General features: G+C 36.9%; 1 protein-coding gene across 2 annotated transcripts; it reads left to right on the top strand.

Annotated features, from left to right (window-relative positions):
- Positions 1 to 20,468: 20,468 nt before the first annotated feature.
- RAP1B (RAP1B, member of RAS oncogene family) lies at positions 20,469 to 58,519 on the top strand. Of its 2 annotated transcripts, none has more exons than XM_037136720.2 (8): positions 20,469 to 20,642; positions 48,571 to 48,653; positions 49,698 to 49,766; positions 51,001 to 51,057; positions 51,966 to 52,106; positions 53,610 to 53,753; positions 54,423 to 54,539; positions 57,199 to 58,519. In XM_037136720.2, the coding sequence occupies exons 2-7, from the start codon at positions 48,597 to 48,599 to the stop codon at positions 54,507 to 54,509; spliced, it is 555 nt and encodes a 184-aa protein (XP_036992615.1). In that variant the 5' UTR covers positions 20,469 to 20,642; positions 48,571 to 48,596; the 3' UTR covers positions 54,510 to 54,539; positions 57,199 to 58,519. The 2 variants fall into 2 exon arrangements, with proteins under 2 accessions (XP_036992615.1, XP_036992614.1); XM_037136719.2 differs by having other exon boundaries at positions 20,470 to 20,633.
- The last annotated feature ends 2,429 nt before the right edge of the window (positions 58,520 to 60,948 follow it).

Raw genomic sequence — 60,948 nt, forward strand, 5'->3', positions numbered from 1 at the left:
GGCCTGCAACCCAGGCATATGCCCTGACCAATAATTGAACCTGTGACCTTCCAGTTTGTAGGCCAGTGCTCAATCTACTAAGCCACACTAGCTAGGGCTAAATTAACTTTTTTAAATTATCTGTCTCTTTCTGATAAAATAAAAATTTCAGCATCTACAAATAACAGATATTCCTGTTACTGGAATTGATTGGTTGTTGGATGTATGATATATTTAAATTTATTGATTTATCCTGAAAGTCAACAATTATACAGAAAATGTCCTATAATAATTTATATGCAGAGAAAGAAGTCAGTGCAGTGTGATGCATAAGCTTTGGAATTAGAGAGATGAAGCTTAAATGCCAGCTCTGCTGGTGAGAAGTTCTGAGTTGGGATGGGTTATTAAACTTCACTGGTTATGAGTTTACTCATCTATTAAAAAGATGCAATAATGCCTACCTCATAAAGTAATAATAAGAACTGAAGGTATCATTGAATGCAGGTACAGCTGCCGGACTCTACAAAAGCCAGTACTGGAGAGGTAAATGCCAATGTAAAGGAGAGTGGTTTATTTGAAGGTGCCAGCCCTAGGACATGAGGGGCTCACATCTCAAAAGCCCATCTCAGTGAAAGCAGAGGTTTTTATAAGGGGAACAGAACAAAGAGATCAAGGGATGGAGTTGACAAGTTCTCTATGTGTAGACGAGCACAGTCCATTCTGAAAAGGCAAGTGAGCATCTGGTGTGCATCACTGTGGAGAGCAGGACCAATAAAATGGCACTGGTCTGGTCAAGATAGCATAAAGCATATAAAACAAAGTAGAGTCACTCGTGTCAACCAAGATGGCTCCCAGGCAGCCATGACACTTTGGTTCAAGAAGGGAACTACCTACCTAAGTAGGTAGACACATTTGGCAAGGAGACGCACCTAAGATATCTGCACAACCGTTCTGGTCATGTGTGGCAGCATCCAGATTTCAATATATCTTCAGGGCCTAGACTCAAAGTAAGTTGCCTGAAATAGAAGAGGAACTTGATAAAGGTGTATTCCTTTCACCCCTATAAATATTTAAAGAGCTTTATAATAAGAAACTGGTCAACACATTATTTGATAAAAATTATTTTAATTTCTAGCCTTAAAAGTCCTAGATTTTGTAGAGAATAGTGTATTGGAATGTTGGAAAATATAGAATGACCTACTTTAAGCAAACAAGCTTTAAATAAGGTCTGTTTTAAATAGCACACCCTGGAGTACTCACCACAAAAATTGCCAACCATTTATCAAGTGAGCTAGCAGTGTGTGTATAAGAGAGAGAGATTGAGAGAGAGAGAGAAAGGGTATCTCACCCACTGATTTATTCTTCTGACATTTGGTAAACAGACTTTTGTTATTGCTTTTGTCTTTGATACTACATAATTTAGTCTGAACTTGACCCTTGAGCTTGAACACTGTGGATCAAGGTCACATTTTAGGAAATAATATTTAGGCATCTAAGACCCTTATTAAATTTCTGATTTCGTAACTTGATTTTTATCAAGTGATACAATACCACAAAGGAAAGAAAAGAAGGGACAGAGAGAGGGAGGGAGGGAGAAGGGGGGCAGAGAAGAAAGGAAGAAGAAAACAAGAGAGCTTAAAACTAAGGCAAAAGAATATAGCCACAAACATCCAAGTTACAATAGGAGAATATTCCAAAAATAAATTAAACAGATAAATACATAAAGATGTTCATCATATACTTTAAAGATAAAAATAAATGAAACACTTTACTGAGACAAAAACACACAGTTCGTATATTTATCATATATATTAAAATTCAGGTATATATTCTGCCGGTCCGAAGATGAGAGAACAAGTCTAGACCTGCAAATGAGAACAGGAAGTGGCTTCATTGGCAATAAAATGTGTCACTTAGTACAACCTGGGAAGAGAGTCTGCAGGCTTGTGGATGTGGACGATTAGACAAGCAATGTAATGTGACGTCATATGCAGGAAGTCAGAGGTGTCCCTTCTAGTTAGAAATCACCAGTTGTGGGCTCTGTTTCAGCCCTGCTATTTAACTTCCAATGTGGTTTATAGTAAATTATTTTTAAAAATTTAATGCATCAAAAATGATGATATTACCACAATTAAGCTCTATAGCCCACTGGAAACTCAATTTAGAAAAGCAGTTTATCATAGTTATTAACAACCACACCTAAAACAAAAGCAAATTAAGAGGACAGCTAGATCAGGAGTGAACCATAGAAATGAAGATCACGTGGAGGGTTAGTAACAGGGGAGTGGGAGGAGGAGAAGGGGGGAGAAGGTACAGAAAATAAGTAGCATAGACGGTAGGTAGAAAATAGAGGGGAGGGCAAGAATAGTATGGAAAATATAGAATCTAAAGAACTTGAGACACGTGTTCATGAACTAAAGGGGGGGAATGGTGGAGGGAGGGTGTGCAGGGTGGAGGGGAATGAAGGGGGGAATAGAACGAATGTAATGGCATAATCCATAAAATAAAAAATATATATTAAAAAAAGAAAAGCAGTTTAAATTAAATAGTGCCATGATTTCCCATTTTATTTGATTAAGTTTGTTTTCAAAGTACTTAAGGTAAATTGAGGCTGAATATGTATCTTTCAGATATGGTGGCTTGTTCCATATTTAAGATAAATAAGAAGAGATGTATGTAGATAGAGAATTCTTGTGAATAGGTTCTTCTTTTGGGGTTATTCTTCATATTCCAGGGAAAAAATGTGAGAAAATATGAAGACCACTGGACAGGGTTGTGGGTGTTAATCAAGAACAAAATTATTGGTCCTGGCTGGATAGCTGAGTTGGTTAGAGCATCATCCAGAAACACCAAGGTTGCAGTCTGATCCCAGGTCAGGGCACATGCAAGGAGCAATGAATGAATACATCAGTACGTGGAACAAGGAATTGATGTTTCTCTCTCTCTCTTTTCCTCTCTCTCTCTCTCTCAAATCAATAATTTTTTTAATTTAAAAGAACAAAATTAAAGCTCTAGGAAATTGCCTCTATCCTCAACTTTGTTTTCTTTTTTTATTTGTTTTTAGATTTTTTTAAGATTGTATTTATTTTTAGGGAGGGGGAAGGGAGAGAAAAAGAGGGGAAGAGAAACATATTAATTAAATTCACATAGATGTGCAAGAGATACATTGATTGGTTGCCTCTGACCCAAAACCCAGGCACATTTCCCAACTGAGAATCAAACCAGCAACCTTTTGGTTCCAGGGCTGGCACTCAGTTCACTAAGCCACACCAGCCAGGGTTCAATTTTGTTTTCTTGACTGAACTTAGATATTAAAAAATAAAAATACTGATTACTGTAGAATTCAACAGCAGAAAGGAGAAAGCAACCAAACTGATCACAATTTTTTTCATTTAAATCAGTTTGTTGCCTGCGAACCAGACAATCTCGGTTGATTCCCAGTCAGGGCACATGCCTGGGTTGCAGACCAGTTCCCTGCAGGCCAGTTCCCAGCAGGGGACGCACAAAAGGCAACCATACATTGATGTTTCTCTCCCTCTCTCCTTCCCTTCCCCTCTAAAGATAAATAAATAAAATATTTTTAAAAATAAAAATATATATAAAAAATAAATCAGTTTGTTGATTGGATTAGAATACTACTGCTAAAAGGACTGTAGAAGATTAGTTTATTTTTAGATAGCTGCTATAAAATTCTCCTGTGCTTCTTTCAGACAGGAGTCAAAAGAAGAGTAAATGCTTTTTAAAATAACAAAAGGTTAAAGCTTCTTTCACACTGGCAGCTTTGTTCTAATGAACAGAGTTTGATTTGAAGACCCCAGGTGTGTTCTCTTCCTTGCCGTACACCCCTACGAGTTCCAAGCCCCCAGCTTCTCTCAGAGGAAGTTTACCTTTCCCAGCATTAACATTGTTGTGGTCGAGCTCTTTACAATTTTAAAACATATACCTCAACCTCCCATGTATTAATTTCAAACTATTTACCAACTCACTATTTTTTTCTTTCATGAATAATGCATAAGAGAATAAAATAAATGGTACCAGCTTCTTATTTCTCCACCACCCAAAACAAAAATGAAAGTGAAAAAAACCCTATACCAGCCCTTGCGGAACACCTTTCCAACCAGAATAAGTCTAATGACTGGGATGTTGCCAGTGGTCTATCCTCCAATATTTCAATTCTTCCATTTCTCTTAAGACCCATCTCTCTGTGTCTGCCTTGTGTTGTTACTGTTCTACTTGTCTGTATTCCCCTTTGTTAAGTCTTAAATTCCTTGAGAGCACTGTCCATGCTTACTCCAGCTTTGATTACTGCCCAGGGCCAATCTCAGTGTTCTGTTGACAGTGTACACTCAATATGTTTTGCTATCATTTTTCTCTTTACAAAAGGATTATCCTAGTTAATAGATAAGAACACTGAAAAATATCAAGTCTTGCCCAAGGTCACACAGTTAGTAAAGGAGAAAGTGGCAATATCCAAGGTTGCTTTATGGTTTTAGTCATTCTATTAAATGGGCCAATAACCCTAGCTGGTATAGCTCAGTGGATTGAGTGCCAGGCTGCAAACCGGAGGGTCGCCTGTTCAATTCCTAGTCAGGACAGATGCCTGGGTTGCAGGCCAGGTCCCCAGTAGGGAACACATGAGAGGCAAGCACACATTGATGTGTCTCTGCCTGTCTTTCTCTCTCCCTTCTTCTCTCTCTAAAAATAAATTAAAATAAAGTCTTAAAAAAAAACCATCATTAATTTACTTTATCAGTGAAGTTCCCAGATTTGGCTGTGCTTGCATGACTTCAGGCCACTCATTGTAAAGCCACAAACCTCTGAGGTCAGAAAAGCTTTATTTCCAGTTTCACAGGGATGTTAGACTTTATTTCCTCAGATTTGCCTCAAACCACGATATTATCAATTGTCACAAGGTGAATGTGGCCAGGTGTTCTAGCCAGTATTTGGTGACAGGCTTCCTGAAAAGACCAGGTAATGCAGGAAGTGGCCAGTGACTCACTGTTAGTGGCCTTCATTCTGGGTCATTCCCCACCCAAATTCTCAAGATGGTACTAAGAAAAAAATTGAGACAGAACATCATGACCCCAGGGAATTTTAAAATAAGCCACTTTTACTTTCCTCTCCTTCCCACCCTGTTCTCTGTGCTGCCTCCCCGGCCCTGCCTCCCTTAAGTTGCCAGACCTGCTCAATTACCATCCTTGTCTTCCTCTTGCTCCAACTGTCTCTGCTGAATTCTTTAGGACCAGGTATTAAACTCCTTGCAGAGAAGCTCTTACTCTTGGTCAAGGCAATTGCTTTCTAGCCAAGAAACATGTTTTCACGTAACTATAGCCTTTTAAAACTTAATGCCTATTTTCATTCTCTAATCCAAGGGTGACGCGTAGGTTTCATCTCCTATGTTAATTGCAACTGACTGGGAGTGGGGCCTCAGACGCTGAACTGATAGGGATGCTGAGACCATACCTGGGCTCAGTGGTGAAGAGAGTTTAATAGATAGTTGGTCGTCTGGGAGTGGGCTTGTTTGCCATGTAGTCATCATCCCTGACCTCACAGGAAGTGCTTTTGATGGTGGGAATCTACAGAGAGGCAGGAGGAGAGGAACTATCATAGCTGTACAGTATAACTGATGTGCATAAGTAGATCAGACTCTGTGGCATTCTGCAAATTATTTGATTCAGTAAACTTAAGACTCCACCACATTCAGGGTCAGTTTAAGCCAGAAATGCTATCCAGCAGATATAATGTTCTCACAAGGTTTTAACTCACTTATATTATCTAAAGCTCTGGTGGGGGAGGGGGGGTTGTGTTTGTTTCATTCATTTAATTTTGTTTCAAATATTTTTACTGTCTCATTAGAAAGTAAAGTTTGGAACTCTATCTCTTGGTCCAGAAATTGGCTAATTCTCACTGTCATTTTTTTCCTCTGTTGAGTCCCCACTAGACATAATTTCCCTTTCTAAAATCAATGTTATCTGATGTCATTGCCCAGCTACCACATACCACTGAGCTGAAAATACTGCAAGAGTTGAAATCAAGCAAACTTGACTTACTACGTATTCACAGAAATATAGAATATTTGAGAAACTAATGAATTTCTCTTCTCCACCTTACAGATCTGATGTGCTTCCAAACAAGTACAGTGGGCACGTTTTCACAAAATCACTCATAACTTGCCTGTTTCTTCTGACTAATTTGCAGAGGTTGTGGAGGCACCTCTGACAATGGCAGAGCCAGAGCTACCGCTGCCGAAGTTCTTGGGCCACCTGTAAACTTCTGTGCTCGTCATTAAAAAGGAGGCTGCTTCCAAAGTCTGTCCCTTTGGAGCTTGCCCAAATAACCATTGCCAATGAATCCAAACCATAACCAGCAGCTGAGAGCCCCTTGCCTCCATGATCAGAGCTACCACCTAGTCACTGGGTCACCTGAAATGCCACCAGTTTGTCCTCTAGAGGAGCCAAGGCCAGCCTCAGAAAACCCTGGAAAGTAGAAAAATGGGTCTTCAGTGCTGGCCTTTTGCTGTCATCCATAAAAGACTCTAAGCCCTGTGAGGGTGGAAACCACAACTTTCTTGCTCATCTTTGCATCCTTGATATCTAGCAGAGTGTATGGCAAGTATCTGGCACTCAAGATATCACTGTTGTCCTGGCTGGGTAGCTCAGTTGGTTAGAGTATCATCCTGGTATGCCAAGGTTGCAGGTTTGATCCCTGGTCAGGGCACATACAAGAATCAACCAATGAATGCATAAATAAGTGAAACAACAAATCTCTCTCTTCCCCCACTCTCTAAAAATCAATCAACGAATTTTTTAAAAATTCAAAGAAATCACTGTTGAATTTGTAGATGATGAATGGATGGGAAGGTGGACAAATAAATGAATGAATAATGTTCCCTCCAAGTGCTTTATGTTAACATGTAGGCATGAAATGAATGAGAACCCCACAGATGGCTGCAGTCAGAGAAACCATTAGATAGTTGGACACAGAAAGTAACTATCAAGCATGTGGTTTTTTTGTTTGATTGTTTTTAAAGAAGGCTTTTTGATGTAGTACTTAACTTGGAAGTCGTTTTCTTCCTGTGAAGTTTGGGCAGTATAACACATTGAAAAGAGAGAAGAGAAATTCCCGGGTATCAGCAGGCAGCTATAGAAATCAGCACGGAAGAGTTTTCTTTAGAGAATGATTTCTTGTACACCAGTAATGTGTGAATCTACACAATAGCAAATAGGCATGGAAATAGCTAGAGCTATATAAATACAGTTCATAAAGACTCCTACTCAGAACCTCAGTGCAGAGCACTCTTATACTCCATTGTCTATATGTAATTGATCAACCCTGAAAATAGAAAGTCTCAATCAGTGGGGGAGATAGGGCAGGACTGGGTGTAAAACATTATGAAGCAAAAGAGGTTCAGCAAAGAGTGTTGGATTGAGAGAAATTTACTCTTAATTATTATTAGCTGTAGTTTTATACTGGTAACTCAGTCGAAACGCATATAGGACAGAAGCAGCTGATTGAAGTACAATTTACATACTACAGAATTTACCTGTTAACAAGTATACATTTTAATTTCATAGTAAATTCATGCAGTTGTACATCCATCACTACGATCTAGTTTTGGAACATTTCTATCACTCCCAAGATGTTGTTATTCCCATTTGCAGTCAATCCCCATTCCCATGTCTAGCCCAGGCTGTTACTATTCTGCTTTTCTGCTTCTGTAGATTTATTTGTATTTTCAGAAATTTCATATAAATAGGATCATGCCAGCTATAGACTTTTGTGTCTATCTTTCTTCACACTGCATGATGTTTTTGAGGGTCACTTATGTTGGATGTATATCCATAATTTGTTTCTTTTTATTTCTGAATAGTATTCTCTTGTGTAATACCCATTTTGTTTAACCCATCAATGGCATTTGGACCGTGTCCATTTTTTTAGCTATTGTAAATAACAAGTCTATGAGCATTTTCATACAAGTCTTTTTGTGAACATTTACTATTTATTTCTCTTGGGTATATACCTAGGAAAGGAATTTCTGGGTTATGTGCTAAATTCATGTTTAGTTTTTAAGACATTGCCAAGCTATTTGCACAAGTGGATGCACCATTTACCACACTCGCTGGTAGCGTGTGTGCACTCCACTTTCCCCACACCTCCGATACTTAACAAAGTCAGTCTTTTGGAGCATAGTAATCCTAGTGAGTTTATAGTGATGTCTCCCTGCGACTTTCAACTTGCACTTCCCAAACCAAGGATCTTTTCATGTGTTTATTAGCCATTCAGATGGCTTTTTGGTAGGCTGTCTTTATATCTTTTGTCCATTTTTAAATTAGACAGTTTGTCATCTTAATGAATTGTAAGTGTTCTTTTTTCCTGGACACAAGTCCTTTGTCAGATATATGATTTACAAATATTTTCTCCTACTGTGTGGCTTGTCTGTTCATTCTCTTAAAGGCACATTTTGAAGAGCAAAAGTGTTTAATTTTGATAAAGTCCGATTTATCATTTATTTTCCTTTTATGAACGTGCTTCTGATATTGCATCAATATTTTTTCCTTTTTTGGCTTGATTTTTATTTTCTTTATATTTTACTTCTGCTTCTTTTCCTTATATTTTATATACATATATTTTTAAGTTGTTGTATCTATATTTGTCTAAATTAAACTTAATGGGTATTTTATAACAAAGTATTTATATGATTATGCTCCTTTTTCGTAAAATTACATGTTAAAAGAGACTCAAGGGGAATGTTTAAAGTGAGGTGAGCCCATTCGACAATTTCAATACATATTATGATGCCTCAAAGGCCAGGTAATAATAGTGCTTTATCAAGGGCTTGCTTTGTGCCTGTTTTAAGGTCTTTGCTGGTGTTAACTCATGCAGTCCTAATGCTCTCATGTCCTAAGTACTACTATTATCACCACTCTGAGGTGAGCAAATAGACACACAGAATATTCCAGTAAGTTGCCCAGAAATTGGCAAAGCTGGGATTCAAGCTCAGGCAATCCAACTCCTAACCCTGCACTCACTGCCTCTAAGCAACTTCCCCTACAGAATATGATTCCCCAAATAGGATCTGCTTCTGTGGGGTATTTGGTGGGTGTCTAACATAGTGTCACCCCAGCCCCTCTTCTCTGCAAACTACCTGTCCATGGGGAGGGTTCCTGTTTCAGCTGTGTGAACTTCCACCTCACACATCCCTTCCCCTCCCCCCACACAGCCATTGCTGATTATGCCAACTGTGAACAATAACCTAAGCTGAGCATATCATATTATCACTCTCACTTGAGGCTTAGGAAATGCTGCAATTGGGAGCCAAGTTAAGTCACTGGATTGCCAGATGCTGGGACCTCTACCAACTCCCGCTGCAGCCCCAGGACTTTCCTCGGCTTCTCCTTTGCTAAGGCCTAGTTGTTCTGTAATTCCATAGTTCCCTAAGATACCTCTATATTCTTCTAATGTGACCCCGGGTTGGTGTCTGTTATTTTTGGAATGTATAACACTCCAAACCATCACTACTAGAGGCAGCCATAGCGAAGTTCACTTGCCTGTCCAGGGTCGGCAAGCTGCCCCACCATAACATGGGTTTCAGAGCCCCTCCACAGACCTGCAGGCCTTACCTCACTGAACACTGATGATACTTGCTTGTCAGCCTAAGTCTTCGCTGAGATAATCTTTCCAAGCTTTCTGGGAGACATAGCTTATCTGATAAACTAAACTGTGGTAATGAGAGAGAGAGAGCTGGAAGAGACCTCAGTCCCTCCTTCTGACTTCCAGGTAGCCTGCGTATACTGTGATGAAGGATTTCTGAAGAGAATGACACAATTGTTTTCTAAAGCAAGTGGCTTTAATAGTGGTTATTTTAGCTCAGAAAAGAGAGAGGAGTATTTCTGGGCAATAAAGGCTTTCTTGCGCCCCTCCACTCACTTCCTCTGAGTGGCAACTTCTTTCCTTTTAGCCAAAGGTGAGCTGGTGAGCAAAGAACCATCACTAAATTCCACCAGTGACAGCCAGTTCCAGAGTGACTTCAGAACCTGCAGCAGCTCCAAAAGTGACACTAATGAGAGACAAGAAGTTCGGTTTGGGGCACGTGATTTGAGAGAGTGTAGGCATTGGAGCCAAATCAACCTATATTCAAATTCCAGCTCACTGCACACACGGGCAACTTCCGGGCCTATTTCCTCAACTTTAAAATACAGTTGAAGGGTTCAGGACTCATTTGTAAAAAGCCTGGCACACTGTGTCCCGTAATGATTCAGGTTTACCCTTCCCCAAAGCAGCAACTCCACAGCTTCTTCTATTGTTTCTCTCTCTCTCTCTCTCTCTCTCTCTCTCTCTCTCACACACACACACAAGCACAATTCACAAAAGAACCATAATTCTTAGTGTAAAATTGAGACATTTCACAAGCAGGTTTGTATAATTATTAAAGTCAGTCTGTACATACTCAGTGCCAACTTCCTAAGAAAACCCTAATCTAGGCTAAAGGAAATTTCCCTGTAGTTGCAACTTGGCAAATATCTGTTGGATTATTCAGCAAATGTTACCAAACATTTGAAAAGCTATCTAAAGCTTCAGAATATTCAAAAATCAGTATTATTTTGCTTGCGACTTATTTTCCAACAGTTGCAAGAAAGTGGCTAAGAATTTCATTTTCCAAACATAAAGGGATTTAAAATTTTTTCAATACTTTTCTCTCTCTCTCTCTCTCTCTCTCTCTCTCTCTCTATATATATATACCCCCAACTTCACAAACTCACCAGAACTTAATGCCACTCACCAGTATTTCTAGATCAGCTACCTTTACAGCTGATGTGGATACTGAAATCATCTAAAACCACATAATAAAGAGATTTAAATCTGGAGTGAATGACTAAAAACCCACAGAAAAATCTACCAATTTAACTTGTAAAAGTGCATCCAGATGGAAACAAATGATAATAAAAGCATAGTGGCTAACATTTGAGTGCTGACTATGTACAAGGCAATGTGCAAAGGATTTTAAATAGATTTTTAAATTTAATTATCACAAGTCTATAAGGTACATACTATTTTTATTCCAATTTTTTAGGTGAATAAACTCAAATTTAGGATGTGGAGATAATGTGAGTTCTCACAGCTAATAAGTTATGGAGTCAGAATTTGAACTTTGGGCTTTCTGACCCCGAACCCAAGTTCTTAATGAAGACATTATTTTATATTTTTATTGTATTTTTTCCTTTAACATTTACTCCCCTTATGCTTCCCTCCCCACCTCAATCACCACACTGTTGCCTGTTGTAATAAAATACGCAAAACCTAAAATGTACCAATTTAACCATCTTCAAGTGTACAGTTTTGTGGCATTAACTACATTTACATTGCTCTATAACCATTCCCATCATGTATCTCTAGAATATTTTTACCTTCCCCAAAACGAATTTCTGTACCCATTAAACACTAAATCCCCCACTACCCCTAGTCCCTCACAACCACCATTCTCCTTTCTTTCTCCATGAATTTGACTACTCTAGGTACCTTGTATAAGTGAAATGATACAATATTTTTCCTTCCTGTGGCTGCCTTATTTCACTTAGCACAATGACTTCAAGATACATCCATGTTGTAGCATATATCAGAATGTCCTTCCTTTCTAAGGTTTTTAGTCCATTGTATGTATATACCACATTTTGTTTACCCATTTATTCATAGATGAAGACTTGGGTTGCTTCCACCTTTTGGCTCTTGTGAATAATGGGGCTATGAGCATCAATGTAAAGAATATCTGTTCTAGTCCCTTCTTTCAATTCTTTTGGAAACACATCCATTAACCAAGACATTTTCGATCCATTCCTTCTCTTTGCTATTGGCCAGTTATTCTTTGTGTTTTGTTTGCTTTTTTTCAATGTCTCCATGTGCCCTGGCTGGTGTGGCTCAGTGGATTGAGCACTGGCCTACAAACCAAAGGGTCACCAGTTCTATTCCCAGTCAAGGCATATGGCTGAGTTGCAGGCCAGATCCCGGGGTGGGGAGTGAAGGGGGCACATGAGAGGCAACCACACATTGCTGTTTCTCTCCCTCACTTTCTCCCTCCCTTACCCTCTCTCTAAAAATAAATTTAAAAAATATGTTTAAATGTCTCCATGTATGAAGCAATTACAAATGTATAATATCTAAGGAGATTCTAGTGTCCTCTTAAGCCAGTAGCATGGCGAACAGCAGGAGACCACTGGGCTGGCTCACAGCTAGGATAAACACAGGCACCTGCAGGCCTACTGGTGAAGCAGACAGAATTTTTCAGGCCAAATATATTTTAATATAATTTCTCCCCCTTGGGTAACATGGCATTTTAACATGCTTTTTTAGGCATTAAGGACATGACAAGTCACTGAAAAATTTAGATAAAGACAGTGTGAAGGGGAAAGGGATCCTAGTGAAAAAAACAATTGTGGTTCTGAGGTCTACTGCAAAGCAGGAAGGAAATGTATAAGCACATCGGTGGTGTTAAAGGCATCTTTAAAAAGACGAAAAGATGTAACTTAAAAAGAAAAAATAGAATCAGCTACAGCAGGGCACTAAGAGATAAATGCCCTCAGGAGGCTGCTTCTGCCACTGTTAAACTTTTATCAAACTTTTACCAGTTTTAATCAGAATCACAACAAGTAATTCTTTTCTCAAATATATCCACTTTAAGCCAAAATAACCTACTCCCCCTGACACACACCCGGGTAGGACTCTTTTCTTTCTTTTTTATCTGAGTCAAGCATGTACCAGAAATGTCCTTTGGTAGTCTTTCCCCTATTTAAACAATCCTTTACTACTTCACCACTATTACTAAAGCAGCATGTCACAGCAGACAGACCGTGTGCCCTTAGACAAGAGGCATCAGGACTTCCATCCTGACCCTGCCTCAGACTGACATTATAGCCTCATATTTTTTTTACTTAGACTCCCTTAATCTCTTTCCTGATCTGAAAATTGGAATAAAAATACCCAACTCCAAAAAATTTTTTAAATATGGTAAGTGATAAGATCCTAGTACATAGTATATGCTTAATAACTGCACTTGCCCTGGTCTAGTTGCTCAGTTACTTGGAGTACTGTCCCATACACCAAAAGGTTGCAAGTTTGACCCCAGGTCAGAGCGCACACCTAGATCTTGGATTTGAACTCTGGTTGGGTGCACACAGGAGGAAACTGATAGATGTTTGTCTCTCACATCAATGTTTTCGCTCTCGCTCTTACTAAAATCAATAAACATATCCTCAGATGAGGATTGAAAAAATAGCAACTTCCCTTTTTATCTGGATTTTGGAATGAATTAACAGTTTTCAATTCATCTTTCATATTTTCTTCACATAATGTAAATACCTGAAAGAGAGGTCCTTACTTTCCTAGCCTTGTATTTATACAGACATGCAATGTGAGAGCTATAGGATTTTTGCCACAGAATGCTTATGAAGGCATTGACCAAAAGTGATGTCACTTATACATAGGTTGAAAGATAAAGGAAGGCACACTGCCAAAGAAAATATACAAATAATCATTCACTCAGCAAAAGGAGGAACTGTTCAAAATTGAAAGTGATTTAAGAGACATAATAGTTAAATATGATTTTGGACTTATTTGAACAATGACTTGAACAAACCAACAGTTAAAAGCCATCTCTGATACAGAAATTTAAAATATGAACTGGGTATTATATTTTGTTAAGTAATCATTTTCAATTTCCTTAGGTATGATAATAGCATTGTGATTACATTTTTAAAGTGTTCTTATCTGTGGGAGATGTATACTGAAATAGTTATAGGATTTTCCTTCAACTACCTCCAACTGGGAGCAGGGGAGCAGAGGAAAGGCAAGACAGATGAAACAAGAGAAGCAAAAGCTAGGAGACATGTTGCAACTGAATTATGGGAGCATGGGGGCTCATTTAATTCTCCTATGTACATTTAAATTTTTCCACTATAAAAAGTCCTTTCAAAAACAAATTAAGACCAGTATTTAAAGAATGGATGGGAGGAAGGACAAAAGTCTACAAAATGAAGACAAAGGAAATGAAGAAGGGGTCATATTTTAGTGAATTTGGAAGTAGAATCAATAGGACTTGATAAAGAATTTGATATGTGGAATAAGGTAAAGGAAGTGTTCGATTGCTGTTTTAAGGAGCTGGTGCTGGTCCATGAGATGAGAGTTCCTGGAGGACGAGAATGTTTGGGGGAAGTCAAACAGGAAAGCTTTCCAGGAGGCAAGTGGCTCAAAACATCTGGAGTTCAGCAGAGAAGTCCAAACTGCAGATAGAGATCTGGGACCCAATGGCATTTAAATGGCACTTAAAGCCATGAGGAAGACCCGGAACTACCCAGAAGAAAGTATACCACAAGGAAAGGGCCCTGGACCAAGCCCTGAGGCACTCCAAACCTTAAGGGGTGGCAGGAAGAAGAGATAGCCCCAAGGAGAGTAGGAATAAACATCAAGAGAGCAAAGAAGAAAACTGTAAGAATAAAGTGCTGTGAAAGCTGAGAGAACAGTTCTGTAAATACTGATTAGTAGTAGTTGAAATAATCCTTTCTAGCATCAATGTATTAAAATAGGCTTTTTTTAGCCTCCCTTGTAACCAACCCATGTTTTAAGATACCCATGCTATAAATTTTATAGCATTGTTTCCATTACATAAGTATTTTCAAGTTACAAGCTTTAAAATATAACCAAACTTTAATCGAAGACGGCCACAAGCAAAGGAAAAGGAAAGTTTAACAAACATTTGTTGAATGTTTACTATGTTTGCACAAAGTTTTATTGAGCCAGAGGATGTAACAAGAACCAACATTTATCGAAAACCTTTTAGATGACGATAGCTAACATTTATAAAGTGCTTACTTTGTGGTGGGCACTCTTCTGTCCCAATATTTGCATCGTTAACTCTTTTAATCCTCACATAATGTAGGTTCCATTATTGTATTCATTTTACAAATGAGGAAACAGAGGAGCCAAAAGTAAATTCCCTAAGATGAATGGAGCCTGTATTTGAATACTTGCAGTCTGATTCCAGAGCAAATCCACTTAAAAGCTACTCTGATTACTTCCATTTTTATACCTGGTCTCTTATTTAAAAAAAAATTAAAGCCCTACACTATAGATATTGTTATGTTCATTTATTTTAAGTATTACTAAAAAGAAACTTGGAAAAGTTAAAAAAAAGTTAACTGAGGTCACAAATCCACTATAATCAGCTTGGCAAATCTAACTAATATTAGCAAGTCCCCCGTCCCCCTAAACTACCTTTTACTTCATCTATTCCAAGCAGTATGATAGGTACAAAGAAGTGTAAGATATGATTTTTGTTCTGAAGGATCTCAAGATGATGGGAAGACAAAAACAGTTTAAGTAAGACAAGTCTGGTAAGTGCCAAATTAGTAGTACAAACAATTATTATTATGGAAATTTTAAGAAACAAGAAACCTCTAGGTCTTGAACAATGAGTAAGATTTAAATAAACACAAGATACAGGAGAGATTTTATGGTTACCAGATAGCATTTATAAAGGAATAACAGGGCAACATAGTACCAAAAGAAGGCAGACAGATTAAAGTACACATTTCAATTCTGCCCACATTTATTGATTTTTTATTTATTTATTTATTTATTTATTTATTTATAGCCTTTGTCACTTAGCCTTTCTAAGTTTTAGTGTTCTCCTCAAAACCTACCTCTTGAAATCTGGTCATTATGTTTGAGGTATATGATTCACACACAGGACTTGGCACAGGTAACTGGAACTAGAAGCTGAATACCATCATAATGATAAAGTCTGAGGGGATGCCAAACCTGGAGCAACTTTGGCCAAGTTATAGTGGCTGTTGATTTAGGGATAGGCCAGATTCCAAAAGTACGTTTTCGGGGTTTTTGAAGATTCTTTTGTATTTAAATTTCCTTTGACAATTTCATGACAAGGGGTATTTTCATACCCCTTGAATACCCCTTCAGGCTGGTTCTTCCAGTGGTTTTCTGCTGTAACATTCATTTATATGACGGCTCTGCTCTGGGAATGTCATTTTCATTTGTATGGTTTTTCTAAGCTACAGCTTAAGAAAGGGGGAATTTTAAATATAATCGATTCCTTACATCACAGACATTAGCAATGACAAAATTATAGAACTGCAAGATTTATTTAATGTGATGTAAGCAGGTTTGGTGGTCAAGCCTGCAACTGCTGAAACAGAATACAGACAGAATTTGACATATATTTTGAGACAAGCAAGCAGTTATTGCACAGAGTAGAAAGCATACCACATTGCCTCATTTTTCTTATATGTAAGTACTTGGTTTCCCCAAGACAGAAATCTTAAAGGAATACAAACTACCCTAGGAGAGTATGAGTTCTGAGTTGTTTTCCTATAATAGCAATGGTCTAATATGCTCTTACCTGGTCTCTCAAATGATTTAGTGCTAGAATTTATAAAATAACTACATAGAGTTTGAACACAGTCTCTGACCAAGAAAACAGAATGAATCTAACTGGGGATTTAAGCTATCTATGGCTTTTCCTTTTTTTGCATCAACAAAGCAGCCTTCTTATTCATCCTTCTCAACTTCCAATTCCAGTGCTGCATGGTGCTGCAAATGAATAGAACTATATTTATATACTATATACCATTTACATGCACTTATACATATGTTTATCACAATGATAAATGCAGATAATGTATATGCACATACATACATGCATACACACATATGCACACACATAACAGACAGAAAACCCATAAGAAAGTGCCTTGAAAGGATCAACTTTCAATACTGTTTTGTGAATGAAATAATACATTTAAGATTAATGACTATCAATGCTACTAATCGCCATGCTCAATTGGAAGCTAAACAGCATGATTCTTGTTAATGCTAATAATCATTAACTGTTACTTAGAAAAAATTGTAAATTGGGTTTTTTTAATCTACTTTTGGATTTGCAATAAGACCTTTACCTACCTGGACTTTTGAAATGAAACTAACAAGGTATAGATGTTATTTGAAGTAAAACTCTTAAGGAGGCAAATAACAGTAAAAATAAAAAATACTCTATCAGATTAAATACTATATCAGATATGGGTGAACATACTATTAATTCACTTCCCCTAAAAGAGAAAAAAATAATGTTGAGCTTCTTCTAGTCCCAGGAGCTAATACATAGCTATTTTCTATATTTTATGTTAAAACAGTTCTGTATGGCAGAGGTCATTATCCCCATGTTATAGATGAGAAAACTAAGTCTCAACATGGTTATGGAATTTGATCAAAAGCACACAGCTAGTAAGGGTTGGAGCTGAACACTGACTCTAGTACTTTCCATGATTTTAAAATACCTCAGGAATAGAAAATTCAACAAGCACATTGTGAATGCCTGTTATGTGAAAAGCACCATGCTAAACATAAGAAATAAACATTTTAACTTTAGAAGTTTCATCTTCTAGTAGAGGCAGGCCCAGCTGCATAATTTGAGGGATCCAGTGCAAAATGAAAAAGCAGGCCTCTTTTCAAAAATCATTAAAGATTTCAAGATGGTGATATCAAAGCTGACTGATCATGGGGCCTTTTAAAGCACAGGGCCTTGTCACAAGCCCATGAAGCTAGCTAGCCCTGAGTACAGGAAGGCAAACAAAGGCATTGGCCAAAGCCAAGCCCACTGTCTCTTTTTGTTCAGCCACAAGCTAAGAATATTTTTCACGCTTCTAAATAGTTAATAAAAAGAAAAAGAATATTTGTGATGTGAAAATTATACAATATTCAAATTTCAGAGTCTATAAATAAAGTTTTAGTAAAATAACAACTATACTGATTTTTTAAAATGTGTTCTATGCCTGTTTTTGCACAAGAAAGGCAGAGTTGAATATCTAAAACAAAGACCATCTGGCTGGCCCACAGTCTTAAATACTTACTATATGGTTCTTCCAGAAAAAGTTTGCAAATGTCCTTTCTAGCAGGAAGGCAGAAAACAAGTAATAAAAGAAAGTAGCACTAGAGTGGCATGCAGATTCAAAAAAGAAGAAATTACATTAGATTCAAAATATCAGAAAAGATGCTCCTTCTTAGAGCGAGTAAGGTGATTTTGCATAATGAGCAGGGGAGGGTCAGAAGAGGCATTAGAGGCAGAGGAATCACCTCTACCTACCAGGGATGGGGGGAAGCTCTACAGTTGGGCAAGATGAAAAGTCCACTCTGATTGCAAGATAGTTTCAAGTGAAAGGGAGAAAAGTAAGACACAAGACTTTTAGCTTTACTTTGGTAGGCTCTTTGAGGAAGAGTGTGTCTTGTTCAGTAAGTTTTAAGATAATTCATCCAGCAAAGTGTGTAGAACTGAGCATCGCAGGAACAGACCAGAGACCGAACAGCAAGGTAGGAAGGTGTGGTTTAAGTCTAGTTGGTGAGAAGTCATGCCAACCTAAACAAATGTGGTGGTAGTAGAAATGAATTACTATCTAACAGAAGGGCCAACAGACTGATGGTTCGAAAAAAGGCAGAGAACAGCATCAAGCTTGAAAACTAGGTAATTTTAAAAATGGTGATATGATTAACAAAAGAAAAGAGAGGAAACTGGTTTGGTCACAAAGATGATGAGTTCAGTTTGCACACATGACCAGTTCAGGTTGCAAGTGGAACATTCTGGTGAAGATTTCAAGAAGATAGGAACAAGGGGCTCGACCCCAAAAGTGATTAAATGCTAAGTGATACAGATTCTGGCATTCTCTACAAAGAGATAATAGTTTAATACAAGTGTAATGATTTCCAGTACAACAGAAGGAAACAGTGTATTTTTTTTAATTTATTTATCTTTAGAGGGGAAAGAGAAAGGGAGAGAAACATCAATGTACGGTTGCCTTTCATGCATCCCCTGCTGGGAACTGGCCTGCAGGGAACCAGCCTGCAACCCAGGCATGTGCCCTGACCGGGAATTGAACCGCGATCCTCTGGTTCGCAGGCCCGTGCTCAATCCACTGAGCTACACCAGCCAGGGCAAAACAGGTGTATTTTAAATTAAACTATTCTACACATTTTCTCAAATTCTAAATAATCTTAGTTCCAATCTTCTAAAACCAACTTTCTGAAAGGAAAAGAAAAACAGCAACAGTTGTCAAAATGTCATAGAGTTCAAAAAGAAAGAAAAAACAGTGTACCCAGCTAACATCTGCTTCCAAGAACTGAGTTTCAAGCTTTCAGCAAACTCCTCAAAGTTTCATGCAAAATTAAAAAGTCAATAAAATCAAATTTATTTGCAGTTCATTCATTCAGAATTTATAATAATTCCTACTGGCTGCTCTGGAATTTGCCTTTGAAAGTTCCACTAAGAAACAGTTTTCTAAGGAGACAGAAATTATTGAAATAAGTAACATGTTCAATTAACCTAAATTGTAGAACCCCTAGAAAGAGCTTACATACAGAAAACTTAGGATAATTATAATTCATTCTTATCTATTCCTTGAACTTAGGTTAGTTTTCAATTACGAGTATTCTCAAAAGGAGTAAAATTACTCACACTTTTCATTAATCTTCCAAATTTATCAGTTCATAAAAAATTACTTCTAGAATAACACAGGGCCCAGTTAAACTATGAACAAATAAAGTTTGTCTTCAATGACACCCCAACCCCTACTCTTCCCTGCCCTTTGCTGTCTTGCCTCTCTTCGCCTATCAAAACCTTATTTCATAAAAAAGCCAATGTCTTATATATGAGTAGTTGTACTTCTAGGCTTTTCTCTAATAAAGCTAAGTTCCCTTGCTAAGTTCCCACCCTTTTTGGAACAAGGCATTTTTGGAACAGAAAGCACTTTCTGTTACCCGGTAGTGACACCATAAATCTTCCTATAGGTAATACTTTCGAATGCATTTAAATATGCAATTTATTTATTCATATAAACAGTGATTTAGGTACAGAGTAGAAAGTTGTTTGGGATCATCAATTTGTTAACTGAGTTTAGCCAAGTAATTTGAATACAGTTGACCCAGGTTAAGACACCAATGGAGAAAATACTTGTCGATTCAAGAGAAAAAACATTTCAAGAATGAAAAAGACTACCGTGGCCTAAGCTCCTTCACTGATCTCTAGGTTTGGAAACTGTGCACTCTCAGTTACTTCTCCAGCCACTTTCCCGAGCATAAAGGAATACGCGAACACCAACTGGTGGCGCTGGTGAATGAACTAGAGTTTGCGTAACGACACCTTTTGAGCTCTGGAGGGCTGCTAAGCCCTTAGCACTCCGGTAAACACCTGGCATTCGGAAGCCGAGACGCAAACACTCTCCGACCCAGAGGACAAAAGCAAGGTAAAAGGGGTGGTAGCGGCGGTAGAGAAACATCACGGATGAAACGCCGAAAGGGGCGCCGCGCGTGTCCCGCCAGTGAAGGGGCCACGCGAAAGGCCCCGCCCCCGGCCCGCTCGCTCCGCCCAGGACCCCGCCCCTTTCCTGTTCGCGTACCCGCGCGCCCCGCCTGCGGACGGAAGCGAGAGCGAGGCCGAACGCCTGACGTCAAGGCGACACCGCCAAACCTCGCCCAGAGTCAGGCGTGTAAACCAGCCGGAGCGGCGGCAGCCCAGGACCGCCGTGGCGCCGGGACCAGCTGCCTAAAGGGAGCGCGAGGCGCAGGGCGACGCTGGCTAAGGGGACCCGGTGACAGCGTGAGAGGTTCGCGGAGTGCGTTCGTGGCCGGTGAAGAGAGGGGCGGCAGCAGCAGCCACACCGGGCGGGGGCCCAAGCGCCGGCTGAGGGGGGCGGGTGGGGTGCGGCGCGGACCGGGCGGGGCGCGCTCAGCGGTCAGGGGCTCCACCGGCGGCGGCGACGGCGGTGTCTCGGGGCGCGGCAGGTGGTGCAAGGGCTCGGCGCCCAGCCGGCGAGCGCGCTGCCTTTCGGCCGGCGGGGGCGAGCTGCCGCTGCTGCTACCGCCGCCGCGGGGGAACAGCGCGCTTTGCGGAAGGGGTCAAATGTCTGAAATATGGCGGAGGAAGTGAGAACCCAAGGACCCCCCCCACCCCCCTTGCTCCCTCTCCCTCTTGCCTGCGGCCGCCGCAGCCTCTCTTCTCGCCCGTCATCCCCCCGGCTTCCTGCAGGACTCGTCCCCGCCCCGGAGCCCCCTCGCTGTCCGCCTCAGTTCCCTCCCGGGTGTGGGTGGAAGTTAGAACGGAAACCAGAAAGTTGTCTTTTACGAAGACCCAGCTTCCTCCAGCCTTGATCCAGGGCGAAGAACGTTTGGGGCAAACCACTCCCCGGCGCCCTGAAGGCTCGAGCCTGACAGGGAAAAAGTTTTTCTGAATCCGGGCTGGTTTGCCCCATTTGTTGCGGGAAGTGGCAGGAGGACGGCAGCGGAGGGAGCCCCACCTAGTCTGGCAGCAACCACCGCGTAGAGAAAAACTGTTAAAGGGGCCTTTCCCTTCGTCAGCAAGAGGAAATCTCTCTCTCAGTGAGAGAGTAAATCCAGGAAGTTTGTCTTCGTTTTCGCCATCTCGATGTGTCTAATGCTAAAATTGACTGTCAGCGCCTTGAATTTATTTAAAACTACCCCTAGTAAATCGGGCCATCCGGATTTTTCTTCTGAAAAAAACTGATGATTTTCCCAGAAAAGGTCATCACTGCTAGTTTAAGCAGATTTGCTTTCCCTTTGCTTGTCTCCCTCCCATCCTTTTATGAGTTTGGAAAAACGTTTCGTCCTGCTTCTCCTATTTCGTAGGAACATAAGCAGTTGTTTTGCGGTAACGGGAAATCAGATTTTTAACGGGGTAGAAAGTTTACATGAAGGTTGATTTTAATATTTTTAAATTAATTCAAATTGGATTTTTGTTTTGCTACTAGCATGTGATATATACATATCGAGTGTAATAGCTGAAAGCTTTTCGTAAACTTATTTTTAATCCTCTTTTTTTGGTAATTAAAATGCTGTTCAACAGAACTTTTATCTTAGCAAGAAGTAACTTATAAAAATGGAAGCCAAGCCCTTCATTTAACTTCAAGCTCAGATCACTCCCAAAAGCTGACTCTTGATTAGTATTTGAGTCATAATGGAGTCATGGGACTTTCTAAGGCCCGGAAAGGACTATTGAGATCATCCAGTCCCACCCTCTCATTTTGTGGAGGAGGAAACTGAGGCCTAGAAAAGATAACTACTGTAGTTAGTGGTCCTGCTGACTTTTAGGACAGTAGTCTATCTATAATACAGAATCTAGAGGAAGGAATGATATTTTTATATGGAGGATAGTATTCCCATCATACTCAAGAAAATGTGTGGATGAACCACTTAGGTATTTTCATTTCCAGGTTTTAAGAGAAGACATTGCTACAGTGGAGATGAAATAACTTTAAGGACACAGAGTTCTGAATGATAGTTTTATTGGAACCCATCTGCACTTTCAGTTTCTGAACTACACAGTGTTTTCACCTGCATTTTCTTGTTTGGCATTCATAATGAATTTTGAGGCTGCCTTATCTGAGGAATTCCCAAAGTAAATCTTTGAAATACATGTAGCTACTTTGGTTTTAACATACCAGATATCAGGATATAACTGAAGAGCCCAATAATAAGTTGGCATAATTTTAAAATATGGTATGGGGCATGGAAAGGAATGCTATTCTTGTCTTTTGCTCCGCTTCCCCCCATGAAAGTCATCTCTTTTCCTGTCTATGACACATATCACTTCCTGTCTTCTGTTATCTTTATACGTATTTTTGTTATGTATTTCACTAACTTGTAAACTCCAAGGACAGGAAGTGTTCTTTGTATGCCCCAAAGCATTGGCATGGTACCTTGCACATAAAGGGTACCAGCTTGTTAAGTGTAAGCACCATGAGGGTAGGGACTTGATTCCTTTCATTCTCAACTATATTCTTAGTTCTAGAACCTTGCCTGTGCACATAGTAAGTGTTTAGCATTTAGATTTAGAGGTTAACTGTAATGAATATTTAAAAAGAGGAGATTTGAAAGAGAAACTTACATTCCTTCAAAAAGAAACATTTCCACATTGGCTTTGGAATCTTTAACATTACAAATTGATTTCCATTTTATCTTCAAAACAATCCTTTACTATAGAATTTCAATGTTTTCTCTTAGTTGTATAAAGGGAGGTGAGCCCCTCATGGTAAGGAGCTATCTTGTAAGGAGGGCCTGGCCAAGTGTTATAAAGAATTGATCATAAAAAACCTTGATCCGTGTACATAAGGATCTAATCAAATGTGTCTTCCAATATAATTCAAGATTGGTAGGCCTATGCAAAGACTGATAACGTGGCAAGTAATTATACATGGAGGTGGGTTAGGAGGGGTGGGGAGAAAATACAGACAACTGTAATTGAACAATAATAAAATAATTTAAAAGTAAATAAATATAGTCTTAAGATTTGGACGAACTGCTCATGTTCATTTTCCATTGTCTTTAGTTGTAGGTACTTGATGAATATCTCTAAAGGGAGTGAAATTAATCAGTGGAATTCAATCTGATACAGAGAGAATTTGGCTGCTTTTACAAAAGTTTCTATTCTTTTTTTCCCCAAAAGTCTAGTTTAAATAGGCAGTTTTATTATGGAATATCAAGATGTTACTGACATGCATGTATCACTTTCCTAAAGACAATGTTTTCCTGTGTGTATTGGTAAGAGGGTGGGTATTGATCTCTAGTGTCTAGATTTGACTGGCACCAGGAATAGTTTAGTATTTATGAACTAAGTTTTCGGAAGCTGCTTTTTCCATTATAAAAATGATGTCACATGTTCACTCTTGAAAAACTTAATGATTGTTTTTTTCTTAAACTTTTTAAGACTGTATAAGGTTGTGACTAAAACCATGCTTTGGTTGTCCTGTGTGTCGTCGTGAGTTGACAGCCTATCAGTTTTGAGAACTCCACATGGTGTTAGAGATTAAACTTCAGTTTTACTGTTTACTTTTCTGAATTGAATTTCTTTTAGAAATTAAGAAACAGGCATTTTGGCTGATGCAATGATTCATTGTATTGTAACATTGGTCAAGTTTTCCGGTAAATAAGAGTACTGTCCCATAGCTTACCCTTGTGCTGAAAACCTAATGATTTTCAGTGTCTTAGATATTTTGCAATATAATTGGAAGGTACTAATTACCTTATGAGGACTTCAGTTTTTTAATTTATTAGTTCTTTGGGAATCTCTTAAACCCAATGGAAGCAGTAGCTACATAGAGTGAATTTATGCACTTGTGGTAATGACTAGCTTGATATATATGTACAGGGTGAGGCATATATTTACAGTTGAGATTATGGGAAACACTGAATTTATTCTTATATTATTATTTTACTATTTTTCCATTCAAACAACTGTGTGATCTGTTGTACTTCATTTGAACCTAGTTTGAGCACTGGATTATAAAACTGATCCCTCTAGTCATACATTTCTATTTTAAAGAAGAAAGGTTATGAGGATTTTTTTTTTGTGCTACCTTTAAAAAAATTGAAATCACTTTTTTAAATGTACCACTAACAAAAACTACATCCTCACTCTGGTGTGTTTATTACTGATGTTAGTCAAATTAAAAGTACACAGCAACTAATTATTATTTCAATAGCAATTTAGAAAGAATTTTTGCTTTGTATCAGTGGAGGATCAAAACTTTTTTAACTGTTTCCAGAGAATCTTAAAACTTATAAAAGAAAGAAGTGAAAATTCAGGGTTTTAAAACGTACAAGGTTTTAAAATAATTCTTAAATTACTTATCACAAGAAAAATACATGCAACATGAATTGCTGAATTTCCATATCATTTTTGTTATGCAGAACAATATTCTACAGTATTACTATTCTTAAAACTGATTGTTTATGAGGTGCTCGAGGTATTAAAAATATATTCACTTTTATTTTTTATGTTAATGGAAAAGTACAATAAAGAGAAATATTCTCCTTCAAGAATCTTAGTCTGTGACTATAGAGAGTAATTATCTAATGTTCTGATTTTGAATTTTACAATGAGCTAGTTCCTTAAGGTTACTTTTTTAGTTACTCTGCTTTATGATTTTGTAGTTATGTTATAACATACACATATCAGCAAGACGTTTTAAATTTAAATTGGATTCTGCTCTCATGAAATAACTTTATAAGTAATCGTTTCAAGTGGTTGGGTATTGAATTTTTCTTAATGTTGTACTACTAAACTGAATAAAGATGTTGAAGCAAGAGAGCATCTATTTAAAGCAGTTATAAATAATTTTGATCACTTTAAGTGACTTAGAATCATCACTTTTGCTACATCACAGAGCTGTTGCTAAGATTTCAGTAGTTGGTTTGAAATTTTATTTTAGTGAATATGTTCTTTTAGCATTTTGTTAAGTAATTTTATTTTGAAATTATACAGTGAACTGATTGCTTCATTGGTAATCCATTGGTAGATTACCTCTATCTGTTGCTTTGTCTTGTGGGGAGGAAAAAAAGATGAAAGAAAATCTGTTTTGTCCATTTAATAGCAATTTTTGGCAAAAGCTTCTGGAAAGGAAATGGAAAATGTTACAAAAAATAAAATTCTAATTATCTATATCATCTAAAATTTATCCTTCTCATTAAAATGTATTTTTCAAACCACTTTATTTCTTTAAAAAAAAAGTTGGGTGACTTTGTAAAAGTTCTTAGTAAATGGGACTGAGAATATAAATAAAAACTATTAATATAACTTCTCTTCATTGATAGTTTTTAGGTATCAAAGAGAGATATGCACATTGCATCCAACTGTTATCTTTTGTTTTAGGATTGCAGTAAGAGTATTACTATTAAAATGTTTAGAATATGAAAAGTACAAAGAAGAAAATTAATGTCATTGTACTAATCCTATCAGTACAACGAATTTTTAGGCACAATTTATACTTCCCTTTCTGAATCTTTCCTACTTCCTCAGTGGGGAAGATGGACATATATTGTATCACTTGGAGTTTTGAGGATTAAATTGACTATTATTCATAATATGTTTATAAAAGAATATGCTAAAATAGTATTACCCTATTTTGCTGTGTATAACGAGCTCATGTATAATGGACACACCCCCACATTTTTGGCCCACACTTTCAGGGGGGAAATCTTTCATTTTAAGTAAAAAATCTTTAAAAAACAGGTTTTTTAAATCAAATCTTCACTCTTGTATATATAATTTTAACATACTGTGACAAAATGGGAAGAATGCTTAAAATGCTCATTGCTACCATGTTTGTCTCTAGGAAAAGCATTTGTGCGATTATTTGAATTGCAAGTTGGACCAGCCACTTTTTTATAAACACCATTTTTACTTGAAAGAGTCCCTGATAAACTATGGTTGTGCAGAATTGGGTATTAGGCTGACATTCTTCTCAAAAATAAAATGAGCCTGTTGCTTTAAGGAAAAGATTAACACTATTTATAGTCAGCAATAAAGTTCTAGTTTTCAAGTGAAAATTAGAATTTTGGAAAACTTGTATCAGCCATTGTGCTCTCAACAACTTCCCAGTATTTAAAATATTTTTCTGATGAGATTGGTGTTAATGAACTTTTTTTTAATAACATGCAATGAAATGGGTCAGTATTTGAAGATCTGCATAACGGGGAAGCAGTATTTTCTAAGTGACTAATTCATGATGTTACAAAATCATGCATGGGCAAGAAATTTTTCCAAAGTTCTAGTTAGACCAGTGGGTTTTAATGTTAAATAGAACATAAAGTTTATGGATAAAGGTTTTTTATTTTGATATATTGCAACCAATTGTTGAGTTTTGGTGTAGTAGTAGTAGTAAAGGAAAATAACCATATGTATCTGAAAAGGCTATTAAAATATTCCCACTATCTATCTGGATATTCACTTTTTTTATTACTCATTTTCCATGATTGTCCCATGATGTGCTCTGAGTATCTAATATCACTTTTTTTTTTGTAAGGGAAAGAGAAAAAGATAAATGTGAGGCAGTGTTTTCATGTGCTTTAGCTTGAAATCTCTTACTAATATTGAATCATTTTAGGTTTACTATTTTTGCAGTCTTTTGGCTTTCTATTCCATTTTAATCACAGTAATGGACTGGGTAGTTATTTTTTAAGCCTATTTTTTGTTTCAACCCTTGCTTTATACACCTAGTAAGTCATAGACTGCATGTGTGTCCAAGTTTTGGCATAACTTTAAAAGAGCAGATTTTATGATAACAGTTGACTTTCACAATTTTAGGATATGTGGTAACTTTCTTATAATGAAGCTGAGGGTTTTTTCCCATTTCAAGTTTAATAGCCTCCTTGACCTGAAAATTTGGTGTGTTCGCTGCCTTCAGTAGATACTTTTCCAAAACAAATGATAATTGATAATGTTCTTATCTTCTGGGAGAAAGCTGTGTCTTTTTCATGTTTGTTTAAAAACAGTTGTAGCAATTCTTGTTACATTAAAAAATTTTTATAAACCTTATGTCATAGGACAGTTCCAAGTTTTAAAGGATTTTTAGGCTAGCCTGAATTTGATTAAGTAGTAAGTTTCAGATTATGAAAGAAGAAAGGTAAATTATACTGTACTCAATTTCTTGGAAATTTAGTGCCATTTATCTCCCTAGAAGTTATAAAATTGGTGTGTTCTGTGAAGAAAGAGAGTATTGAGTCTGAGCATCACAATTTGAAAGAATAGAGTTGACTTCAGAGGAAGAAAAATGGGTGTGGAGTGGTGTAAAGAGGGATAAGTGTGAAACTGCTAATTTTAGGGTCCCTTCAGGGATTAAACATCATAGAACGCATACCTACTGGAGCTTAATCCCACAGTAAAGGAGGGAATTTAATAAGCAGCTTTAGTTCTCCCTATATTAAATAATTAACCAGTTAGTTATTCTATCCATTCTGAAATAGGGGACATACTGAGGTCATAATTTATGTTCAGGACATCCAAATTAGTCACCAAGTTACCTGGCTATTGCTTATGTAGTTTTAGTCGCTAGTTTTTAAAAATTATATGAAATTTTATCTATTTTTAAGTTTTTTATACTTCATCGTCCTTCAACAAAGAGAAGACAATTTGTAAGCTTTTAAAGACAGAAGAGCATTTACAACATTTTTCTGTTGTTTAGGTGAAAGTGATGAAGGTGATAAATAGGCAAGGTGGAGGAGGCGGGAGGGCAGTAAGTACAGCAGAAAAGAAAGTGAGGGTGGTGAATAAGAGAATCTCATTCTAATAATAAGCAGGCCTACTGTTACCTGGTTTGAACAGGAATGATGAACTCTACTTTGAAAAGCATTTGTGATGTTTTTGTGATCTAGATCTTGTCCACTAGGGGGTCCTATGGAGAGGATAAATTGGTATTACTTATCAGTTAGAAATTTTTGTTCAAGTTTCTTCACCAGGCAATGTGAGAGTATGTTTGCTCTTTTTACTCCCCAACAGATCCTTATGCACTTTTCACTGCATAAATTGGACACATTTTATTTTATTCATAAGTTCTAGCTGATTCCTTTGAGCATGAGGGGTAAATCTGAAAAGTCATGTGCTAATTTTGATTAGTTGCTAGACCTTTGATTATGCCCTGTTGTCTTAAATGTAGCATGGTTAGTTATGATAGCTTTGACCTGGGTGCCCTAAGCTGCAGTTCTCTCTCTGGCATTGGCCATGAAACCTTGAACAACTCCATTCTTTATGTAGAAGAAGTTTGATTGAATGGCTGTTAAGGCCTTTTTGAGTTCTAAAATTCTTTTTCTGTGATACTGCCTTTGTTGAAACCACAATCATGTGGACTCCTACAGGAGCTTCTTGACTTATTTCCATTTTTGTCCTCCTTTACCTCAGTCTCCACCCAGAAGACAGTCATCTTTTAAAAATGTAAATCAGATCATGTAACACCCTCCAGTCCCAATTCTTCCCCCAGTGACTTAAAATAAAAAGCAGATTTAATGCTTACTTATTACTTCACAAGTTTACCTCCTTTCACTAAGCTCTAACTATATTGGACTTTTTTATTTTTCATTAAGTATAGTTGACACACACTACTGGACTTGTCACTTCTCTCTGATCTCGACCCAACAAGTTCTTTGTCACCCTCTGATTTTTGGTGCTTTCAACTATTGATACTTTCCATCATGATCTTTCCACAGCTGTCTGCAGTTCTGCCTCAGTTTCAACATTGGATCTTAGCTCAGATGTCAGTCACATCTACAAGAGTTTTTCCTGACCTTATATAAGGAGCATTCCCTCTTCATTACCTTCATAGTTCTCATCACAATCAATAATTATCTGTTTTTCCTCTCTAAATGATTTGTTGCAAGAGGACAGGAATACCATGTCACTTTCCTACCACAATCTCAAATGGTTAGCCCAGTAGCTGGCACAGAGTAAATGCTCAAAAATTATTTTGATTGAGAGAATACATGAACTATTCAATGATTTGTCCTTATCAGTTCCCATCATAGGCTACCTTTACATAATTTTATTTTATGTTTAAATTGCTTGAATTTTTTTAAAGAGTATTTATTTTCAGAGAGAGGAGAAGGAAGGGAGAACAAAAGAGAGAGAAACATTGATGCGTGAGAGATACACCAATGGGTTGCCTCTCACACACCCCCAACTGGATACCCAGCCTGCAACCCAGGCATGTGCCCTGACTGGGTATCCAACTGGCGATCTTTCAGCTCACAGGCCGGCACTCAGTCCACTGAGCCACATCAGCAAGGGCCCTTTATATCATTTTAAAGTGTCATACCTATTTCCAACTATAATTCCTCATTTAGGGCATCTGTCTCTTGAGTCTTGAGGACTTGTTCATCTGACTGCATGTTATTGAGAGCTGATTGTTCTCAGTTACTGTGTAAGGATTAAATTAAATAATTATGCACAAAAGGTTCTTAGCAAGGATATGAAAAGTTAGTCATTGTGAAATGTAAGTAACTGTTCAAAATAATAATAAATACCCAAATGAGTACTATTGGTGAGTGCTTATAGAATCAGAAGAAGACATTAAAAATGAGGTGGGATCTCCGTGATATTAAAGGGGTATGTAAATTTTAGATTAATGGGGAATCTCAGAGGTGGGCAGGAATGAAGAAATTGGGAAGCACGTATGAATGTTCAAGGAAATATTTTTCTGTATTACGTATCTGTGAAATGGATTATACTCATAAAGTCCATAATCCCTCACCTATAACCATTGGTGCCAGGTATTTTAGAATTCAGAATTTTTTTTTGAAACATGTTTTTAATTTTAGCATGATTAATCAAACTCTTTATTTCTAAGGTCAAACATGAGTAGTCACACTCAATAGGTAAGTAAAAGCTATCAATAGCCACATATCGGTTCCCAGGTAAAGTTTTTTCTGTGTAAAAAAACTCATCAGGTCAGGTTTTGCCACTAAATTAACTGAGGAACTTCCAGGATTCAAAGAGTTTAGTATTTCAGAATTTCTTTGAGGTCTGAAATCAATACTTTGTGTCTTTGCAGGGAGAACATCAGGGCCTGGAAAATGTTACTTTAAAGTAACATTACATTCAGCTTAGAAACAGTCTCTACCAAGGAATTCTTTTTGACACTGAATCAGGGTAGAACTAGAATGCACTGCTGAGGGTGATGCGTTTTTAAGGGTATGGGAGAACCACCTAATTCCTTATAGTCCAGTTAAATGTTCAAAAATAGTGAAGATTCATCTATACATATTGGTGCTTTGAAAATACAAAGTGTTAAAAAATAAAGTTCGACAATTGAGCATGCATGTTTTAACCACAATTTCTTCTTGATGGATTTTTAAAGTCTTACAAGATACTATGCCATTTTTCCCAATTGATAATGGTTTTTAAGAATTATATAATGCATTTAATTGTGATGTACAAGTACAATAGATTAGAATAGGAATATTATAAGACTAACATAATCTCTCTTTAAAAATCCATGATGGAATCACCTGGTATTGACAGGAAAGAAAGATGTATCTGAAGATGCTGCTCTGAAACAGAGAATGATTACAAGAAGTACCTGCTCCCGTTTTGTTTTCCTTGCATGTTCTGCTTATCCTAGCATCCTAATTAACACTCAGAACAGCGGTTCCCTTTGCCTTTTTCTGTTTATTTGGTGTATACTAATGTCCAAGAATGCAAATGTGTCTGTGCTGCAGGGGCTTTTGGTGACGTTTTTGGATAGCCCATTAAATTTCAAAGATAGGCATGTTTCATGCCTAAAAAAACTGTTCTTACTGACCTACCAATTAATCAAAGAAGTGGAATAATGTATGAGAAAGCCAAATAAACATAAGCATCATTTATGACTTCTAAAGTAAGGCATGATTTTTTCATTTTTCTAAGTAGTCTTCATTTTCCTGGCACTAAGCACATCTTTGAATAAACTGAAGAGGGTACAGTACAAAAGGAAGAACTGTTATATCAATGAAAACAATTTCATAACAATTAGCTGCATAAGCCAGTATGGGCATTAAGCAGCTAGCATAAACTGCTGCTTAAATTGAGATATTAAAAGTATTTGAGAAAATTGTGGGAAGTACCTGAGCTTCCACTGTTTTTTGTTAGTTGGTTAATTTTTCTCCTCTGAACCTTTGGTAGGTTTACTAAGGGATTTTCCATTAGGAATGTCCTGGTCTTGACATTTTATTTAGAGTGTAATGTAATCATGCAAATGATGAACCCACAATCTAAAATCAGGCATTTTTATTATGCTTTCAAGTGCATTTGGGGGCAGTCATGTTAAGCTTTGCCATTTAATCATGGTTAGGTTAACAGTATAATGAAATAAAATATTTTTTGTAGTCATCTGTTTCTTCTCTCATGGAAGACACTAATTTCATTTATTTCTGAATGCAGCCTTATGTTGCAACAGACTATGTTTTAAAAAATGTTCTCCCATCCTTGTGGATGGAGATATATTGTAAAATCTGAGAATTTATATTAAAAGAAATACTTATGGCATTCTTTCATTCATGAAAACTGGCATGGTTTGTTCTGGAACTCTTACACTTAATTTGAATTCTAGTTAATCTGTTAGTACTAAAGTGCTTTTTACCTCTGATTTCTTATACCTCTGCCCCAACAGCTCTAAACTATACTTAGTTTAGTATTTGCTTGAAATACAGGAAAACAGATGTTTCCCCTAACTAATGGGGTTATCTTTGTGGTCGATGTGGTTATCTTATTCTGCTATCTGTTCAGCAAACATATTGAGCATATTTGGTGTTTGTGTTGAATTCTGGAATCAAATTCAGGAGACTTGGAAAAGATGTGGCTTCAGCTAGGAACATAGAAAACCATCTAGTCTTCTTAACCCCGATAATGGGCATCCCTTTGGAGTGGTAGGACCCCTTTTTTTAAACTTTTTATTTTTTCTCCTTCCGTGATTATGGAAGCTAATACATTAAGAGTCGATTATTTAAAATACTGAAGAATCTGATTTCTGGAATTTTGAGGAACAAGAGAATCTTCTTACTAAATTCAAGGACACCTGATTTGGAGACAATAAGGTGGTCTCTGGTTGAACCTGACCTTTTTTTTTGCTAGAGATACAGGTCTTTGGGTCTTTAGTAGGAAGGAGGATGTCATCAGAACTCCAGAGGGTCTTTTAAAAACTTAGACATACACACACACACACTCTTCCTACTGTAATGAGAAATGTTACTAATGACTGCTACTCTCATTATTTAACTAGGCTTCTCTGGGTCTTCAGATTTAAATTTGATCTGATCTTGAGACATGTCCTGCCACCATTCCCAGCAGTGACTTTGCTTTGCCACCTCTTCAAGTACCCCATGCATGGTTCCTTCCTCTCGTGCCAGGGTGTGACCCATACAGGCCAGACTACATCTACTGGAAACATAACATCTGTCTAAAAATGTCTCATTATATAGTGTTCACATTTATCTGTAGAGACTCAAGTGTCTGAAAAGACACAGACTTAAATGAGTCGTAATGGAACACCTTACTATGAAAATGTTAAGTACTAGCACTCTCAGTCTCCCTGCAGCTAGAGTTGCAAGTGCTTGACATGACATAGGTCTGACAGACAAACTCTGCAGGGAAACTTCGCAGAGCCCCAGTGGTATGAATGCTTTAATGTTAGACTGCTTGTTATATTAACTACTTCCAGAGTCAAAGTGGGTGTATTTAATAGATCAGATTCAGCTTTATATACCAAAACATACTTTACCCAAGATGTCCTTCTGTCCATTTTATCTGTAAAGTTGGTAAGTTTCTAATATTTGTATGTCGGGGGCTTACCTTCAGAGTTACAACCCTGTTTCTCCTTTCCCCAGACCACAGTAGACATTGATAATTGAGAACTGTATTCTTTCCCTTTGAGTCCAGAGTTGATCTCAGAGTTGTTCTTAACTTTGTAGCCTAGGTAACTTAATGTTTTGAATTTGTGTCTGAACTAAACCCTATTTTCGACCAGTGAATTAATGGGCAAGATCTCCTTATCTCTTCCAGGCTGTACCCTGTAGGGCAGGACAGGTTTGAGCAAACTCTTCCAGTAAACAGTGAGACAATAAATATTTTAGACTTTGTGGGCCTCTCTGTCACAACCACTAAACTCTGCTATTTAAAGTTTTTATTTGTATTTTTAGGGAGAGGGAGAAAGAGGGAAACATTAACAGGTTGCTTCTCACCTCTCATACAGGCCCCAATGAGGGACCTAACTGCAACCCAGTCATGTGCACTGACCAGTAATTGAACCAGCAACCATTTTTACTTTGCAGGACAATGCCCAATGAACACCATCAGCAGGGCTAAACTCTGCCGTTGTGTTGGGTTGGCCAAAAAGTTCGTTGTTTTTGTTTGTTTGTTCGTTTGTTTGTTTCATTATATAAAGGATACATTTTTTATTTTCAGTAATTTATTGTTTGGGATATTTTGAGTATGATGGCTATCTCCCTCACAGCATAATGTTAATTGTTCTCAATTAACATTTTGATTTAATTGCTATGAACTTCAACTGCTCTACCCAACCATGGAGCATCATCCTGCGAAAATTTCTACCACGAAAGTTCACAAACCACTTTTAACACGTTCAGTCAGCCACAGCACCTTATGCATACACTACACAAAATTTTTTTTTGCATTTCAGTTGCATTTTCACCTTTCTTAAAATAATAAAGCACAATATGCTGAAAATGTGTATTTATCTTTAGTATTAAAATGGCGACACAAAAATTCGCCAATTTTAATAAGGTTTTATTTATTTTTTTATGCACACTGATGTGACAACTGTCAGAATACAGTCTAACAAAATTGTTTTTGAATGAAGTTAAAAACTAAACGGTACTCGAGCCAGTTCACAGGGGAAAAAAAAAAAAAAGGACCCTGGCTTGTGTGGCTCAGTGGATTGAACAACCAGCCTGTGGGACCAAAGGGTCGTCCTTTCTATTCCCATTCCAGAACAAATGCCTGGGTTACAGGCCAGGTCCCAGTAGGGGGCGCACAAGAGGCAACCATGCATTGATATTTCTCTCCCTCTTTATCTCCCCCTCTGTGTAAAAATGGATAAATAAAATCTTTTAAAAAATACAAAAGAACTTTTTGGCCAGCCCAGTATTATGAGTAACCATAGGCAGTATGCAGTTCAATGGCTGTGTTTGAACAAAACTTTATTTACAAAACTACAAGGCAGCAGATGGGATTTGCCTGAAGGCTAGAGTTGGCCAGCCCAGGCCCTAGGCAAGAAACTGGTTTTGATTCATTCAACAAATAATTGCCTTTTGTATTCCAGGCACTGTGTTAAGTGTTGGTTATGCAGCAGTTACATACATATATCTCTGACCATGAGGTATTTAAGCCTTAACTGAGTATTTTGTAATGCACGTGGCAGATCCAAAGGAGTTTGGGGGAACATGCGGTGATACATCAGCCTCATTTGTGAGATCTTAGGCAAAAACTCTTAAGTGCTGTGTCTGTGGTAGTGATATTAACTAAAAATAATTCAGTTTGTTTTAGATACCAGGTGCTATGGTATCAGTTAACATCCTGTTATGAAAAATAGGGAACCTAAGTTTCATTTTGTAAAGTCCCTTTAGTTTTCTCAATATTAGTATGTTTCTCTTCAAAATGTCCAGTACTATTTCCTAACCAAATGAGTCAAGGCTCTTAACCAGTACTCAGAGATCTGTTAACTTTACCTCTTGCTATTTTTATTTTCCTGTTCTTTTGTACACTGAGATGCATTCAGACCTTGCTTTCTACTGTACTCTAACCTTATTTCTACGTTTTGCTGCCTTCTGTGCCTTTGCTGTCACTTCTCTTTTCTCTGTTATGTTCTTTCCAATTCAATGCGATAACTTTTATTCATTTGCCACCTTGTTCATAAATCTGTTCCTGATTTCTCCTGAATTTCCAGAGTATTTTTGTGTCTTATATTTTCCATATTTTTATGTCTCTTCTGCAAAACTCTAAGCTTGACAGCAAGTATGTTCAATTTTTTAACCTTATGGTGACTTATCTTATGCATATTCAAATACTAAGTAAATGAAAGGTACACATTTCTAATTAAGTGTTCCTCAGTAAACGTCCTTGGACTTGTATCCAAATGAGAAAGCGCACATAAGTATACACCATACATTGTAAAGGCTATCTGTTTCCAAAAACACTCAAACTTGTTTCACAATGCTAACTGCTGCACACAATTTGGTTTTTAATTTCAATGTTTTATTTCATAAAAGAATTATCATTCTGTTTGAAAGAAGATAAGCTATGTGGTACCCAAAATGATTGCTAGATATTTTTTTATCCCTTCACAGTTCCACATCTTTAAGATTATGAAACATGAGAGGAAGCACATTTCTATCAAGATTTACCCACCCAAGGTGACAAAACTTTCAGTTTGCTCACAATGAAGGATTTTCTGGGACACAAGACTTTTCAGCACTAAAACCAGGACGGTTATTCACCCTGATTCCATTTAATAATGTAGCCATTTCCTTTGCATGTCACTGTGCTAGCACAATTTCATGGTAGTGTAATAAATGCCTGATATCTAGGTGATTGATTTGGTAGGGGAGGATTATTGGGGACACTTGGGCTTTTATTAAGTTTTTAAATATTAAGTTTTAGACACTTTTTAATGTTCAAGTGAAAATACCAAAGTGTTTTATTAATTCACCTACTTAAGGATATATTTGTGTATGACATAGCATAGTAGCCTTATCAGAAGGTGCTGCTACTCAGATTTTTAATTATTAGCTATAGCAAAGCCTGAGATGGCCTGATAGTTTCCTTAATTCCCTTTGAAGTGGTTTAAGCTTTGGTCCGGAAATATCAGTAGTTTGTATCTTGCTATTCCTTTGCTGGAATTAGCATTTGTAAGTGTTAAAGTTTTATAAATCGGGCGAACTCCATGGCTGAGCTCTCTGTAATAGCAAGTATATGAGGTCTGTCTGGATAAAGTCCAGCAATTGTTAATATAATGAGAACGGTGACATCAGTGTAGCCTGGCAGCCAAGGAGAGTAGACTGGAATGTGCTTGCAGGAACAATGACAACTTCACTGTATACTAGTAGTGAGGACAGTGGATGCTGTTGAGTGAGCATGTGTACTGTGTGGCCATCATATTCACAATGACTGAGTGAGTAGAGCAATAAAGCTGCATCAAATTTTGTGTTAAGCTTGAACATTCCTCCGTGGAAACTATTGGGATGATTCAAAAGGCTTTCAGGGACAATGCAGTGAGTGCAGTGCAAAAAAAAAAGGGTGGCACAAAAGATGGTCAAGAATTTGTTGAAAGTGATCCATGTTCTAGAAGGCCTGCAGCAAGCAGAATACCTGAGAATGTTGAACTCAGCCCCCTGTAACCTAGATTTGGTACCCTGCAACTTCTAGCTTTTCCCAAAACTAAAATTACCTTTGAAAGGGAAGAGATTTCAGACCATCAGTGAGATTCAGGAAAATACTGTGGGGCAGCTGATGGAGATTCCACCAGAGGATTCTGTGGAGTGCTTTGAACAGTGGAAAAGATGCTGGGAGAACTGTGTGAAGTCCTAAGGTGCCTACCTTAAGGGACTGAGGTGTCATTGTCCTATGTGCAATGTTTCTTCTGTCTTTAATAAATGTCTTTTTTTTCCATATTACATGGCTGGTGACTTTCTGGACAGGATTCATGTAACCTAAAATGCCTACTAAAAATCCTTGCAAATTTGTCAGCAGCCAGGCCATGGTGGGACATAAACTGTTCTGGAACATGCACTGTGGCCGATGGTATTGTTGAAAAAGAGCCATTAAAAATTTGATAACTTTGTACCAAACAGGACATTAAGAACCTGGTTCCTTCCTTCCCCCTCTCCCTCATTATAGTTTCTCCCATTTTGTAATGATTAAATTTTAACATGCCCAATGGGGCTATGCGGAATAATAATAGTATCTTTAATTTGATTGATCTGTTGACTAAATTAAGCTTTTCAGGGGTGGTTTGTTTGGTGGTTATTCTTTCATTGCTTTTTTGGTTTTAAGAACGTGAATAGTCCTTTTGATGGTATTTCAGCATTATGGTTCTTTTTGCCACATTATGGAACTTGATATCTAATATCCCGGACCACATTGTTGCAGGAAAATTACTTGTGCCTTTTAAGTATACATATCCAACATTATATTCCTGTGTGGAAATGTAAAGATAAGATTTGGGTGATGAAAAGACTTGAGAGGACAAAATGGAAAATTTGAAGTTGAAAAAGAATAATGTCCTTTTCATAAGAGAAGGTGGAAATCTACTTCTTTGCTTCCAATAGTTTTAGTTGACTTTTAGTAGATATTTTTTCAAGACTAGACCTTAGAAGAATGTGAAGTAAACACTGGCAGTGGTGTCATCATACCAGTAGTGTCTGGTTATTCCTAGAGAAGTAAAAGATAGGATGTGAGATGCTACTTCCCTGTTTACAAAGGACTTCAGATGAGGGAAAGGATCATATATGTTTTGGTTTATTGTGCAACACAAGCTAGTCACACAAAGGTTTTTGGTTGTGTATGATACTGTCTCTGTTCATGTTTTTATTTCTCATAAACTGGCAAGAGTTCATCAAAGTTCATTTGATGAAGCCTTACAACTAAAACAATAAAACCTTATAATCATCTTACAAATCATGGGATTTGTAATCATCTAAATAAATTATATATTTTAAATTGATAAGCCAGAAATACTGAGTAAAACAAATTACACACAATACGTTCATAATATTACTGAACAAATCAGTGTTATATGCCTGAAGCCTTTTGATACAGGTAGTAAGCATCTTCCAAAGCATCTTCTCTTTAGGAATAAAAAAGGCTACTGTCAAGCCCATATCATTTATCCAAAAGATAAAGGATACCTACTAAACCAAGTCTGTTCCTCTTGGGCAACTTACCTGGATTAATGGCCTCACTATCCATCTGTTTGATTATGGTGCATCTTATTGTTCTCTTCACACCCATCTAGTCAGTCACCATGTTCTCTCGATTATGACTTACACATTTCTCAAATATACCATCTGGTTATTCCTTCTGTCACTGCCTGACTCAGGTCATCAGCTCTCATCTGTGGTAAACTTTTACTGAATTTCCAAAATTCAGAAATCTAATATTTGGTTTCTCTGATCTTACTAAAACAAATAGGTTTATATTATCTCCAAACTTGAAAACTCTTTTTCTCTGTTTCTGGTACAATACAGGTCAAACTTCTATTTTTTTAATTATATTTTATTGATATGCTATTACAGTTATCCCAATTTTCCCCTTTAGCCCCCATCCACCTGTAATCCCCACTCCCCCAGGTAGTCCCCATACCATTGTTCATGTCCATGGGTCACGAGCTTAAATTATTTGGCTCTCTTACTTCCCATACTGTACTTTACATCCTCATAGCTCTTCAATTTGTACTTCTTAATCCCATCACCTCTTCACCCATTCCCCCGTATCCCCTCCCATTTGACATCCATCAAAACTCTCTATCCATGAATCTGTTTCTGTTCTTGTTTGCTTAGTTTTAGATTCATTTGTTGATAGATGTATATTTATTGTGATTTCATTGTTAATAGTTTTGACCTTTTTCTTAAGTCTCTTTCACATTTCATATAATAATGGTCTAGTGATGATGAACTCCTCTAGTTTTTTTCTCATCTGGGAAGCGCTTTATCTGCCCTTCAATTCTAAATGATAGCTTTGCTGGGTAGAGCAATCTTGGCTATGGATTCCTGCTTTTCATGATTTTGAATGTCTTGCCAGTTCTTTCTACCCTAAAAGTTTCTTTTGAGAAGTCAGCTGAGGGTCTCATGGGAACTCCCCTGTAGATAACTAACTGCTTTTCTCTTGCTACCTTTAAGATTCCCTATTTTTAACCATTGGCATTTTAATTATGACGTGTCTTGGAGTGGACATTTTGCATCCATCTTATTTGGGACTTTCTGTGCTTCCTGGCCTTGCATGTCTATTTCCTTCACCAAATTAAGGAAGTTTGCTTTCACTGCTTTTTCAAATAGATTTCCAATCTTTTTTCTCGTCTCCTTCTGATACCCCTGTGATGTGGATGTTAGACCTGTTTGTTTGTTTGTTTGTTTGTTTGTTTGTGGGTTTTTTGGTTGGTTGGTTCCTTGTCTTCCAAATCACTGATTCTCACCTTCATCTACTCTACTATTGTTTCCCGGTAAATTGTTCTTTATTTCAATTAGTGTATCCTTCTTTTCTGACTAGATTTTTTTTATGCTGCTGAGGTCCTCACTAAATTTTTTGAGCATCTTTATAACCAATGTTTTGAACTCTGCATCTGATAGGTTGCTTATCTCCATTTTGTTTAGCTCTTTTTCTGCAGTTTTGATCTGTTCTTTTATTTGGGCCATGTTTCTTTGTCTTGTTTGATAGCCTCCCTGTGTTTGTTTCTGTGTATTAGAGCTGCTTTGACTCTGTGTCTTGGTAGTGGTTCCTAATGTAGTGGGTGTTCTATAGGGTCCAGTGGCATAGCCTCCCCAATTACCCAAGCTGGATACTTGAGGTACGTACGCCCTTTGTGTGGGCTGAGTACACCCTCCTCTTGTAGTTGAACCTTGATTGCTGTTGGCAGGTCAGTGGGAGGGATTTATACCCTTTGCAACAACATGGATAGAACTGGAGAGCTTTATGCTAAGTGAAATAAGCCAGACGGTGAAATACAAATACCATATGATCTCACCTTTAAGTGGAATCTAACCAACAAAATAAGCAAGAAAGCAAGCAAAATATAACCAGAGACATTGAAATCAAGCACAAATGGACAGTAACCAGAGGGGAGATGGGAGGGAATGATGAGAGGGAAAGGGTGAAGGGTTTTCAAGGAACAACTATAAAAGATACATGGACAAAACCAAGGGGGTGTGGAATCAGGGAAGGGAGGTAGGGATGGCTAGGGTGGGGAGGCAGAAAACTGTACTTGAACAACTAAAAATTTTTTTATTTCATCCTCACTGAAAAAAATTGGCTTACAGTTTTATCATTGTAATCAAATGATGACTAGCTCTGAAGAACGGATAAGATTTTGTGAAGAAGGTTCACAAGGGCAAAATAGCTGAATAATGTACTGAACTAAACTTCGAAATACTTTTATCCCTTCTGTTCTCTAGTTTGTTTGTGGGGATTTTATTAATTTTCTATTGACAATAAACATTCATATATGTTTAAAGGTGGGAAGGGATTTACCCAGGCCAGTGAGCTGCAGGGATTGGCTGCAACCACTTACCATCCATCTCTGCCCTCCGTGGAAGATCAGCTGTGCAGGGGCAGGGAGATGGTACTCCAGCATGGTCTGTAGCTGTCCACTGGGCATGCAGGCTCTGGGGTTTCCCAGGTGGTTCAGGCCAAGGTCAGCCACCATCCTTGTTCTTCCTGAGAACGTGGCTGAGCTATAAAGCAGTCTAAGATGCCTGCTAGTTGTGCTGTGCTTGGAAATTCTAAGCTGTGAGTCTAGGCTGGCTGCTGCTAGGGCCAGGCCTGTGGCCATTTAGCAAGAGATATGGGGGCTGGGAGCTCACTGAGGCCAACTGTTGCTGGTTTCATTGGATTTAAGAAGTTGTGAACCATGAGCCAAGACCAGCTGTTCATCTGGAAAAGTTTCAGTTAATGTTTTGGGGGGTCCATAAGTTGGGTGGTGTGGAGTCTGAGGGCATCTCCTGGGCAGGACAAATTGTGTTAGCCAGTTTGATGGAGTCTCAGATATGGCACTAACCTGCTGGCTCTGTGGCTGTGTGTGGGGAGGGCTCAGAAAAGGGACAATGAACTCTGCCCTTTTTTCTATCTGAACTCTGCCCTCCTTTGTATCTATCAAACTGTCCTCCAGCTCCCACCTTGATGCCAGAGATTTCACGTGGATGTGAGACCAGCCTATTCCATGTCTTTGCCCCTCCTGCCAGTCTGAATGGATATGGTATCTCTAATTCTGTAGTTGTCACACTTCCGTTCAACTCAATTTCTGATGGTTCAGAGTAATGGTTGTTCTATATTTTAGTTGTAATTTTATGTGGTTGTGCAAGGAGGTGAGTTGTGTTTACCTATGCCACTATCTTGACTGGAAATCCTCCTTTTCTTTGTCTTTTCCCTTTTTTTTCCTTTTTTTTTTCCTTTTTTTTTTTATCTTCACCTGAGGACATTTTTTTCTTTGCTTTTAGGAAGAGAGAAGCATCAGTTGGTTGCCTCCATTTGCACCCAGACTGAGGATCTGGACAGGCACAGGGAATCATCTGCGTTAGTACTGGGGGTTGCCCATGCCTGCCCCCAGACCAGGGATCGAATCTGCAATCTTTCTGTTGCAGGACTACACTTGAACCAACTGAGTCACACCTGTCAGGGCCAGGTCAAACTCTTAAGCAAAGGAGAGCTCTCCTTCCTTTTCTACCTGCCCCTGTGCATTCATGATGTGATGAATTCTCTCATGCTAATGCTTTTGCCCAGAAAAATCTTCATTTCCTAGTGAGCATTTCTTTTCCTATAAAATATCCACTGGTCTGGTTTAAGTATGACTTAGGCAAGAAGTATTGCTGGCATATCCTTCTCTGCACCAATAGGAATTTTTTCTGTAGACCCTGCTTGATTGTGAGCTAACATAAACACTGTGAACATTTAATGTTTTCCCTTCTTACTTGTCTCTTGTATCCCCCTTTTCCTGTGTGAGAAATAATGAGGGCCTTTATAAGGTAATGGAGTGGAGAGAATGAAACTGATTCCAGAGACACCAAGGTAGAATGAATTAGACTTGGTAACAGGGTTGACGAGAGACAAATTGATTACAGCTCCCCCAGGTATATAGTTCAGTATAGTGTAGTGTAGTGTAATGTAGTGTAGTATGCTTTTGAAGTCCTTTGGGTGCTTCAGATTTTAGGCACTGTAAATAGCTAAATAGATGAGTTGTTTTCTTCTTTTTTTTAAGTGCCAGTTATAATTCTGCTGGAATTCTAATCCACAGAGCAAATATAAGAACTTTTTTTTTTTAATGCCAAGATTTATGTAGTTTGGTTTGGGTTGGGATTCAGTGACATCTGTCAATAATTAGTGTGAAGTAAAATGGCAGTTTACCTATGAAGGGTAACTTGTTAGTGGTCTTTTAAAAATCTAAATTTATTTTAAAAATAGACTGCTTATATGTTACTGACTGATGTTAAGTGTTTTGTGTAGGATAAGTTATTTCATTTGAATCTTAAAAACTTTAAGCAACATATATTATTCTCATTTCCAGATGAGGTAATGAGGCACAGAGAGGTTAAATTAACATGACCAAGGTCACTTAGACAATCTGTGTTAGAACTGGTATTCTAACCTGGGAAATCATATCTAAAGCTTGTGCTTGTAACTTTTACTTGTATTACTTTTTAAATTTAAAATATAGTTAAAATGCATGTATATATGCATACCAGATTCTAAGACAGCAAATAATAAAGTTATAGTGCCCGTACTCCGGCTACCTAAATTGTATTTAAAAGATACAGCAGATCTTTGAGTGAGGATATATACCTAGAGAATTAACAGCTATATCTGACATGTGGAAAAACCAACAGGTTAATTTTTAGGTCATGTCCAAAAATGTCTTAGGAGCAGGGTAGAGTTCGACACAAATCCAAACTGTTTGGAGGGATCTGCTAGGAACTAATAAGGTAATCTTGAGCCCACATTATTTCTTCTTGCCTACTTTTAAAAGATTGTTGGAATCTTTACCTATTTTGGGGATGGGGGATCACTAAACTACCTTGCTAATCTATTGACTTGGCTTTATTAAGAAAACGCTTCTTCTGCGTTTGTCATATTGCTGATAAATTGTTATACTTTAGGTAATACATTCTTTCAGAGATGTGGTCAAGTACTGAACTGAAAGGTAACAACAGTTATGACTCTGGTGACAGAACTGAGAAACATGAGCCTTCAATTGCATGTCACAGTGTACATTGGAATAATCTTTATTTACTGGCAATATTAATCCATGGAAAGGGCAAGGGGAAAATTGTTTCCTACTTGAAATATTATAACTGATCAAAATAGAGAAAATGCTATAAACAATTTAATAATTATGAATTCTATGTTGACTAGATTTAGAAATTTAGTATATAGAGAAGTCTCAGCAGACTGTAAGATTGAAACATTTCCCATTTGTCTTCATTGTGAGAAAGATAAGACAACCCAGAAAGTAAATATGGTCAGCAATATTCATTTTAATAGCTTTCTGTTTGTTGTGTAGTTCCCTGTTAGAAGTTTTATTTTTTTTAAAAAGTCTGTGAAAGATAGCATTTAGGTCTCATTTCTTCCTCCAATAATAATTTTTAAATCTGCTCAGAAGTTTTGAATTCTCTCGTTGCATCCAACAGATTAACCAGGTTAGTCTGACACTGAATTAGTTCATTTTATTTGGGACTGAGAAGAGAACACAGTAATTCTCTTTAGTTGCTAAAATACTACTTTGAGAGTTGGAGTCAGAAAGGAGAAACCTTCCTGAAAGTGTTTAGTGGGAGAAGTAATAATGTCACTTGACTTTGGAAACCAGTAGTAAAATGTTTTTACTTACCTCTTTATTTACAACTTGAGATCAAAGAATTTCAAACTGGCTGGTGGTGAGTGTTGTAGTTAAACAACTTGAGAATAGGAGAATTGCTTGGGTTACCGGTGGTTTAGGAAAGTTTTAATTTTTAGCTCTTTGGAAACCCCTTGACAGAGTATCTCAGTGGAAAGGAATTGTACTTTTTAAACGTCGCATATCACCTTTCAAGGATTTGAGTCTTGTCGTAACCTACTTTTTACATTTATTAATGAGATTAATTTAAAAATAGATTATGATGTTCAGAGCAAGTGTCTTTGGAACCCAAAAATTGTTGGTTTTAACACTGTTCCTGCTGTACAGCATTTTCTTTTCTACTGGGATTACAGTTTCTACAGGGCAAGTGTAAGAACTTTTTTTTTAAATGCCAACATTTGTGTATTTCATTTTCAGTTGGGATTTGTGACAGTTGTCAATAATTGATGTGAATTTTAATGACATTTTACCTATGAAAGGTAACTTGTTAGTGGTCTTTTTAAAAGATTTTATTTATTTATTTTTAGAGAGAGGGGAAGGGAGGGAGAAAGAGAGAAACACCAGTGTGACCCCCTCTCATGTGACCCCCACTGGGGACCTGGCCCGAAACCCAGGCATGTGACCTGACTGGGAATCGAACTGACAACCCTTTGGTTCGCAACCCATGCTCAGTCCTCTGAGCTACACCAGCCAGGGCTGTTAGTGGTCTTTTAAATTTTTAAATAATTATTTCCTTTGCTGGAAATGAATTATTGGTCTTTAATTAGTCATTCTTTTATTCAACAAACATTTCTAGACCAAATAGGGGACAACAAAATAAATAAGTGCCACTCTGCATATAGTAGATGCTGATAATGCTTACCACCTAGGCTTTTAATGACAACATTTTGGGTTGGCCAAAGTCTATTTTGTTTTTTCCGTAGAATAAAAGGCACAATATTCATTTTCAACCAGTAACTTTATTGATTTGGATATTTTGAGTGTGTCCACTATCTCCCACGTGGTATAGCACTGGTTGTTCTCAATGTCTTGATTTGATTGCTCTCAACTACCCAACAACGGAGCATCCATCATCCAGCTAGAAATCTCCAGCACAAAACTTAGCAAACCACTTTTCATGTGTTCAATCAGTCATAGCACCTTTACCATATACTGCACAAATCTTTTTTTTTGCACTTCAGTTGTGTTTTTACCATTCTTAAAATAATAAAACATGATATGCCAGAAATGTTATTTTTTTCCATCTTCAATATTAAAATGGCTACACAAAAAACTCAACCATTTTGATCAGTTTTGTTTTTTTTTAATGCAAGCTGATAGGACAACTGCCACAATACAATCTAACAAAATTGTGTCCAATGAAGTTAAACACAACTAAGCACTATTAGAGCCATGTTATGGAACCACCAAACAAACTTTTTGGCCAACCCAATATTTGTAGCGTGTCATGAGAGCTCAAGGAACAGACTGGAACTCCCATCATCGTTGAAACTGACTCATCTGATAGCAAGTTACAAGCACAAACAGAAGTGGGTCACAAGCAGCCCATTTAGTACACTTGTTTGTCTAAGGGCACCATTGGGAATAATGCCAATGAAGGTCGTAGGTCGTAAGTCAACTGTCAAAGAATAAGAGAGACCATTCATATCTGAAACAAAAAACAAAGCTGAAGTTATTGATTACCGTAGTTTTTGGACTATAAGACACTTTTTAACCACATTTTTTGCTTCACAATTCCCCCCCCCCCCCCATAAAACCTACGTGCATCTGGGGTCTGCACTGTAAGATGCCACCTAGGTTTTAGAGGAGGAAGATAGGGGGGAAATTTGAAGCAAAAATTTTGGTAAAAAAACATACGTCTTACAGTCTCAAAAATACAGTGCTTAAGGAACAGCTATCCTAGTCAGACACTGCTTCCCCTGAGCAGAGCAGACTAGACTGCTAGTCTGCTCTGGTTTTAGGGAATGGTTTTAGAGAATTAGAGTTCAAAGATCAACAAACTTTGAAAGGCAGGAATGGATTTGTGTCAACTGTAGAAGCACTGCCACTCAAGTGAGGCAGTTGTTGATTGATTGGCATTTTGATGAGTGTTCATTGAAGTTAGTTTTTTGTAGGTTGGTAGATAAAGAAAAATAGCAAGTCATTAAAAAATAAAAAATGACATAGCCCAAGAGATGAGTCTTGTTTGTGGTAAAGTAGTTGGTTTGCTCTTTGGGGTATTTAGGAAATTCTTGTCCCCAACGTTGCCACACTTCATTCTAGTTGGGTTCAGAAACATAATTTGGAGGCATTTTTCATTAGAATCCTAAGGTTTTAAAAATATTCCTCAAATAGATAATTACAGATCTATGTGGTTGGGTAATGTCTGCATGGCACTGATAATAGAAATGTTAACCTAAGTAATTATCTATTTTTAAATGACTTTTTACATGAAAAGAAATAAACGTAACTTTGGTTAAATTTTTACAAGGAGTAATTTTATTGTCCAAAATTTATGTGCTTTCCTAAAGCTGAAAGTTTATTCAACTTTTATTGCATATCTTCATTCCTAAAATTATAATCTGGTAAGAACCATGAAAGTGTGTGGGAATGAGGGATTCAAGTTTAGAAATAAAATAAAGGAACTAATGAATGGGAAAGTTAGCAGCTAACTTTTTGTGGGTCTGGGGGGTCCCCATTCAGGAATGGAAAAATATATATATAGTAGATAGTCCTTCCTGTATTTAAAGGCAGAAGTGTAGGAGACAGTTTTGTAAGGAAGCCCATGACAATAGCCCTGGCATACTAAGGAGAAATAAAGGAATGTCAGGGATAGGTAAAACAAAGGATATTTTTTTCCTAAGAGTATGGACTGGAAGGAAAGAACATATAAAGAGATTTAACACAAAGTAATACACAAAATTAGTCCCTTCGTGATTGACTTTCAGAAGTGTACAGCGTTATCGATGATTGACTAGTTTGCAGAAGCATAGTCACTGAAGCAAATGGGTATTGTTTGATTAAATGTGTTTAAACCAGTTTTGGTAGTGTTACTTGTTATTATGACTTAAAGAACTGTCATTTCTTGATTAAGAATGTTTAAAACCTGTTCTGGTGGCTACTTTTATACCTTGGACACTGACCAATAATTTTTTTTCTAGGAATGGGGGAGCTTTGTGTTCTCATGATATCCTCCACTCTGGAAACTTAGGATCTTCTTCCTCTATCCTTAGTATACTGATATTTTATAATGATAAGCTTTGATATGGTTGGCTTCTTGTTGATTTTATTATTGATTTCCATATTTCATCATATTAAACATGAACATTCAGTAGAATTTTCAAGGCTAGGCATTTATATTCTTCAGTTCTGCCACTGATTCCTGACCATTTTCAGACTCTTTGTACCTCTCCCACGTTAGTAATGGATATTTGGTCTGCTTTCTCTGCTAAATGATTTACCATTCATGTGTCTCAGGGGTCGGCAGGTTTTTCCTGTAAATGCCCAGGGAAATATTTTAGGTTTTGCAGACCGGATGGTCTGTGCTGTAACTTCTTGATTCTGTCATCACAGCAAGATAGCAACCACAGAAGATACCAAATGAATGGGCTGTGTTTCAATAAAACTTTATATACAAAAACAGGTGGTGGGTTAGATTTGTTTACAGACTTCTCCTATCCTCTTTATCTTTCTACAGTATTAGCTCAGTAAAGGCAGCATTTTCCCTGCATTGGGTATATTCCTTTACTTAGTAGGCATTCAACTATTTGTGACTCAAGGTTACAGATGATTCAGGGAAGGGGAGTAAACATGTCTGTCGTTGCCATCTTGTGGACAGCAGAATACCCCTTCATGCTTTTCTTCAGCCCTCCCCCATTTTTTCTTATTAAATGTTTTATTATAGTTGAATTTAGGATATGCTAAAAGTTGTGTCTGTAAATCTGCAGTTTCTTTCTACATCTAGTGTGTTACAGAAGAGCCCTGTCAGTAGCATTCTTTAGTAAGTCTGTTTATGGAATGCTTCATGTCGTTGGGTGGGCCAAAATGTCTGTTTAGTTTTTTCTGTAAAGTAAGAGACACATTTTTCATTTTCACAAATAACTTCATTGATTTGGATATTTTGAGAATGTTGGCTATCTACTGCTATTGGTTTCTAGTGGGTAGAGGCCAGGGGTGCTGCTACACATCTTCTAATGCATAAGACGGCCAGCCCCACAGCAAAGACTTATTTGGCCAAAATGTCTATACTACCAAGAAACTTCGCAAACAACTTCTGACACGCTAAATCAGTCATCGCACCTTGTCCATACACAGCACAAATTTTTGTGTGTTTCAGTTGTGTTTTTACCTTTCTTGAAATAATAAAGCATAATATGCCGAAAATGTTGTGTATCTTTTTCCATTTTCAATACTAAAATGGCTGCACAAAAATTCACCAGCTTTGATAAGTTTTTTCTAAATGCACACTGACATGACAGCTGTTAACAATACAATCTAACAAAATTGTTTCAAATGAAGTTAAAGACAACTAAGTGCTGCTTAGAGCCATCATATGGAAAAAACCAAACTTTTTGGCCAACACAGTAGTACAATACTCATTTTTAAATAAGCCTACTTGTTTGAATGCCTTGTATAAGAACTACATGAATACAAAGATACTCCTAAGATTATTTTGTTTGTTTGTTTTCTTTAATAGGTACTAGCTTTTGACAAGTGTGCAACATGCGTGAGTATAAGCTAGTCGTTCTTGGTTCAGGAGGTGTTGGAAAATCTGCACTGGTAAGTCATTCTCACTGTACCTAAACTATTCACTCCAAGACATGTTCTTCCTTTCAGTTTCAGTTTCGATTGTTTTCATTTATTTGTTAAGGTGAAATCTCATAGTGATTTTAGAAGCAATGTAATATTTTTCTTGTCATTTTAGTCAACTTTAGTTGTGTCTGGGTAGATCATGTTCTCTTGGGAACATTGGTTTCAGGCCAACATGAGATATGCCAGAATACAGTTAGAGCTAAGCACAGAGCAGGTGAGAACATATAAAACGTGTGCATCTGCATTTCAGAGCCAGATAGGAATTAGTCTTGGTCTTTCTCATTGAGAGTTGGCTTATATATTTTTTATCTCAGAAAATATTGAATAAAGCTTATTTAAAAACCTCTTTAAAATAATACCTTTGACTATGTTTTCTCAAGGAATAGTATAGCAAGAAAAAAAGAGCTTATGGTGGTTGAGGAAAGGAAGAACTTAAGGAAGATAACTTCATGAATAATTGAAAGTTTAGCAAAGCCCCACAATAAGATAGACTGACCGACCACCTAGCTCAGAACTTGATATGCTGCCATCAAACTGAGAAGTGCATACAACAGAGCATGAGCTGCTCTTTCATTTGTAATTATATCCAGAGTAGTGGGGAGGTATCTTCATTGTGCACATATGTGTGTACATAAAACCATTACCATTTTCTAATTAAAATCCAGAATTTAAGTCCTTAAGACAAACCGGAAACATTTTTAAAAACTGTAAATATACAGGGTGGGGCAAAAGGAGATTTACAAGTGCTCCTATGGGGCAAAATACAGTAAATAATAATACAAGAATAAACTCTGTTTCACATACGCCAGTCCGTTTCCCAGTCAGGGCGCACGCCTGGGTTGTGGGCCAGTTCCCCAGCAGGCAACTACACATTGATGTTTCTTCCTCTCATTCTCTCTCCCTTCCCCCTCTCTAAAAGTAAATAAATAAAATCTTAAAATAAAAATTTTTAAATGTACAGATTTGGATTTTTTTTCTTTAGAAAAGTAATGGTATGTTAATTTTTTTCAGACTGTACAGTTTGTTCAAGGAATTTTTGTTGAAAAATATGATCCTACGATAGAAGATTCTTATAGAAAGGTATATGTTACTTTAAAAGGCTTTTTGCTTTTGACTTTACTATAAATATATTGTTTTTAGCTGTATAATTATTGAATGTTGTTTACAAAGTAGGTAAAGAAGCAGAGTTAATTATTTATAGAATTAATGGGAAAAGTTCACACTTGATTATTTCTTGGCATTGTGTGTTTACCAGTTAATGAGAATCTTAAACACTTGCTCTCACTCTCCATCTCTCTTACTCTCTGAAAATTTTAAGCTTATCCTGACCCCAACATTGTAATTTAGCAAGCAAATTTAAGAGCTAGGCCATCCATTCCAAGTGGTAATTCCATGTTACACTCCACCTCCAACCCCAAGATTATAAGTACTCTAAAGCTCCCTTTTTAACCTAAAGATGTCAATGCAGAAGTCTCCTACCTTCCTTCTAATAACTCCTTGAGTAAGTGCCACTTCTAATAATAGAAAAGTTTATTTTGATGTTTGCTAACACAACATATGACAATAAAGTGTAGTGTGCAAACATCTTTAATGTAGAAGGGAGAAAGATATCTCTCACCTTATGTAGTAGTCAGCATGGCCCCTGTTGATATGCAGATACTGTGTTTCATTTGTCCCTCTGTCCACAGTCTGCAAAAACAAAACAATTGGCGAGCCCTTCCTGCCACCCAGCTATGTGGCAGCATAACTCTTACTTTCACCTCAGCTAATTTTAAGTAATTTCTAAATAATTAAATAATTTTAAGTAATTTTTAAGAAACTTCTTTTCTTAGAAAATGTTAGGTAAAAGTGGGTAACATAATATATTGTAGCAATCTTCTACTTTCTCACTACCAGAAATTTTGTTCCAGTACAATGAAGGAGATGTGGTTATCTAGAGAATAGAAGATCTTTCTAAAGTATGTCAGAATTGAGGTAGACAGAATTACCTCTGATATTATTGGAACTGTTACTGATTTTAATTTTATGATCTATTTTGAAATAATTTTTTTCTACAGTTAAATGCTGAGTGATTCATATTGAGCTTATATCTTGTAAGTCTGTATTGGATCAGAATACATGGTTTTTTGCATCTCATACAATTTGATGTTGGTGGCCCTCAGTTATTTAGCTATTTTCTTCTGTAAAAGTGTTGCTTGAACTTCGTTATTTGTAATCTGTGTCTCTATTTTAAATATTGTAGCTTTTGTATATATTGAGGTAGTCTTGTCTACACTTAAAAAATAATGTATTTTGATTCCTCCCTGCCCCCCAGCAAGTTGAAGTAGATGCACAACAGTGTATGCTTGAAATCTTGGATACTGCGGGAACGGTATGTAAGACAAAGTATCAAAGTAGATAGCACAACTTGTGCAATATTGACCTTGCAAATGCTAGTACTCTATAAACAAATATTAACCTTATTTAAAAGTGCTATTTGTATTAAATCTTAAAGCTATTTTTCTTGTTCTCAAATCCTACTTTTGTGTGTGTGTCCTTTGTCATTATAGGGAGTCAGTTACTTAAAAAATAAAAAAGTTGTTTGGATGAAAACTTTTAGTCTCAATAGTATTTTTACAACAAGTTAAAATTTATTGCCATATTTTAAATAATGTGGAAAATACTCAGTAATATTTGTTTATTTGCATAATACATATTTATTCTTCAGTGACTGAAGTATTTTGAATGATATATTTCCTCCTTCAGAGTAATTATGGACTGGCTAGATATGTTGGTATCTGAACGTGAGGGGAAGATTTATTCTGAATATGTGATGTTCATTTAACTGAGTGCCTGCTATATGCCATGGACTGTGTTTTTATGCCCAAAGACTCACAGTCTAATGAAGGAGGAAAGTGGCAAGGTACGAGTGCTGTTGGGCCCCACTGAACCTAGAGCATTGTTCGCTAGCTGCTAGTACTTGGGGATTTCATTTGAGTGCCCTACACATTATGAAATATTTAAAAACTGCCTCTAAGTAAGTAGCTTTCAGAGGCAGGGCATTCTGTTCGACTTAAGTACATATACTTACTGCACATAAATCTGCTTTGGTGTATCATTTTCAAATTAAAAACTTACTATTTGAGATACCAACTTTTTCCAAACAGCATCTTGCCATGGACTATAATTTTAAGATATGTTGCATAATACCACAGTATTCTTCATCGAACTCTAATTATAGACTTTGAAAATTGTCAAAGTATCTGTTACATTGTTCTTTAATAATTCTTTCTATTGTAGGAACAATTTACAGCAATGAGAGATTTGTACATGAAAAATGGACAAGGCTTTGCATTAGTTTATTCCATCACAGCACAGTCCACATTTAATGATTTACAAGATCTGAGAGAACAGATTCTTCGAGTTAAAGACACTGATGATGTAAGCTGACTTCCTCTTAAAATTGTATTTTGAGGCTTATTTAGCTTTTTCCTTGAAAGGCCAAAATATATCTTTAATCCTCATACATATTTCAAATATATAGTGTGTAAAGTAAGAAACATTCTTCCCTTAATCTGTGTAAAATAAAATTTATACCTTCCATTTTTAAATCATGTGCTTGATGGGGAAGAAAGTGATGTATGCGATAAATGTACTAATGAAGGGAATGATGTTCTGGTCACATTACTGGTAGATTCAAGAGCCTTTTTAACGAGAATCAGTATGATACATGAACACGTCAGAAGCCACGATGACAGAAAAGGGGCATAATAATAATGGTTAAGGGAAACCAACAAATACATTAGACTGCCATGTTAATTTACTTGCCCCTTCAAAGTGCATCATAATGGAGTTTAATCCCTATAGGAAACTTCAAAAGGATTACTTTAATTCCTCATCTTACTATATATTGCAGTGATTCTCAAAATTGATCCTGCATCAGAATCACCAGTTAAAACTGGTTAAAACAGATTGCCAGGCCCCAGTCCCAGAATTTCTGATTCAGTAGGTCTGGGATTGAGTTCAAGAATTCGCATTTCTAACAGGTTTCCAGATGCTGTTGATGCTGCTGGTCTGGCCCCTCACTTTGAAGAACCACTGCACTATCTGTAGTTTAATTATAGCAAATATTGTGAGACTTCTAGGAAATGCTGTTGTTTCCCAGACTACTGAAACAAGAACTTTGGGGCACCCTACATATTTACATCAACCTCAATGAGCATTTCTTAGTTAGTAAATCTGTTTTGTACTGTCTCTATTAACTACTGTAGTTTCCTTCTGTGAGTTACATTAAACAACTATTTATTAATATAATACTCTATTATATCTGTTCCTAAAAAGCCAGAATTCTTGATTTTGGATTTTTTCCAAAAACTTCTTTAGAAAGTCAGTCTCTAAATGATTAATGGGAGTTTTACAGAGTAAGTACTGTTTTTCCATAGTGTCCTTCTAAATTTACAACATCACATGTATCCAGACACATGATGAACATGGTCTAGATCTTTAGTAAATTAAGATGATTTTATTTTCTGGCATTTAAATACAGACTACATGAGAAACTAAATATTCTACTTTAGGGACTTCACAAATTTCTCCTTTTTGATAATATACTGGCTTTTTACAGCAACACCCTTTTGTACTACTTTTTTGAAAAGGCTTTGTATTTTTTTTACTATAATCAGTTATAAGTCCATTGTGATACAATTTTAAGGGTTATTTCCCTTTTATAAATCAATTATAGCTTGTTTTCTAAAAATTTTACATGAAAGGTTCTTAACATTGTTAAGATTTTTGTATTTAAGTTCTGTTATATTCTGATAATTTAGTATTTTTCTCTGACATAAAATATAATTCTTAGAGTTGATTCTTAAAATTCTTTCAGTTTGAATTTATGTCATTTATTTATTTACTTACTTGTTTTTACCCTCACAAATATATTTTTAGGTTCCAATGATTTTGGTTGGTAATAAGTGTGACTTGGAAGATGAAAGAGTTGTAGGAAAGGAACAAGGTCAAAATCTAGCAAGACAGTGGAACAACTGTGCATTCCTAGAATCGTCTGCAAAATCAAAAATAAATGTTAATGAGGTATGGTGAAATATACTTTAAAAACTCTGTTAGGAATTCAGCACTCAGAAATAGTGGAAAATAATGTGTGTCTGTTAACCCATCTTCAGGTTAATGTGTACTCAGGGTGCTTTGTTCATCTTTGTAGGCAGAAATCTTGTTAAATATATGCATGTTGATAAGCAACAGTGATATTTTAGCTTCTTTATTAAAGTAGAATTACCCATGAAAAGAAGGAAGGCTGCACTCAAAATCGTAGGTGTGGGGAAAAGGAGTCTTCAGGTATATGAAGGATGCTGTATAAAAGAGCAAATTCAGAAAAACATGCGTGGTTCTTGCCTTGAAGGAAGGGGCTTAAAGTCATGTACAGATACATAGAAAGATTTGAAGAAGAGTAAGGATTGGTTTCATTGTACAGTGATAAATGTTCTAACTGAACTAAAACTAAGATGTCTGTGGCTCCTTCAACTTAGTACTCATTTTAAGGACAACAATTTTGGCCCTCCCAAAAAATAAACAGAAGAGAACTTGGCAGTTATAAGAAAACCTGGTTTGACTTTCATTTAACTGAATAAAATATTTGCTTTCTGGGGTTCATTTATATCCATGGAAAGTTCACTTTTTTTATTTTACTTTTTTGTGTTTTTTAAGTTTTCTTCTTCTGTAAATTAAAAAATAATGTATTTGCAGATCTTTTATGACCTAGTGCGGCAAATCAACAGAAAAACTCCAGTGCCTGGGAAGGCCCGCAAAAAGTCATCGTGTCAGCTGCTTTAATATACTAAATGCATTGTAGCTCTGAGCCAGGTATGTTAATTTTTCCCCCCCTTTTTAATCTTTTTCTATAACTTTTAACCTCGGCTTGATTTGGGTACTCTTGTTAAGAAAGCAATTACAGAATTTTTTGTTGTTCTAAGAAAGAAATGATTGCTTCCCTTTTAAGATAGCCAGGAGTTAGTATATCCTAGTGATTAAAACAACTTATTTATATATCATCACCAGAAGTATTCCAGATAAGTGAATATTCTAGTTCCTGTAACACATACTTATGCCCCAATGGTATACTGGTTGGTGTTTACAGTACAGTGATGAACAAAACGGACTTCTTTGCCTCTTCATCACCTTAGTGAGCTAATTAAGGTCTAGTGCAAGAGTTAGACGAATAATCACAAAATATGATAAATGCTATTATAGAATAAATCCAGCATAGTACTGATAATAAGAATTCTTTAACACATTTATTATGTGCCAGTCACTTTAACTATTTTCTGATATTGACAATCCTATGAGTCAGGAACTATTATTATTATTACCATACTACAAATGAGTGAACTGAGACACAAAAAGATTGTTACTTTTCAAGCTCTGCAGTTAGTAAATACAGAGCCAGAATTTTAATCCAGTGATCTTGAGTACATGGCTGAAAATTTGAGCCATGGACTGGCTCCCAAGTCCATGCTTAGTTATTATGAATAGTATAGAAGCGCATGTAAATGTGACACCAAACCAGTTATGTTACACGTGAACTGTGGATTCAGGAAAAGTCTTGTCAGAGTAAGAGCCATCTAAGTTGGGATATTAAGGTTAAGTCGAAATTGTGTAGGGATGATGAGCTCCAGGCAGAGAGAACCACAAATACAACCCACAGGAGAGACAGCAAAGGAAAACTAAGCATGTAATATTTTTATATAGTTTTTGAAATTAATTAATTGTATTAAATGAGTTAATACTTATAAAGCAATTATATCAGTGCCTGGAACATGATAAATCCCCAGCCATTAGCTAGCTACTGTGGTTTGCCAGCAACAGTGGTTTCCTGCTCAGTGTTCATTAAACTGTATTGCACTGTACTCTTTCCTTGGGGCTCTTTTGATGTCCTATGTTAGAATGGCCCTGCCGTAGCACTCTGATCCTATATCTCTTTGGGGGTTTTGACCCAGCTTTCTGTTTAGAGATATAAAGGGGACCCCCCAAAAACCTGCAATTTATTTATTAAAAATTGTGTATTCTTACATGTTTATACTTAGTCACCTTCAAAGTACTCTCCATTTGATGCAATACACCTATCAAGACTTTTTTTTTCCACTGCTCAAAACAGTTATAGAACTCGATGCATTGTGGCGCTTCTGCCATTTTTTTGTTTCACCTCTTCCACATTGGCAAAACCTTTCCCTTTAAGGACCTTTTTCATTTGGGAAACAAAAGTCACTCAGGGTGAGATCCGTTGATTAGGGAGAGTGAGGCATTGGGGTGCGGTGGGGTGGGTCATACCATTTTTGGGTCAAAAACTGCTGAACACTCAGCATGGTGTGGGCCGGTGGGCTTGTAAATCACCCATCATGACATGGGCAAACACACTGAAAGAGACTTCCAAAAAATCACTGAAGCCAAGCACAGCAGCTCACAATGCCAGCTGGTACATGGATACAGTGGGTTCCTAGAACACTCACCTAGTGGGAAAAGCACATACTGCAAGGGCTCCCCACCCTCTTGAAGATAAGTCCTATTTTTCAGGTGTCCCCCCTCATATATCTTCTCATTTTTGATATCATCTCATTCCTGACCACATACATGCCCATTTTTAGCACACACATGCCTGAACTCACACATTCCCACTTGTCCTTTCCAACATTCCTTTGCTACATTCCGTCTGCTAGGAAAACTTAGCAAACTCAGACTCTAAATGAGGGCTAAAAGTTCAAGACATGTGGAAATTAGCAACCATATAAATTAACAGCATTTTTGAAGCTTGCAACAAGTCTGATCCCCAGAAAAACAGAAAAGGAAACATTTTTTTAGCCCAGGCATGTGTGCAGAAAATCATCCAAAGCAAATAAATACTTAACAGACAGTGGGTTCTTATTTTACCTCTTTTATGTACATTGCTCACAGTTTTTTTAAGTTTAATTTCATGATTTTAGTGTAATACCAACTTTCTGACTTGGATCTAAAAGTTGATGGAATCTGTTTAAATGTGGGATTTGAAAGTATACAACTGAACTTACAGACCATCATGAAATAAATTCTGTTTTGTGTACTTAACCACTGTCATTGGAAGAGTGAGGAAGAATGGTCTTGATTTTCTAATACTAGAAACCCTAGTGAATGTAATTCTAGAGTTGTAAATACTTTTATAGCATCACACATTTTATTAAATATAATGAAGTTGACCTGACCTGAAATTTTCATGTGTTTTTTCTTCCCCTCACTTTTAATCTTTGGAAGGTAATACACAGAAATTTGCACTAAGGGATACTTTCTTGTTTTTATCTAAAACTTTCATTTGACTGGCTTTCAAAAGGCCAGCAGAATAGATGAACTCATTCCAAAAAGATGAAAACATCTACCCTTGCTTTACTTTGCTATGAGTTGTACATTCTATTCATTTGTAACACAGTGTGTTCCTTTGGCTCTCATGTGTACAGTTTTCTACCCATGTTTTCAATTTATTTTTTTCTTTTGACAGGTCTGAAGAACTGTTGCCCAATTCAACAGTGCCAGCATTCCAACTTTGTTAAACCTACCAACATCTTAAATGGACTTTCTGTGGTGGTACCCTTTAAGAGGCAGATGAAAGCTACTACATCAGTTTGCACATTCTAATCACTTTCCAGTATCACAAGAGAGATTTTTACTTATATAATAGTCCTAGAGTATGCAGCTGGTAAAACCAGAGGCTACAATCCAGTATTACTGCTAAGAGACATTTTTCACCCACCAATGTTGTACATGTATGAAAATGGTGTACTGTATACTTTAACACGCCCCATACTTTGTATTGGAGAGTACAATAATGTAAATCCTAAAAGCACCACTATTTTAGCATAATAAAAGAAAGTCCAAAGAGCTCCTATATAGACTACTCCAGATAACTTTGCTTCTTTGATACTTGTAGCTTATTGTAATTTTTTTTAAGAAAATCAAGGTCATTATCATTGTATTGTACAAATAAGCGCTTTGATTAACACAGCTATATAGTTTTTTTAATTTTTAAAAAACCTGTGGAGACAGTGATCTTGTCTTTAAAATATGATAGTCCTTTCATTATGATGTCTTAGATTAAAGACATTGCCTTTAATATCTGTTGGGAAGGAAATGTCCAGATTTTTCAAATCTCTTATTATATGTTTCCTTTTTTGTTTACATAGGGAACAGTGTTTATAGTTGTATGTACAGTGGGGGTCTACAACAAGAAGTGTATATTTTCAAACAATTTTTTAATGATTTAACAATTTTTGTAAATCATTTTCAGGCTTCTGCAGCTGTAGATTCTCACTGTGAATCCCTTGCTTGCTCATGCATAAGTGTATTTGCAATACCAAATATACAGGTTTAGTATTTTTGCCTGTTAGTGATTGTTTCACGTGTAACGTTTTGGTTGAGATGTTAAATGGTGAACGAGTACTGTGGATGTGAATGTGGGAAGTAATTTTAATCATGTGTAATTGGTCACAAGGCCTAAGTTGCAGTAACTATTGCTGTTTTATTTAACAATGCCTTGTTGCTTTGTATGCATTAACGTTTGGGTGTAAAGATTGTGTGTCTATCCAACATGGAGCCACAGTATTTAAATTGACCAACCTAATGTTACAACTACTTAGAGGTGGCCAAATGTAAACTAAAAGCCTTAATTAAAGTGGTGCAATTTTGTATAACTTAGCATCAGTAGTTCAATAAATTTGGATTGCCATGCAAGGGCTTGCATTATAATTACTTGCCACTTGAATGTGTTTCGTGTAATGTTTAACAGTGCTAGTAAATAAATATAGACTTAACTTCTTTTTAAATGTGATAGGTGCATTTTACATAGTGTGATTTCATAATTTCACATTTGGGCAAGCCAGATTCATTAAGTTCAGAAATGATGAATGAAAGATGTCAGGTTTTTTTTTTTTCCTAGTATTGTTTGAATAGCCATATAACCACCTTTTGAATTTTTCCTTGGGAAAGAATTTTGTAAGTCAAGCAATATTATTTATGAACATATATGTCTTCTGCATCATATTCAGTACCTCTTTGAGGTATAGCAGGAAGAATTGAAAATACTTTGGACAGATGTTACAGCTATGGACTTTTTTAAAATATAGGATGAAATTATACCTAGAATATTATAGTTATAAAATTTTTTTAATGAAGTGGACTGAGGTACTACTTTATTTTTAGATAATTCTGTCTTTGTCTTATGTGTGCTATAATTCAGTTTTGGGGGGCTTTCGATACTTGTAAACAAATTTGAACTCAAACTTTCTGAAAGTATTTGTCAGTCACTGAAGCATATCATCAATTAATTAGGGATATCTAATTTAGGGTGTCTGATAATCCCCTAAATACATGCTATCTGAATGGGATAATATAAAGGCTTTCCTATAAGAAAGCAAAGTTCTTATTGATTACATATTTAACTCACAGAATTCTATTTATTTAAAGGTAACATGTATCTATTTTAAAAAAATGTTTGTTGCAGTAGTCCCACTTAACTAAGAGACTCACTTTGGCAGTCCTGAACCCAGGAGACATGGGACTGTGGAGCACTAAAGTTACTTCAGTTTACTATGTCTTGTTGCATTCATTTGACCCTCTCTGAGAGTGCCCTCATTAATTCAAATGTTTGTTGCCCACTATGTATCAGGCCAAGTTCTAGGCTCTTAAAAACAGACAAATATTCAACAGATAAAATAAGCATTTCTGTGTGTCAAACATAGCTCTAGGTCTGAGGATAAAGCAGTGACTGAGATCAACTTAGGACCCTCCCCTCCTAGAATTTGTACTCTGTTGTAGGGTTTCTCAGCCTCAGCACTATAGATGTTTTGTGCTGCTCAGTGCATTGGAGAATTTTTGCAGCATCCCTGGTTTCCACCCACTAGAGACCAGTAAATGCCATCCCCAGCCTCAAGGTGTGACAACCAAAATTATCTCCAGACATTGCCAAGTGTCCTCTAGTTTGATTTAGGGTGGGTTGTGGGGGAGAGTACATATTGAAGGGCAAAATCACACTTTAAGAACCACTGATCAGGTGGGAAATAAGTTAATTACAGGTGAGTGTTAGGGGTGCAGAATGGACAGTTTAGTATAGTGAATGAGAACGTAGGCTCTGGAACCAGATTTGTAGCATCTGTAATCCCAGACTTGACACTTCCTAGCTTGTGGCCCTGGTTAGTTGCCTCAAGTTCCTTATCTGTAAAATGCGAATGATAATGGCACCTACTTCATAGGAGTTAAAGAGTGAGATAAATGAAGTGCCATCCTCTAGGTCAATATATTTTCGTTTTAATTTTGTATTTTGCTGATATAAATAGGGCTATAGTTACACAGAAAGCACCATTGTCTCCCATACAAAATAGTTACTGCACCTTAGAAACGCAAGTCTCATGTGGAAGGACTTAAGCACTTAAGTGGAAAAGGGCTCACGTAATTCAGTCAGAAAACTCATGAGTTCCTTTTCATGTCCCCAAGGACACTTGGAGAAACTTGAATTTTAGGAAAAAACCAGAAGGATATTTCACTGAATTTTTCTAAAATATAAAAACCCTATTTTGACTTTTATGTTGACTCAGCTTTTTTCTTAAATATGATTACCATGTAGATATTATGCATAGAAAGTTTTAAAACCTCCATTTATGAAAGTAAGCTTTGCTTTGCTTTTTAATCATCTTGACTTTAGATGTTGGGGCAACAAAAAAATCAAAACTCCTTGCTGCGATCTGTCTCTAGTTTACCTCAATCTGTCTTCATTGAATTGAATCCCCATCTGTTCTGTCTCCTCTGTATTAAATCTTGAAAATATAGGGAAGAGTTACAGTATTTTATAATTAATATTACTGCAACCTTAGAAATCTCAGTGTCTGCAGGCCTATCTCTCTTAACCTCTTATTGAAGTTTAACAAATTGTGATTTGTAGGACTCTAAGAAATCTGTAATTTGTTGCAGTCTTTAATACAGCTGGTATTTTACAAATGCATGAGAGAAGTGTATTAGGTTGAGTTAGAACTAAGATTCCCTTACCTGACCACGTAGAGAAATAATGCAGCATGAGCCTTTGTTGGGATATTGATACTTGTCAGAGTCGGCTACTGAACCTACTAATGGAAAACCTGAGTTTGTAGGTTTGATATTATCTTTGAAAGGTGGAAATAAAATACTTCTAAATAGCTTCCTTTTTCTAAATACTGCAGGTATTTTTCAGATTTAAAAAATACAAATTTCATGTTATACATAC

The sequence above is a fragment of the Artibeus jamaicensis genome, unplaced genomic scaffold, assembly GCF_021234435.1.
Source record: "Artibeus jamaicensis isolate MK-2021 breed Jamaican fruit bat unplaced genomic scaffold, CSHL_Jam_final contig_233, whole genome shotgun sequence".
In the NCBI taxonomy this organism is placed as follows: Eukaryota; Metazoa; Chordata; class Mammalia; order Chiroptera; family Phyllostomidae; genus Artibeus; species Artibeus jamaicensis.

Bases quoted from the DNA above. Each gene is read 5' to 3' on its own strand.
- RAP1B (XM_037136720.2), top strand. From the start codon at position 48,597: ATGCGTGAGTATAAGCTAGTCGTTCTTGGTTCAGGAGGTGTTGGAAAA. The intron at 49,767-51,000 runs GTATATGTTACT...CCTGCCCCCCAG, and splicing joins TAGAAGATTCTTATAGAAAG to CAAGTTGAAGTAGATGCACA. The intron at 51,058-51,965 runs GTATGTAAGACA...TTTCTATTGTAG, and splicing joins TCTTGGATACTGCGGGAACG to GAACAATTTACAGCAATGAG.